Source organism: Trachurus trachurus (assembly GCF_905171665.1).
Source record: "Trachurus trachurus genome assembly, chromosome: 10".
Taxonomy (NCBI): domain Eukaryota; kingdom Metazoa; phylum Chordata; class Actinopteri; order Carangiformes; family Carangidae; genus Trachurus; species Trachurus trachurus.
Window position 1 is genome coordinate 10,922,231 of NC_139894.1, and position 70,613 is coordinate 10,992,843.

Sequence of the window (70,613 nt, forward strand, 5' to 3'; positions counted from 1 at the left end):
ATTTTTTGTTTTTCTTTCCATCAGACCAGTTGACAGCTTTAGGGTTTGGTTCAAGAATGTCACCTTCTGATAATTGATGTGAATCCTCTGCTCCTCGCTGAGCAGGTGTGAAGGTTTCCTGCAAAATGACTGCCTCCTTCCTGGGAGAGCTAAGAAATGATAGATGTCTTCGTGGTGGTAATATGTTCTAATTATAATGGAAGCGGTAATTTCACTGGCACCTCACATAAATTTAGAACTTTCTTTTGTTTTTCCCCAGAAAGGATGAAGTGATTACATTACAGCCTTTTGTGACGCTGTCATTCTTCCAGTGCGGCGGTGTCTCCCTCGTTGGTGAGCAGCCTCTGCTGCTTTGTCATGCCAGAGGATGGCAAAATTATATTGACGTCCTTCCTCTGCTCTTATGTTAATGTATTCAGAATGACTGCGGGATTTCATGGTATTGTGTGAGAGTACCAACCCACCCCATGCTGTCCCATCCTCTCTGCTTCCCCTCATTGTTTCCCCATTATATTTCTCCATCTGCAAAAGCAAATAAAAAACCAAGCGATGTTTGCTGTGTTCTTGGAGCCAAATTCATTTCCATGTGGACGGGGCTCACAGTAGGATTATGTCATGATTGCTCGAAACAATCAAACCCAGGCCCTGGGACTGCAGACTGAAGTGGGGCTGCACTGAGCATCATCATCATCATAACCTTGAAAGACCTTCACTGGCAGAGGGAAAGGAGTCAAGAGAGCCTCAGAGCCACAGCTGGGCAGAGAGCGCCCCCTGTTGATGGTGTTGGGGAAAACAAGGAAGAGCACCAAAAGTAAAAGATAAAAGACATTACATTATAGATCCTCTAGTCCTCAGGGAAACAAACCTAAGGAGGGAGGAAAAGAAAAGCAGTCCAATGGAAACTATTGACAAAATAATTCTGATATATTCCCTTGGTAACGTTAATAACCCTGCTGATGTCCAATAAAGACTCATCCTGATGATCCCTAGACTCTAATTGAAGTATGAGGGACTATGAAATAACCATCACAAAGTCTCATCAATAGCTAATGCAAAATGAGAAAAATGGGTGGGCTGAATTTATTTTAAAACAAAACATTAAAAATGTGTAAAATAGATAGATAGATAGATAGATAGATAGATAGATAGATAGATAGATAGATAGATAGATAGATAGATAGATAGATAGATAGATAGAGCACCACAAGCTTAAAACACACACAGGATAGAAAAATCAGTAGGCTACCTAATATAGACTACAATAAAAAAAAAAAACCCAAAAAAACAAATCAAAAACATGATAATAGGTCAGTTATATTGGTTTTTATGTTGCTAATGTTTCCTTAGGCTAGAGGAGTATCTGATACAACTCCTTACGGGGTATAGCTACTGCTAATGATGACATTCACATCCAAGCGACACATACATTTATACATTTCGGTTCCGTAGAATATGTATATTGAATTTTAAATAATATATTACAGAATCGTGCTCATTTACTATCTGAACCTCGCCAAAATAATATTCAGTGTATACAGTGATTGTCAACTGACGACTTTTATTTTGAAGGTCCCCCGGGTCCTCCCTACTACTTCCGTGTGTGCGTCCTGTCCTGTGTGCTGCTGCAGACTCCACAGTGTCTTCTGGCTCCTGTTTAAGATAAATAATCATGTCTCTGGAGGTGGAATCCGCAGAGTAAGTGTTCCGGTTACTCAATCGTAAAGCAGTGTGTTATTTTTATAATCACCGGTCTTTATTATAGCTCTTTTTTGGAAGCATTTTGTGTCAATGAGGCCTCTGCTAGCGTTAGCACCCCAAGCTAGGCTAAGCTAAGCTAACTTTACAGTTAACCCCGTGTCTCTGTTGGTGTCGATCCCCCTTTTACAAGGCAGAAAGGGGGGATTAATTCCAGTTTTAAGTGTCGCTGTGTCACCTAGAGCTGAAACTATTCGTCCTTTGTTATTTCAGTCCTGCACCAACCGCCGAAAGACAGGGAAGTTAGTTTAATTTAGCATTAGCTAAAGCTGCACTGGCAGTTGCTACGGATACTGTAAGTAAATAAATGAGGCGGAAACACCAAGCTGATTATCGGAGCCATTTATCATTATCGTCATAAATAAATGTGGGTTTCAGGTGTAATATCCCCGTTTTATTCCAGTTTTGTTAATTGACTGTTATGTGCAAATGAGCAAGACACATGACCCACACACGTAGGATTAGTTGATGTCAGATGTTTGAGGTTGACTTCAATGTGCGAGCTACAGTGTTTTATAAATATGCATCCTGTGACTGTTTTATAAGAATCCCTTAATGCACATTTAGTGTAGAAAAGTAGAGTTTGTGTACTTTAAGTATTGTCTCTGTACATTACAAAAGGTTCCTGCAGCTTTTATACATTTGGTTTATGCAGTTTCAGCAAAGGTTTAGCCTAAAACGTTGAAAGTGAAAATATTATCTTCAAAATCAACATTTGGCGCAACTACATCTGCTTTTAGTATAGCACCCGTTAACATTTGTAGACTTAGGCTGATTTGTCTCAGCTGTGTCTTGCTGTATTTTCTCATCCAAATGACTTGACATCGCTTGTGTTTCCCCTGCAGCGTGATCCGTCTGATCATGCAGTACTTGAAGGAAAACAATCTGCACCGGACTCTGGTCACTCTGCAGGAGGAGACCACAGTGTCTCTGAACACCGTGGACAGTATTGAGAGCTTCGTGGCAGACATCAACAGTGGTCACTGGGACACCGTCCTGCAAGCCATCCAGTCCCTCAAGCTGCCAGATAAGACCCTGGTAGACCTTTACGAGCAGGTGAGGTTTCTACCTTGTTCTTCATAATCTTCTTCTTAAAATTCACTTTTATCGTTTGGCCTTCCCCTCCCTATTGTTATTGTTTGCTTGTTTTTATTTTCAATAATCCCCAGTTTTATATATAAAGCCCTTTGTAATTTTAGGGCATATTCACACCAGGAAAGTCCGATAGTTCACTTGCTTTAGTGCGGACAACATTTTTTTTTACTTGGTGCGGTTTGTATTCACATTGCATTTTTTCACAAGCGGATCAGCTTTGTAAACAAAAGCATGTGTGTCCCACAGTCGCTCAATCATTGGATAAAAATTATCAGCGGGATCTTCCACGAAAAGTAGCCTACACAATGGAGGTCATGGATGCGTTTCTTGCTGCCCTTTCAATTTGGCAGTATTTCCAGTTGCACCTGTCCTGTGCTTATTCATCACTTGGAGGCTATGTGGCCGTTATGCAGCCGTCTCCGTGAAGGATGGTCAGACAACAAACACACACGTCTGCATGTGCGTCTGAAGGATGGTGCGCTAAAAAAAAAGAAAAAGAAAAAAAGGACGGCACAGCAAAAAACAAACAAACAAAAAACATAATCATTCTCTCTGGATGCCGCGTTGCCGATCGGCATTTAAACCTAGTCACATTCTGTTAACGGTTATTAATCGGATAACGACTTTCTGTTATCAGTTTTAAAAAAATATTAAAGCAGTACTTAAGAACTTGGCGGCGCCAGTGGCCCAAAGCGGTAGTGTTTTGCCTGAAGGAAGACTCCATTTCCCATGAGCACCAGCGCATAGCGCCGTAAACATCCTGATCTCCCGGTGCATGGAAATTAACAGAAGACGTCCAAACTAAGTTTCTGTTACCAGCGGATCATTTCTCAGTAAACACACATACACAATCCGATGGAAAGGTGCCGCATTGCTGCTCCCTCCTCGTCGTGACTCGCAAAAGTGAAAGTGAAACTTAAGTGAGAGCCGGGTTCCTGCCATGCTCCTCAAAGCTGCTCAGTGCCAGTGAAGGCGATACAGACCCCCTCAGGCCATGACAGAGGTGTCATTCAACCTGTTGTAAGTCGATGTATCATCACAAAAGTTATGAAAATATTATGTGAAGGTTGAAAAGTTCCTTAGTGTTGGTTTAAGAATGTGCATCCTTAATGGCGACGGGTGCGTCCTCTCCAGCATCTGATAAATGTTTTCCACTGACCAAATATCAAGGAGGCAGCGTGTCTGTCTGTGCTCCGTTGACCCACGGCTCATTATTGATCATTTCCACATTTTCTGACAACAACGGAAGCCTGTTGAATCCAAAAAGGCGCTTGGATTTTGCATTTGGTTCGGGAAAGGTTCGGTTTGCATTCACACCGTAAGTGAACCGCACCAGGGTTCGTTTCGGACTCTGGTGCGGACCAAACAAGTGAACCGAGTCCCAGCTGCAGAGGTGGTCTCGGTTAACTTGTTTGATCCGCACCAGAGTCCGGTAGTTTGTATTCACACCTCCCCAAAAAGTCCGCACCAGAGGAAAAGTCCGTTTCAAGCGGACCAAACGAGCCTGGTGTGAATACGCCCTTAATTACAATAAGTGTTATAGAAATAAAGTTATTATAAATTCAATTAATCAGATATTTGATTAAGTACTTTGTGATAACTGAACTCTCTAGTTTTGTCATCCACCTGTTTATTTCTGCTGATGTCTTTTCTAATCTTTCTTTAGTTTATTAATCTCACCAGTCGTGCCTTACTATAAATAGTTGAGATCATCTTCTCTGTGTCGTTTCCTCACCAGGTTGTGTTGGAGTTGATCGAGTTGAGAGAGCTGGGAGCTGCTCGTTCACTTCTCAGACAGACGGACCCGATGATCATGCTTAAACAAACCCAACCAGAGAGATACATCCACCTGGAGAACCTGCTGGCCCGCTCCTACTTTGACCCCAGAGAGGTGAGTCCTCACTTCATCCCTGTTGGATCATTTTAGATCTTTAGGTGTAACCTGTCCTGTTGGTTTTTTGTCTGGAGGTTGAATTAGTGATGATGATGTGTCTTGTCATCCAGGCGTACCCAGACGGCAGCAGTAAGGAGAAGCGCAGAGCAGCCATCGCCCAGGCGCTGGCGGGGGAAGTCAGCGTGGTGCCGCCCTCTCGTCTCATGGCTCTGCTGGGGCAGGTAAGAGCTCCAGAAACCAGGGTGGTTATTATACAGTAGTTTCTGGTTCTGGTTCTGGTACTGGTTCTGGTCACGCTATGAGATAATAACAGAACGTTACCAGACAGAGTTGTTTTAGAGGTAAATACAAAGACTGCTAGCTGAAAAACTGCCCCCAACGGGATCGCGCATCAGCAGTTTTTCATCAGTTTACCTCTAAAACAACTCTGTCTGGTAACGTTCTGTTATTATCTCATAGCGTGGTGAATGTGCAGGTCACAACTTGTCCACTAGAGCACTTTGGAGTTGTTGGATTGTGTATTTGATGAGTTTGATGAGGGAAACAAAGACACCTCAAAATTGCATCTCAACTCTGACGTTTGTCTCCTTCAGTCGCTGAAGTGGCAGCAGCATCAGGGACTCCTGCCTCCTGGTATGACCATCGACTTGTTCAGAGGTAAAGCTGCAGTCAAGGACGTGGAGGAGGAGCGCTTCCCCACGCAGCTCAGCAGACACATCAAGGTACCAGCACTGGCTTAAAGCACGGACTGTTTCCAACTCTGCGTTCAGCCGAGCTGCCGTCACTGATGATGTTTTTTTTTTTTTGTATGTTTTTTTCCTCCCTTCTACAGTTTGGACAGAAGTCTCACGTTGAGTGTGCGAGATTCTCCCCTGACGGTCAGTACCTGGTCACCGGCTCCGTGGACGGATTCATCGAGGTCTGGAACTTCACCACCGGTAAAATCAGAAAGGTAACTGATGCACAGGAGAGACACACAAGCTGGATTCACCATCTGGTTAAACACCATCCTACATGCACACGTCTCTGCGTTATTGATACAACTTTCTGCACTGTGGCCGACAGGATCTGAAGTACCAGGCTCAGGACAACTTCATGATGATGGACGACGCCGTCTTGTGTATGTGCTTCAGTCGGGACACAGAGATGTTGGCCACTGGGGCACAAGATGGAAAGATCAAGGTAGAGGACTTTTCCCCTCTCATTTCTTTTAGGCGCTTCGCTTTATCCGCAAACTGAGATTATTATCCATCAACAATTAAACCATGAAATCCCTTTTTAGCAACTTGACCTCCACTGAATTGAATTTCATGTGCGTGTGTTCAGGTGTGGAAGATCCAGAGCGGTCAGTGTCTGAGGAGGTTTGAACGAGCCCACAGTAAAGGAGTAACATGCGTGAGCTTCTGTAAAGACAGCAGTCAGCTGCTCAGCGCCTCCTTCGACCAGACCATCAGGTGAGCCACCTCCGGCCTCCTTCTCCTAACTGAGCACCTCCTATGGATTATATGTTTGTTTGTGACATTTAATCCTGTTTGTTTTCCAAAAGAATCCACGGCCTGAAGTCGGGGAAAACTCTGAAGGAGTTCCGCGGCCACTCCTCATTCGTCAACGAGGCCACGTTCACTCCAGACGGTCACCACATCATCAGCGCTTCCTCCGACGGTACAGTGAAGGTAAGAGGAGCAGCAGCTGAGAAATAACCAAGCTTAAAGGGATAGTTCAACATTTTGGCATATTGGCCCATTACCATAATCCCTATAGTCATAGCAGTAGGTTCGTTACCTTTAATTGTCGGCGCAAGCTATTTTTAGAACGGCGGAGCAGAGCCGCCAGCTGCTCAGAGCTACGCTACGGAGGCTAATGGGATTTCTTGGTTTCCCTCATCAAACTCATCAAATACACAATCCAACAACTCCAAAACACTCTGGTGGACAAGTTGTGACCTGCACATTCACCATGCTATGAGATAACAACAGAACGTTACCAGACAGAGTTGTTTTAGAGGTAAAGGCAGCGACTGCTTGTGTGCATGAATTTACCTCTAAAACAACTCTGTCTGGTAACGTTCTGTTGTTATCTCATAGCGTGGTGAGTGTGCAGGTCACAACTTGTCCACCAGAGCATTTTGGAGTTGTTGGATTGTGTATTAGATGATTTTGATGAAGGAAACCAAGAAATCCCCTGAGCCTCCGTAACGTAGCTCTGAGCAGCTCACGGTTCTGCTCCGCCGTTCTAAAAATAGCTTGCACCAACAATTAAAGGTAACAAACATATATATATATATATATATATATATATATAGGGATTATGGCAATGGACCAAGTTGCCAAAATGTTGAAATATCCCTTTAAGAGTATCATGTATACTTCATAATGACTCATAACGTCTTTTCTGCTCATGTGTAACCCGCTCCAGGTGTGGAACATGAAAACCACCGAGTGCTCAAACACCTTCAAACCTCTGGGCACGTCGGCCGGCACAGACATCACCGTCAACAACGTGGCTCTGCTGCCCAAGAACCCCGAGCACTTTGTCGTGTGTAACCGCTCCAACACGGTGGTCATCATGAACATGCAGGGACAGGTCCGTTCATAATTATACTCTTTGAACTCAGATTGTTACTGTATGTGAAGATGAAGTTCTTGTCCGTCTTTTCTCGATGTAGTTTCCTCGATAGTTTAACGCAGGTTTGATCGTCATCACAGGCAACAACACATGCAGTCTCAGCAAGCAAATAAAACAAAGCAGATAATAGAGAAAATCAAACAAACCAGCAGGGTCTTAAATGGAAACACATTTTTTAGTTTGGTATTATACACTTGAAAGCTATAGCATATAGAAATTAATATGTTTTGATCTCATTAGTTAAGATTTCCCCCTGAAGCGCTGCACAGTAAACACTAAACGGCTGTAAACTGTAATGAACCACCTTCCCTCACATTTCTGCTCTGTGTGTGTTTGAACGTCTCTCTCTCTCTCTGCAGATCGTGAGGAGTTTCAGCTCCGGTAAGAGGGAAGGCGGTGACTTTGTGTGCTGCACGCTGTCGCCCCGCGGCGAGTGGATCTACTGTGTGGGCGAAGACTTTGTGCTCTACTGCTTCAGCACAGTCACGGGCAAACTGGAGAGAACGCTGACGGTACGTTACCGAGCCGAGGAGCTGAGATCAAACACATCACAGCTCACACACACACTCCTCTGCTGCTGCTGCAGGAAAACACTGTGAAGTTTAGATCCAAGTGTTGAATGTGGAGCTGCTTTGTCTTCTCCTGACTTGGTAAACAAAGACGGAGGCTGAGAGCTGGGTGACACGTCCCTGTAGTTCACCTGCCGAGGGCTCAGGCCTTGACCCAGTGTGCTGGTCGCAGCCCGACCTCTGACCCCTCTGCTGTGTGTCATTCTCTCTTCAGTCTCTTTCACTTTGACAGCAACAACAAAGAAAGACACTCTGTCTCTTCTAATTTTCTCTCTCTGAGTGTTTATAAGTAAATGCAGCTGAAATCACAGCTCAGACTTTGTGTTTCAGGTTATCTTTTTGGTTTTGTTGCAGTTATAAAATCAGGATTTCACTGTAAATGTTACAGATATAAACCAGGTTTAAATCATGTCTTGTTTGCAGGACTCCTCTAACTAGTGAGGATATAAAAACTTGTTTACGTGAACAGTTAGAATAGCTAGATGTGCTATGTTTTCAATAAAGTTAGTTAATACAGCAAGAATGTTATACTTATACATACATACCACACTTTGTTTTAGTTTTATTGGACAGATTTGGTTCATTCCTGAATTTAAAGTTAAATAAATCTTGTGTTTTACTGGTGACACTTTGTGCCAGAACAAATCATAGTTGGTAACCTCACTGTTAAATACACTTAAGAGGTTTTTACTAACTTTAACAGATATATAATGAGCATTTTAAATGTTTCTCCAGCACATGATCCTTCATTGTGTTTATTGTAGAGCTGCAGCAATTAATCGATTAAACAAACGATAATCAAATCGATCAACTATTTTGATAATTGAATAATCGGTTTGAGTAGGTTTTTTTTTTAAGAAATAAAAACAATTAATTCTCTTATTTCAGCTTCTTAAAAGTGAATATTTCTGGTTTCTTTGTTCCTTTATGACAACAAACTGAGTATCTCTTTGGTTTGTGGACAAAACAAGAGATTTGAGGACATCATCTTGTGGTTTGGGAAACACAGATTGATGATTTTTCAACATTTTTAACATCTTATAAAGCATCTACATAATCGACAGATCAATCGATAATGAAAATAGTCGTTAGTTGCAGCCCTAGTTCTTTGTGTCTCACTTCTCCCCCTCTCCTCTCCAGATTCATGAGAAGGACGTGATCGGCATCGCCCACCACCCCCACCAGAACCTGATCGGCACCTACAGCGAGGACGGGCTGCTGAAGCTCTGGAAGCCCTGAGCCGCCGACCCTAAACAGAGACCGGACGTTGTCGCTGCTCTCCTCCCTCTGGACACTTCTCTGCCCTTTTTTGTTTTGTTTTTGTTTGTGTCGTTTTACAGCTCTGTGTGGACTCAAAACGTTTGGACGTAAAAGTTTGTGATCTCAGGTTCACCGTCAGCTTTTTCACATTTAGCTGCATGTTTCACTTTGAAATGGGTTGTGAGTGTGTGTATAGAATAACAATACAGAGTGCACGGGTGTTTTTTTAAGGTGCTTTTCGTGTTATTGAAAACATGCAGCTGAAAGTTGACAGTTGGACACTGGGGAGTTTTCACAGCAGAACCTTATTTACAGTAGACTTCAAAAGTAAAAGTTATTTTTTTAGATTTATGTTCACTTCTTGTCTCAATGTATTTGAAATGCATCATGCAATTTCTAAAATATTAAATTTTTACTCCATAATCTGCCCTTTTCAGTTTAACAAATGTTTATTTTTCAAAGCAGCATTTGCTTCACTTGACTTAAATATTTATGAATTTGTAAGATTGAGTGTCATGTTATTCAAGAGCTAGATGTGGTTTTTAAGAAGAAACTTCAAACTGTGAAAAAGACAAACTTCATTATTATTAATATTGTCATAACATATTTCTCCAGATAGTCGACTGCAGTCCTACATCACACACTTTCAGCTGCTGGTGACATAAATACGGTTCTGCTGTTGGGCATCACAGACATTTTCATAAGGTGTCACGTTTTTTGGGGTCAGGAGTGTAGAAACGATACTTATTTCTATTTTTTTTGTTTTTGATAATTCCATTTTGTGTAAATATATTTTTAATATTTCTTTTTCCAAGAAGACCTGGTTAAATAGTTTGTAGTTGTTTGTTTCTTTGTTTAAGCAAATTTTCCCACTGCAAAGAAATATTATAATGATTCCTGGAATTATTCTGTTCATCAAACATGAATGATCTAAATGTCATAACCACCTGTTATTTTGTCAGCAAAGATCTCAATGTGAATTCAGGAATATAGAATAACACATTTCAGTTTTATAAGTCATCATATTGTGAGGTGTTTTTCTCAATACATGTCATTTGAAATTAGACTTTCTTTTTACTTTGATTACTTTTTTCAGAATATCTTTTTTATCTTCTTATTCCTTGAGCTGAAAGGTCTTGGGTCATTTTGGAAATGTCTCTCGCATCCTGAAGTGCAGGAATGACCAGAAATTCTCACAAATCAAAGGTTCATAACTGATTGGATGTCTAGACACCCCATGTGTAACACCTCATGTCTGTGCCATTAAAGCTATTTAACCAGATACACATCTAGAAGTTGTGTTGCCCTGTGTTGGTTTGGAAGCACAATATAGACTCATTTTAATCTGAGCTAATATTATAAGATTATCTAAGAAATTCCGTACTTGGTTTAAGAGGATCAAAGAAATAAGGACAGCAGATGTCACTGTTCATCACCATCACTGAGTATCTTTGTTTCTGGAGTTTTAAGAAAGCGTGGATCAGTCCAGATCGTCCAGCGTTGTCACTGTGCAGCAGAGAGAAGTTTGCAAACTGCTGCTCCATGAAGAGAAGGGTCGACAGGAGTCTGAGCAGAGTTTACTCAGGGATCAAACTCTGTTAGTACAACTCTGCAGAGAAGAGAGTCAAGTCAGCAGCAAAACAAAGGCCGGGGATTTTATTACTCCTTCAAAATAAAAGCATACACTTATCGACAGTATCAGTTACTGAGGTTAAATCTCTTTTTCTGTTATGACCAATATTTTCAAACTTGCTCTTTAAAAGTTGATCAGTATGAAACATCTAATTTGATCATTGACAAGACGTCATGCCCTACATATGACTTTTGTTTTGGTTTTCACGGATGAAAGCAATTGAACTTTTAACAATTGCTGCAACCAACTTTTATTTTCACAACTGATTTTAGGTCCTGATTATTTTCTTTTGTCAAAGAAAGATCAAAAAGCCAACTTTAGTCTCCATTCTAATCAAATATTAAAAATATTTTAAAATGACTTGCTTTATTCAACTATCAAGAACCTTCTTTGGTTTCAAAAGTAACAAAGAAAAACAACAAAATTTTAATTTCAGAACCTGGCACCAGTTAGTTTTGATGACTGAAGTGGTAAATGTTGATTCTACTGTCTGTCTTTTTTTTTTTCACCTCTGCCTCGCACGGAAAATCATGTCCTCCCAGCTTTTATTTTGTAGATCTGTAACCAGAAGTCGTCTTTGCACGCCGGGCGCCTTGACGCTGCAGGTTCAGGAGGGTAGAATGAGAGTGTTTTAGTGTTAGTGGTGTTTCTGCAGGGAAGAGTTACTATGGCAGGAGCTGTGCACCTCACTCTGCTTCTGTTTCTGTGTTACGGATCATCTGACCTGGTCACAGCTCGCCCTCCTGACGACCACACCGACGCTGCTGCCGCTTTTACTAAGACTCTCAGCCTTTTTTCTGCAGGGACGACTGCAAACACCACTGATGCTCCCAGTGCAGGGTCCACAACCAGTTATAGTGAGACAACGACCAAACCTCTGACAAGCAGCACAACTACTGAACATGTGACTGAGCAAAGTGGGAAAACAGCAGAGAGAGCAGGCAACAGAAAAGACACCAAAGAAGAGGAGGAAGATCCTCTGGAGTTTAGTGAGTGCATATCAAATATATTGTTTTATTTTTCACTATTTTTGTTCTATATTTTGGAAATTTAAATATTTTCGATTCATAATAGAAATAATAAATAATATTTCTTTAATGCTTTTGATAGTTTTTAATGTGGAATTTGATGTTATAGGAATATCTAATATAAAATATTATATGATCTGCACAATTGCTCTTTTTTTTAGTAATATTTGTCCCATGTGTCTCTTAACTTTCCCTGTAAAGGAAAAACCTAAAACATTAATTTAAAGGGAATGTGTACCGTTTAATGCAAGTTAAATGCAACAAAGTGTCTGCAAACTTGGGTTCTCTCCCACCTGATGATGCTATAGATCCCTTTGAAACATCACCATGTTGCTAATGAAACGTCCCGGACTAACCACCCCTCAGGGTTCCTCAAAGCCCCGTAGGTTCTCAGAGTGTAAAACAGTCTCTGTTGGTATTTGCATATCTGCGGTCAGAGAGTCAGTGTCCGAGGGTTGGGGGGAGGATGTCCCACATTCTGGCCATGTGTTTTCTATTGATGAAAACCAGATGATAACATTCAGACCTAAAAAAAAAAAAAAAAAAAGACCCTTCAGGCTGTAATGTTGTTCCTGAAGGCACAGATTCAACTGTACACTCACTGTGGCTGCAGCCAAATTGCATAAATGTAAATAGATGCAAGCATATACAGCCAGAAAACTCCAGCACAGTATTTACATGAATGGAGCCTCAGATTTCTGAATCCTCTGTTGGTTTTACATGCAGTTACAACTTTCCTACTAATCACTTCCTCCAAAAAACACACTTATTTGAAGTCAAGTCAAGTTCTACATGCATGTTTCCTGTAGTGCATAAAATGGTTTGCCTTTTTATAGCTAGGAGGTCCATCAGGAGCGTTAACGTACAGAAGAAGAAACCTAAACCGGTCCTGAAGAAAGCCAAAGTCATCGTCACCAAGAAGCCAAAGGTTGTTAAGAAAACCAAAGCACAGGTCAAAAAAAGCGACAGCCAATCAGAGACAGTCCCACGTATGTATTGGGATTAGCCCTCAGGTATACAGTATGTCAATCAGACAAGGGTCAGATATTAGAAGTGGCAAATAGTTTACCTCAACGGGACAATTCAGGTGGTCTGAAGCTCAGCTGGACACTGAATCACCAGTTGAGGCAGAGAGAAACAATTTGCCCTTTTTAACACTAAATTCAGAGCCAGATCTGATTCAGACTGATGCAGCACATACTGTATATCTATAGTTTAGACACTAATCCAGTGTGAAGAGCTTCAACCTGTCTCTCTCGTTCTGAAGCTTGTTCTCTTTTTTTTCTTGTATATAAATGTGCACCACCAAACTTTTTTCAGTTTGGTTCTTCTGCTCAGTTTCAGCTTTCACAACTGCAACTGTTCTCAGTCTATGTGTTGTGTATCTATGTGTTGTAACCCCCAACGCATATATGGGTGTGCTGCACAGGAAGCTAAGCCCACTGTGAAACTGTGTGTGTGTGTAACTGTGTATATAGAGAGTCTGTATATACAGTGCAGGATAATGTGTGTATGTGGAGGGAAAGGTTGAAGCTTTGCTTTGTAAGCAACTTGTCATGTCATGTGAAATCAGAGCTGATCCTCATTAAAATCCATTCAGGCCTGTCAGACGGAGCTGGAGTCAGATTAGCTGAGAGTGATGAGGCCAGACAAGCTGGAAGAGCAAGGACAAGTGTGAAAGAACAGACTAATAATATCACATCCTCCTACTCGGCTTTGTCAGGAGAAACGAAAAGTAGAAAAAGTGCTTTCCTCCCAAGTGTTGCAAGGTTTTCAAACAATGATGAGCTTTAATGAGTTGAAACCTCTTCAGGTTAATAGGCCTACTTGATATTATAAGAACCAATCCAATTTAAGAGATTAATGTCATCTCTGCTATACCTCACTCCCATGGTCTGCTTTGTAAGATATTTGGAGATGTTTAGTCTAATTTGCGCACACTTACTTAAGTTTATAAAGAATTTTATTAAGTGTATCATTGTAGCTCCAATTTCTTATATAAAAAACAATCATTGTTACTAATTCCCACAATGTTAGTGGTTTTATATATATTAAAAAAAACTTCTTTACTTCACAGATGCATTTTATGAGCCGTTGAAGGCTAAAACACATTCTTCTAATACAGAAGGTCTTCCATTTTATCAGAAGAAAACAGTTTTCTCACTTTGGTTCTTTGTTAACTGAGCTCGTTGGTGCCACACAGCAGTTACACAATCACCATTAGTGGCGGTAAATGTCGCATTAGTGGGCAAATTTAGGAAAATATGGAGAAACCATATAGAGAAACTGTCTGTCCACCTTGGGCAGCACTATGGTGTACATGTTAGGACATCCTCAGGTGTCAGGCTTCAGCGTCAAGACCTTAGATGAAAAGGCGTAAGGTCTCAGGAAAACCTCTGTCAGACGTCACACTAAACGGCCTCAGAAAAAAAGTCATTGGACCAAACGGCCTCAGAAAAAAAGGTGTCAGACCAAACGGCCTCCTTACCTAGCAATTAGCAAAAGCCATTCGAGCCGGAAGCGGTCTAAGTGGGCGGGGCTTCAGGTGAACATGGCCGTTTGTTTGCTCCTCTACGTTGAGCTCCAATGGATAGATTGAGGGGACAAGTGAATGGGTGAGTGACTCTGGACACAGACATGGACCCATTCTTAGATTTAACACAGTTAATGCTTCAGTACAAAAGCGTAACATTTCCAGAATATTATTGTGTCACCAACAAAAACCTTATGAAATGTGATCAGCAGCAGATGAAGCTGTGAGGATGTTGAGGAACATGAGGTTCCTGATGATGAAACATCCCATGGCTCCATCTTCCTCCTGCAGATTCATTTAATATGAGAGAAAAGGGAAAAGGAAATGGTAAAAAATGTTTCTAGGGAGCAGATAATAAAACTGAGTTACATCACAGGCTGGAGTTTATGAGCTCCTTGTTGTTCCTTTAGACTTTAAACTATTTCAAATAGCAATAGTGGGATAAGATGATACTTCTCTCTCCACAAAACAACATTTGTGTTTGTATTTCAACACCATCAGGCACTCAGAGGGTTTTGCCCCCAAACCAACAAACAATCTGGATTCAGTTTTTCACTGAGTGTAAACTTTATTTACCCACATAATCAGCTGGGCTGTGGGCTGCTAATGTTTTTATCTTGTGGGCATCATCATTATCACTTTCCCCCTCAGCATCTCTGGCTCAGACAGAAAGTTGTGGTTTGGCAGGAAGCCTGAGATCGACAGCAACAAAGAGTTTAAAATCTGAGGAACCAGTTGGACTTCAAGGCAGCAGAGGGGATTGGGTCTTTACAGGACATGCCACCTACGTTAAATCTGCTTCTATACCTTGGCCCCGACATTTCTCCAGCAGCAGTGAAGCTTCCTGGCAGGAAGAGGCCGCGTGAACCGAGCTGAACCCTCCAGACAATGAGAGTCTGTCTGAGGCTTTAATACGGCAGCAGAGGATGACGGGCAGGTTTAAAGAAATGTTACAAGAAAGTTTCCTGTCCTGCCCTTCACTTCTCTGAACTGATCTATAACAGAAAAGTATCTAATCCCTCAATATAGACAAATACAATATATATATTTTAAAAGTCTGCTGATTTGAGATCAGCTTACATAATGTTACCTTTCTTCACTCACTCTGGTTCTTTACTTCAGCCTGTCAACTTTGATATATCACATTGATAAAATGTGATATGTTCTTGTTAATGTTATATAGCCTAATTAATGTGCATTATATAATGTTATTTAAACCTTTTCCCTCCTCTCTCATGAGCTTTTGAGAACTGACCCTGTGATGTTTTAACTCTCAGCTACTCAAACATCAAATCAAGTGTGTGTAATGTGTATATCCTGTATGTCCAATAAGCACATCAGTGTACGCATTTGTACAGTTACTGCACTGTGCAAATGCATGTACTACAGTATACTGTATATATATAAAGCAAAGTGTGTGGAAGTGAAACCAGTTCCATCTTCTTTTTGCTTATGCTTTTGCAGATTTGTTTTTCTCGTCACTTTTGAATGTGTCAAGGCGTTAAACACTGTTGTTGCAGTCAGAGGCGCAACATCAGCTGTAATCACCACAAAACACAAAACAAAAGTTGTGTAATACATCAATAATTAAAGACAAAACATGAAGCACTCATCGGGGTTTTAAGAGCTTAAATTATAGATTAACAGCAGCAGCATTTAAAAGCCACGGTGTCTCATGTTGTGATTTGTTTTACAAAGTCATTGCTCGTTTTATAGAGAGAAGTTAAAGCTCAGCTGCTATCTCATACTGTAGCTCCCACTTAGGCTACTTTGCTCCTCTACTGTCACTGAGCGATGATGATGAAATGGTCACTAACTTTCTTTCTGTCTGTCCATGGTGTCAGAATGTCCTCCGCTGGGTCTGGAGTCACTGAGGGTCAAAGACACTCAGCTCAGAGCGTCGTCCTACCAACGCAGAGGCCTGGGTCCTCACCGCGGTCGCCTCAACATCCAGGTAACCACACGGTCCAACAGCAGAAGGACAACAGCTCAGTTTAAAGGGATACGCCAACATTTTTTTTTGTTTTCGTGTCTTGCCTCACTCCCGCATGACAAGCAGATAGACACCATCCTGACGCTGGAAGTGTATAGGAAGGGTTGGCCTGCCTCCACTTAAAGTCATCAGAGAAACTCTTCATCAACTCTAAACGGAAACCGGCGGGCTGATCTTTGTCTCAGAGCTGACAAAACTCTCCGGTACGTTAAGCCATCTTGAGTGGTCAAATGCCGGTAACGGGACGAGATCGGTCAAAACGGAGGGTTCAAGCAAAGACGGTTTATTTTGGTTCAAGCTAGCTACATCGAGGGTAGGTTAGCTTCCTATTTCCAAGTAAAAGCACAAATTCTATCGTCATGGTTTTAAAGGGCAATGGGTGTTTTATTTTGTGAAAGTAACCGGAAGTGCGTTGGTCACAACGGCTAGCTTGAGTAGCGCCAAATTCGTCGGAACAATATTGTAAACAGCTGGTATTTAGACAAATTAACAACACACTGCTGATCTAAACTAACTTTCTCGCCTAAAATGTTTGAGATGCCGATAAACATCTGCAGAGTTTAGAGCTAAAATGAAATCAGCTTCTGACTGCTGCTTTCGGCTGGGGTAGGATGCTAACACTACCTATGCACTTCCAGCATTTGGGCTAAGCTAATTAGCTGTGCGCCGTATCTCCCTTGTTACTGCACGCACGGTCGAAAAGATGGTGTCTATCTGCTTGTCATGGACTCGGGAGTGAGGCAAGACACGAAAAAAAAATGTTGCCGTATCCCTTTAATCAGAGCAGTGCTGAGTGTCTGTGTGTGTGTGTGTGTGTGTGTGTTTCAGTCTGGGATAGAGGACGGAGACATCTACGACGGAGCCTGGTGCGCTCAGTACAGAGACAACAAACAGTGGTTGGAGGTCGACGCTCGGCGACTCACTCGCTTCACCGGCGTCATCCTGCAGGGTCGCAGCTCCATCTGGAGGTCAGTGCCGAGGGTCAAAGGTCAGACACAATGATGTGAAGTCCAGTCCTGTAGACAATATGCTTTACCCCAGTTCAATTAAAGGCTTCGGCTTCAATACTGGTGATTAATTCCTGTAAATATGCAAATGGTTAACAAATTAGGACATTTCTCTCTTTTATTTTGAAATTTAGCTCCTCCACACGTTTCCTCTGTAATCACATATTGACTGTAGACTTGTGTCTCTGTCACACACAGTTGGGATGTGGTTCACACCTACAAGGTGCAGTTCAGTAACGACTCGTTGGTCTGGAAGCCATCTATGAACGGGACAGAGGAGGCTGTGAGTAGCTAAATGTTTCGTTCTTTTCCTGAACTCTTATCTCTCTCCTACTTTTTCTATCCTCACATTTTCAGCCAACGACCTTGACAAAGGTTTGGAGGGTTACAACGTGAAGCATTTTCTCCCTAACTTAGGTTTTTAGTTTTCTTCTAATGTGCTGGTGCAAACCACAGGCAGATGTTGCCAGTTGTTTTCAATCTGAATGAACAGCTGGCATCTGAAAAATCTGCTGCCCTGCCACCAGCTTCTCAAATAGGAAAATGTCCAAGTTTTTTGTGAGAGTAAACTCAGTTTTTGGCTCTAAACTGTTGGTCTGACAATAGAAAAAAGACAATAAACATTGTCACATTAAAGGAAACAATCATCAGAGAAGTTAATAATTAAAGTAACTGCTTGTTGTTGCCTCACTATAAACTCAAACAACAGGGTCTTAAAACCAAATTTTGAGACAGGGATCCTCTATAAGACCAGGATGGACTCTGGGAACACATGATTTCTCCTGGGACAGGGCAAAACTTGTCTCTTGTCTCACTTGTAATGAACTCGAGCTAAATGTCCTGCAAACTGTCTTAGTGTTGCTGTCTGAGTTGGTACTTAGAGTATGAGCCGACATTTAACATTATGACACAACTGTTCAAAGCCGTACAGCAGATGTTGAATTTCAGTTTATGGAAGAAAATAAGAAATAATGAAAAATCATCACAGTCTAATTCTCCCACAGGCCGTTCAGCATCGTTCCAACAAAGGCCTGTAAAGGAAAGTTTGGTTAATGGGGGATAAACTGCTGTGTGTGTGTGTGTGTGTGTGTTGCTGCTGCTTTGTTAGGAAGAAATAACTGTTTCATTATCCTCCACAGTGTCAGAGTTGTGTGATGCATGTGGTTATTCAGGCGATAAAACAGGTTGCACTGTTTGGTTTTGCTGAGGTTTGTTTATTGCACTGGTTTTCTACCATGTGCACCACAGCTGACCACAAACTGTCCATCAGGCTTTTTTCCTTTCTTTTTTTTTCAATTAAATGTTTTCGTCCTGTTTTCCCCTCTGTCCCATCACCAAATCTATTCATAGAAGCAAATTAAAAAAATTTGTCGACCATAATTTGACCAGAAAATTCTCCATCTCACACAGGAAAATAAAAGTAAGAGGAAATGCTGAAATTCATAATTTGCATTAATGCACCATTTTTTCCTGTTTTTATTTTAAATCACTTGTGCAGAGAAGTCGTAAGATTCACTCGTATGTCATCACTTCTCTTTGTGTTAAAGGTGTTCAAAGGGAACCAGGATGCGGAGACGCCCGTCCTGGCCCTGTTCAACACCTCCACTGTGGCCCGGTACATCCGGATCAACCCGCAGTCCTGGTACGAGAACGGGACGCAGGGGTCCATCTGCCTCAGAGCTGAGGTGCTGGGCTGCAAGGTGCCAGGTACAGGCTGGAAATACAGGCTGACAACAGCTGCAAACAGCTGGAAACAGCTTTTACATGCAGTTTTTCCAGCGCAGTGACTCCCACCTTTCCCTCTCCTAACAGATCCCAATAACATCTACCCCTGGCAGACGGAGCCGCCACCGTCCAGAGACAAACTGGACTTCAGACACCACAACTACAAGGAGATGAGAAAGGTGGGACAGTCTGATCTGCAGGGGATTTGATGCTTCACGTCTTAAAGGAATAGTTCACCAAAAAATGAAATTCAGTCATTATTGACTCATCCTCATGCTGATGAATACTCCGGAGTAGTTTTTTCAAAGTGCATCCGGAGACCCGGGAGGCCGGTTCATAGTCCAACGAAATCCTTGTATGGGAGTAATAGGGCCCGACACAAAAATGCCACATAAAACTACACAAAACCATTTAATATTCCTCCACACTGCTCGTCCGCTGCAATCCAAGTGTCCTGAAGGGATATAGTCCAGAGTTTACTGGAAACGACGTCATTTAGGACATTTTTACAAAGAGTCCTGTATTGAATTTGCCTGGGGCGCCCTCTCGTGTTCACGTGATGCACGTGGACGTGACCGGACTTGTCTAAATGATGTCATTTCGAGTAAACTCTGGACTATATCCCTTCAGGACACTTGGATTACAGTGGACAAGCAGTGTGGAGGAATATTACGTAAATGGTTTTTGTGTAGTTTTATGGATGTTTTTGTGTCGGGCCCTATTACTCTCATATAAAGTTTTCATTGGACTAGGAACCGGCCTCCCGGGTCTCCAGATGCACTTTGAGGAATACAAAACTACTCCGGAGTATTCATCAGCATGAGGGTGAATTTCATTTTTTGGTGAACTATTCCTTTAAGGAAGCTGTGTTGTCAGTTATAAATAAAACTGCAGCCCCATGTTGACATAAACACCAGTTTGTGCTTCTCACAGTCACTCTAGAAAGCTCCCACTGTGTGTGTGTGTGGGGGGGGGGTCTGGTCTTCGTCTGACCAGAGAGCAAATATTATGGGAGGTTTCACTCCATCGTGGCAGCGTCCTCACTGGGCCGCCACTACCTGTGGTCTGTGTGAAGACGGTCAGAAAACAGCCCACAGAAACAAACACACTGAGTCCACAGTCACTGAGAGTAATTTACACATCACACTCAATAAACATATAAATCAATCAACTGATCTCCATCAAGGGTGGTGAGACTGTGGTTCACACATCTGTTTGGATGAGACACCTTGGTGAATTATTACAATATCACAAAGGAAAGAATGTGAATTTAAAATCAAAAATAGTTTGATTTTGATTTAGAGCAGTTTTCTTCAGCATTTTCTGTTTAAAGGTCCCATAATTTACACAGTTGTAAGTGTTTTATTGGAGGGTTTGATATCCGCAAGATGTACTTGTCGCTTTAAGCCCCCAAATACATCTTTATGTCTCCTCTCTCTGAAGCTCCACTAAGAAGAACACAAGGATTTGTATTGATCTTGCAGCCTCTGTAAAACTTCACCATTAAATACAAATGGTGATGGTCAATAAATGTTTAAATGAGCTAAACAGACGGTCAAATTCAGACTAAAATACTCCAGCATCCCAGAAAAAAGAAATTGTTCCACTGGTCTCTATTGTATCTCCAATAACATATTTGATGGCAGGAAGACGTCCAATGATTTTTCAGTGTGCTCCTTCACCATGACTGTTTGGTGTTATGTTGTTGCTAAAACTAAAATGATAACAAGCACAAAAAGGGCTGTGTTTACTATGTTGGGGTCATGGCTGTGGGCAGTGATGGCAGGGTTTCATTGTGACACAAAGTAACAAAAGCCCTTGATTTTTTTTTCAAGCGACAGTTTCTAAATACGTGCAAACATTTTGATACAGAGTATTAATACAGACCATAGTTCCGTTTGATAATCATACATATCATGTAATCAACAGAAATCTCAAAAAGGGACCTTTAAATTTTAGAGTTTTGTGTTTTGCCTGATCACTTGTATTTATTTATTTATCTATCATATTTTCATGTAGTTGAATCCATAAAATCAAAAGATCATTCATAAATTTGACTTTTTTTTCCTTCCAGCTGATGAAGTCGGTGAACGAGGCGTGTCCCGACATCACCCGCATCTACAGCATCGGGAAGAGCTACACCGGCCTGAAGCTCTACGTCATGGAGATCTCTGACAACCCCGGGGAACACGAGCTGGGTGAGACGCGATGAGGAGACTCAGCATCTGTTGTCAGTTCATTGATCACTTATACAATTTACAGAGAAGCTGGTGAGATTGTTTCTGTCTGTGGAGCAGCTTCATGCTCTGAACTGATCCGGGTTTGCGATCCCAGAGTGATCAGAGTCAGAGGGGTCAAAGGGTCGTGGTCTATACTGGCTGCCACTGTATCCTAAAACTAAAGCACAGACAGTCCAGTAGTGTGTGAAACATAAACCTGCTCTTCATTTACTCTGAGGTGGACAAATGTTTTCTTTGGCCTCCTCAGCTCAGAGCACATGGCAGAGGAGGAGAGAGAGGTTCCCGCCAAAACACACGGGCAGTGAAGGCAGCACAGAAGGAGATAGATAGATAGATAGATAGATAGATAGATAGATAGATAGATAGATAGATAGATAGATAGATAGATAGATAGATAGATAGATAGATAGATAGACCCTTTGGATATGAAATGGCACAATGTTATTCTTTCAGAGGTTTGTGATATAATTAGTGCATGGATTCTTGAGTTTGTTTTTTTGGTCGCAGTGACCTTTGACCTTTGATCACCAACTTCTAGTTCTTCCTTGAGTCCATGTGGATGTCACAAGATCCAACTTTAATTGGACTTCCTGTCTTGTATTGACAAATAACCAACAGCCTAAGATCAGTTTTTAATTTCAGTCTCAGACCTGATTCTTCTTCTTCTTCTTCCACCTCGGAGTCTTCTTTTCTTCCACAGACCAGTGTTGGTTAGTTTGGTTCAGTCTCTTCCACTGACCGTTCCTTCAGTTCTTTAGCTCAGTGGTCACAGTAGGAACATGTAGACTGGCTTCACCGTCGGCCTCGTCACTTTTCCACTCATTATGTAACTCATGAGTGTCTGTAGCTCGTTGCACACACACACAGTTTGTTGTTATGAAGCTTCCTCAGCTCAGAGTTAAATGTTTATTTGGTTTTCTAGTGATGAGATAAAGAAAATTCCACTTTCTGCTTCATGAGACAATGACGCTAATGCCTTTCAATAACAAACAGCATCGGTTTACACACAACTCTCGTAATTATAAATGATCTGCGATGAAGATTTTCGATCCTTCATATGATGTCGCCGCAAAACAACTAAATACCCTCAGAGGCTCAGACCAAAGCCCACAAGTATCAGAGGGTGAAGTCTCAGAGACGGAGCAAAACTGAAGCTCATTTCACATCAAGTTTTGTTTGATGAAATGATAAATTATGATAAAATGATCTGAGAAGTTTGTCTGAGAATTTTCAGCTTCAGTTTTTAAAGCAAAACACATCTGTATGTGTCAGATCTTAATATACACTACCAGTCAAAAGTTTAGACACATGTCATTCAATGGTCTTTCTTTATTTTTATTACTTTCCACATTGTAGATTCATTCTTAAAACATCAAAACTATGAAGGAACACGTGGTGTGTCCAAACTTTTGACTGGTAGTGTATATACATAAAGAAATGTGGCTGGGGTTATTTCATACATATTATATATTATATATTATATGATAGCAGATCTCTGCATGTAATAATAATGAATTATAAATAATAATAAATACATCTTATATCTAAATTACAATGATAATCTTATGTATTGAATAAATAATATCAGTTCACAGATTGTACACTCAAGAGTTCTGGTGCACTGATCAGAGCCTCAGTGTAGGAAACTCATCCCTGCGCTCAGTCGGAGCTGAAACTAAACAGTTTTGTGGAGGACGTGTGAGATTTCAGAGCTGCCTGTGACTGTAACGTATGTGGAGAAAACAGGAAACAGGTCCAGGTCTTTCATGTTGCACAAGTGGAGGAGATCTGTGCAGACTGAGACACTGCAGCTGGATAAAGTTTTGGGGCTTTGAGGCTCCTGGTTGTTTTGGATTCATGAGATCATGATGAGCAACAACAGCAGAAGAAGAGCTACACTACATGTTGTAGTTGTTCTCCATTGGTTTGGCTCATTTCTTGAAACGGAAATGACATTCTCAAAATGGACAAACCTGCAAACCACTTCACAAAATAACTATTTATCATTCATTTAATCACATTGCAAATGCCTCAGTACATCTTTGCAAATGATTAAGTTCAGGTAGCCTACATTCAGCACAGTTTCCAAATAGAAAGATCTTGTTGATCTAAACTGATGGATTGATTCTCAGTATAATGGTTGTTCTCGTTCTCTCCAAAACATCTCAGCATCAACTCATTGTATAAGCCATCACATGCACAATAGTCTCAAAATTTGTCAAGAACAATATACCATGAATACCATATTATTTACATCACTGTATGCTACATAAAAATGTCCTTGTTTTGTTGTTAATGTGTGTTTATATTACAGTTGGCAGTATGAGTGCAATGTGTGATGTCAAACCTTGGAGGCTGCTCTTACCATAAAATCTTCTTCTTCTTTTTTTCAGTCTTATACACAATTGTATTCTGTTAGCTGGACAAAAAAAACAAAAACAAGAAACTAGTCACCATTGTCAAAGAAGCCCTGGGTTAGGACTGAGAGGTGGACATGAGGGATATTCCAATGCTCCTCTGCCATAGTGACTAAACATCTCAACATTTTTACTTGCAGTGACACAACGCCAAAGGGACGATGTATTTTGGGGGCAGTGACTATTTATATGAGAAGGAAATTAGTTTTGACACATGAGTGAACTGTTTTGGAAGAGATATGAGGTTTTGCAAGTGAGCTATGGTGTTATGCTGAACTGTAAGACTGTTTTACCAAATGATAGAGTTTTGAGAATGAAATTTCTTTTTCAAGAAATAAGAAATGAGCCAAACCAGTTGGTCAGTTGTGTTAGAGCCTGTGTGTCTTTGTTGTGGCGCCCCCTGCAGGAGAGCCAGAGTTCAGATACGTCGCGGGGATGCACGGCAACGAGGTGGTGGGCCGGGAGCTGCTGCTCAACCTGATGGAGTACATGTGTCACCAGTACAGAGAGGGAAACCAGCGCGTGGTCCGTCTGGTCAAAGAGACCCGCATCCACCTGCTGCCCTCCATGAACCCCGACGGCTACGAGATCGCCTTCAAAAAGGTGCTTGGCCTGCAGCAGCTGTCAGTCAGAGACACACTGTCCTGTAGATCAGCGCGAGGGGTTAGAACCAAAAGGGCGTAAGTGACATTTTGGGCGAAAATGAGTTCTATATATCAAAAGAAAGGTCTTGATGAGCTCTATCCAATGATGCCAAAATGACCCATCTGAGATCAAACTGTATTGAATAAAGCAACAAAACAATAAAGACCTAACTCAAAAATGTGAGTAATGTTTGGAGCCAGAAGGGCGTAAGTGCACTTACGCCCTTCTGGCCCTGAAAAATACATCTAAATACATGTCGGACCCACATGTTGGTTCAGAGCCAGAAGGGCCTAAGTGTAGTTGTTGCCCTTAAACAGCATTGAAAATGGCTGAGAAAACTGCAGACATGGAACTGTGTGAGGCAGAAAAGATTTTGATGAATATTATGAAACAAACTGATGAATCCTATATTAAAGAAGTTAAAGATGAGTCAGAGTTGTTTTTGAATGTGTGCCCTCACAAGAGTGATTACAATAAGACAGAATCATGCCTTGAGAGCCTTACTGGGGTCATCCCTATATTCCCCGGCTCCTATGTACCTGTTATGTGTGTGACTGGGCAACATAGAACCCTTTCATAGAAAAAGGGTCCTATGTTCCCCGCTTTTCCCCCAAAAGACCAGGGCAACATGCCATGTTTTGTTGTTGTGACTTTGCAGATTTTTGCCTATTTTTGAGTGAGAAGTTGAGTTGTGACTTTGAGTGAGAAGTGAAATTGTCCCATTGGTTGGGTTTAGGCAATAAAGACAGGAGTTGGTTAAAGGAGCATTATCGCAAATCCAAATTCTTAATTCGGCCACTAGATGGAGCCAGGTGGAGCTTATCAGATATAAACAAGTGGGCAGCTGTCGGAGAGAGAGAGCAGCCTCGTTTAGTCCCCCCTCCCCCTCCTCCCCCTCCTCCCTCCTCCTCCCTCACCAGGCTGAATGAACGTGCAATCGCGGGAAAAAGAAAACTCGCTAGTGGAAGCGGCAGCTCTACTCGCGCACAACCACAACAACCACAACAGCAACTGAAACGTCCTCCTCCTTAATAACGCTGAGAGGACAGCTGAAGAAAGACACAGGGACGTGGAGACAAAGTGTTCTACCAGCGATTCAGTGACTGTGAGCAGCCTAACACACTGCTACATTACTATTTACTGTTGCATTTTTCCAGTTCGGGGGTCGGATTTGCGAGTTCCGAGTGCATTTTAACGCAGCAAGCGCCGGGCCGGCTTGGATCATAACAAAGACAAATGCTGCATTTGCCCCACGGACACTATACTGTTGGCGTTTTTTTTTGTAAATTTAGTTATGGCTCCCCCCGACCCATCTTTTGCATATTTCATCTTATTTTATGCTATTACTGCTGTATTTGCGATAATGCTCCTTTAAGTTTAGTACAGTAAAAAGACCAGGTAGAGGCTAGACAGGCCAGATAGATAGAGACAGTCCAGATAAGTAGAGAGAGTCCATCGACCAGCAACAGCGGGGAACATAGGACCCTTTTAAAATAATTAATGAATGAGTTACATGACAATTAATTACTTATTCAAGTGTTAATTATTCAATCAGTTCAATGCATTGTTCAGCAGATACGCCCAATATGTCCTAGAAGACTTGGAAATGTTTGGTGCCAAAAAGGCGTATGTGACGTTTTTGACATATTTTTTTTATTTTAAAATGTTTAAGAACATGTTAATTGTGATAATATGTCATAAGTTTATTACATAAATACTCATTCATATAAGCATGTCTGTGGTTGCAATGTTGTGGTTTAAGGTTAATGAATACAGTTGATTGAAGTCTGGTCAAAATTTTGTTTTGCCTCTCCTGTAAAGTTTGTCAAATGTCACTTACGCCCTTTTGGTTCTAAGCCCTCGAGCGGCTCTCAACGTGGGGTCCAGGGACCCCCAGGGGGACCGCAACTTTTTCTTGAAATTTTACCACTTTTTGTTAGAATTTATAAAGTTTTTGGAGAAATTTTTACCACTCTTTTTTTTTTTTTTTTTTTTTTACCTTTAAAAAAGAAGAAAATTTAAAGAAAATTTTACCACTTTTTCTAGAATTGTTTTCGAAAATTTTGTACTACTTCTCTTTAAAATTAAATTTTAAACTTTTTTTTTAATATCACTTTTTTTTCTAGATTTTTTTTTTTTTTTTTAATATTTTTTTTATCAGAATTGTTCCTACTTGTTCTAGAAATGTTTAAATGTTTTTAGAGAAATACACTTTTTTTCCAGAAATTTCTCTATAATATTTCCAAAAATGCATGCTATTGGCCCTAATTTGAACGTCATACATTGACTAAAAATGTAACATTCTTCAGTCTCAGAACAAATATTTGTGTATTTCTGGCATTTGCTTCAGAATTTTGTCCAATGGGGGTCCATGGTCTAATTTGTGTCAATTTAGGGGTCCTTGATGTAAAAACCTTTGAGAACACCTGCTGTATGATGATACAGATGATGATTATAAAAACCCTCAGACTCTCGTTTCCTTCTCTGACCCTCAGGGCTCGGAGCTGGCCGGCTGGGCGCTGGGACGTTACAGCTACGAAGGCATCGACATGAACCACAACTTCGCTGACATCAACTCAGTGATGTGGAACGCCATCGAGCTGGAGACGGACCGCTCCAAACTCATCAACCACTACTTCCCCATCCCCGAGTACTACACGTCTGAGGACGCCTTTGTAAGTTTTATAGACAGATAAGTAGCTATAATTACAGTAACATAATAATAAATGTGCATTATTCTCCTGTTTGTGCAGTGATTTTAGGGAAAACCATGTTGTTCCTATTTAAGTGTGTGGTTACATCTATTTGCATCATGTAGCAACAGAGTTTTGTTATTGAATAGGCTATTAATTTTAGTACCACTTCTGTAGAAACTAATGTGTCTGTCATTATAATCTCATTTGAAACCCCAGTTATTAGCCTGAACTCTGTCTCATGTTTCTATAGACAAAACAAACAAATAAAATCACTTTTAAATCACTCTTAAATCACATGAACATATATGCACAGTGGTTTAATATAAACAAGATTTGTTCAGTCAAAATTAACATGTGATAAATGATAGAAAAAACTCAATAAAATGGAAAATGTAACATTAATTTCATGTATAGTTTATTAAAGAGAATTAATTCTCACCTCACTAATAAGGAGCAAACATTTGTCTGAGAGGCTCAAAAGATGTGTTGACACTGAATGTTCATTTGCTAAATTATTTAAAGCAGAAGTGAGTGATATATTTGTGTTAATATAAGTCTTAAATAGTTATATCTTCCGACAGCAATCACTTACATAGAGTGTTTGGACCGAATCACGGGTCTCTCAGTCCCTCTGCTCTGCTCTGAGCCGAAGAGAAAACATTTATCGTATCCTACAGTTTTTATCCAATGAGGAGAGAGAACGGCATGCAGGGCTGTGTGTGCAGCCAAGGGACGCCGTGAATGTGGTGACGTAGGGACGAGGACTGTTATGGTGCGTTCAAGGAAACTCGTAACTCGTGTTTTTCCGGCCTGTGAAGTCATACCAGTTCAATCTGGTACGAGTTCACGGGTCGGAAGTTACGAGTGGCCGTTATAGTGACTTTCACAGGTAAAACAGTTCGGAAAAACACGAGTGGGTTGCCTGGAACGCTACAAAGTCGTAAGTTGTGACTTGAAGCTGTAATTTACGGTTTCAAAAGCCTACCTGGAACGCAGCATTAGCCAAAACGACCGGACCACTTACTTCTGCTTTAACTGTTAAGGTTTTCAATAGATGCTCATTTATCCAACAACATGGGTATAAAATAAAATAAAAACATGTTTTAGGTTTTCAGAAATAGAAATAAGAGCTCTATGGTAAAATGTTCCATGGCTAATGGCAAACAGAAATAAAACATATAAAAGAGTTTATCGTCAGTGACTCATCCTCCATCCTCAGGTGGCCTCGGAGACTCGCGCCGTCATCAGCTGGATGCAGAACATCCCGTTCGTCCTCAGCGCCAACCTCCACGGAGGAGAGCTGGTGGTCACCTACCCGTACGACATGACGCGCGACTGGGCGCCCCGGGAGGACACGCCCACCGCCGACGAGAGCTTCTTCCGCTGGCTGGCCACGGCCTACGCCAGCACCAACCGGGTTCCTCCTCCTCCTCCTCCTCCACGTCTTCATCTTCCTCTTAGTTTTTAAGATCTCACCTTTAACCTCTTGTTGTCTCTCATGTGACCAGGTGATGTCCAACCCCGACCGACGGCCGTGTCACAACAAGGACTTCCTCAGGTACAACAACATCATCAACGGAGCCGACTGGCACAATGTACCAGGAAGTAAGATGTGTGTGTGTGTTAGTTCATTCTGGTGTGGTTCAGCTCAACTCTATTAAACCTCTATATCATGTTTATTTATTTTTTTATGTGTGACAGAGCTGTCTAACTTTATTAACTCCACTTTTTTCCAGAAATTTCTCTATAATATTTCCACAAATTCATGCTATTGGCCCTAATTTGAATGTCGTACATTGACTAAAAATGTAACATTCTTCAGTCTCAGAACAAATATTTGTGTATTTCTGGCATTTGCTTCAAAATTTTGTCCAATGGGGGTCCAAGGTCTAATTTGTGTCAATTTAGGGGTCTTTGATGTAAAAACCTTTGAGAACCACTGCTGTAGATGATAATAAAAACCCTCAGACTCTTGTTTCCTTCTCTATTACCTCCATCAGTCTCAGTGTTTCAGTGAAAACATTCTTGTTCCTGTCACACTTGACCCTAACTCTCTTGTGTCTTCCCTGCAGGTATGAACGACTTCAGCTACCTGCACACCAACTGCTTCGAGGTGACGGTGGAGTTGTCCTGTGATAAGTTTCCTCACGCCAGTGAACTTCCCATCGAGTGGGAGAACAATAGAGAGTCTCTGCTGGTTTACATGGAGCAGGTCCGACTCATTTTCATTCTTTAATTCTGGTGTTTTGATGGGAATAAAACAATAAAAAGTTAAAATCTCATCTTATTTGTTGCTGTTTTGTGTCCACAGCTTCAATAAAACACTGATTGTAGTCTCATTGTTCTGTGTCCAGGTGCATCGTGGGATCAAAGGTGTGGTGCGGGACAAAGACACAGAGGCTGGAATAGCAGACGCCATCATCAAAGTCGAGGACATTGATCATCACATCAGATCAGGTATTGGTTTACATCCCACACCACATATTAAATTAAAGAACCATTTCTAATAATAATACAATAATAATAATACTGTATAAGAAAAGTGTTAAATAATGACACTTAATTTTCATTGAATCACTCCGTTTTTGAGTCTTTTTTACTGTTAAAGTGCAATTTGGAGCTTTTACAACAGAAAAGCTTCTGGATTTTGTGGATATGAGCCCAGAAAAAAATATACTATATATACTACATTCACATGCTCAAACATTCAACACGGAGGAAATGTTATCTTACACTCAACAATTTGTACTTTGCAGTGCATAAAAACCAAGATAAAATAGGTGAATGGAGTAGAATGAAATAAAATAAAGATAAATAGATTGAATAAAATGTATAAATGTATGTGCATAAATACATTAATAATTTAAAGGAATAAAAATTGAAATAAAACTTAGTTTAGATCTAATAAAAAAATAAGATACAATAAATGGTGCTATAAATCTTAAAATAATAATAATAAAACATGCTACAACACTCTACATCCACACTCACATCCTCCATCTTCCTCCACAGTTGCCGACGGCGACTACTGGCGCCTGCTGAACCCCGGCGAGTACCGAGTGACGGTCAGCGCGGAGGGATACTTCCCCTCCTCCCGCCCCTGCCAGGTCATGTACGACCACTACCCGACCATCTGCGACTTCCGCCTCACCAAGATGCCCCGACAGAGGCTGAAGGACATTCTGGCGAAGGGCGGGAAACTCCCCAAAGACCTGCAGCTCCGACTGCGCCAGCTGCGTCTGCGCAAACTCCGCGTCTCCACCAAGGCCATCAACCAGAGACGGGCCGCCGCCGCCGCCAGACGGGCGAAGAGGGTGTGATGAAGAAGAAGAAGAGGAGGTGGAAGAGGAGGAGAACAAAGCAGGACTTGTTCAGATCACCATGGCAACTGGACTTCGCTCGAGTCTTTAAAGTTTGTTATTTATCCACGACAAATGTTCAAACACACACCTGATATACAGAGAGTTTTATCTTCTGCTGTGGAGCAGCGGAGTAGTTCACGACCCGAGGATGCGTTCATGGTCTGTCAGAAATCACAGCATCCTCCAGAGCTGCTGTGTTAAAGCAGAAGTGAGTGATATATTTGTGTTAATATAAGTCTTAAATAGTTATATCTTCCGACAGCAATCACTTACATAGAGTGTTTGGACTGAAACACGGGTCTCCCAGTCCCTCTGCTCTGCGCCGAGGAGAAAACATTTATCGTATCCTACAGTTTTTATCCAATGAGGAGAGAGAACGGCATGCAGGGCTGTGTGTGCAGCCAAGGGACGCCGTGAATGTGGCGACGTAGGGACGAGGACTGTTATGGTGCGTTCAAGGAAACCCGTATTTTTCCGACCATGAAGTCGTACCAGTTCGATCCTGCTCGATCCTGGAAGTTACGAGTGGCCGTTATAGTGACTTTCACCGGTAAAACAGGTCGGAAAAACACAAGTGGGTTGCCTGGAACGCTACAAAGTCGTAAGTTGTGACTTGAAGCTGTAATTTACGATTTCAAAAGCCTGCCTGGAACGCAGCATTAGCGAAAACGACCGGACCACTTACTTCTGCTTTAAGTGTTAATGTTGTGAAAGACGAGGCTGCGTCAGGAGGAGTCGATGTGTTTTTCTAGATAAGCTGCCAGTAAACATGAGGAGAGGCTCAACTGTGCTTCAACAGTCGGCCGTTCACAAACACAAATAACTCCTGAACTAAACTGAACTTCAGACTCTCTCTCCGTCTCTGGAGCAGGACGCACAGATTCACTTTCAGATGATCATGAACGAAGGAGACGAGTGGACGTGAGCTCCACTGAAACGTTTTGTCTTTTTAATTATTTTTCTTTTTTACTTTTTAGCCTCTGCAAGTGTTTGTTCAAGATAAAACCAAGTCACTCTTTCAAAATAAAAGCTTCATGTTCACAAATCTAAGATAACATGATTAAACAAAGATGCACTTATGTTAATTAATTGAAGTGTGATGTTTGTGCTATGAGAAAAAAAAACTTCATCTCCACAGAATCTGGTCAGAGGAGACATGAACTGAATCTTTATTTATTACATAATTAACATTTGACTTTACAGGTAAAAACATTAGAAACTCATCTACTTCAGAAGACTGAGCTTCCACTTGACACCGTTTCTCATCTTTGGTGGCGCCGGGACCTCGACGTCTGTGGAGGAAAAAACAAAACAGGAAAATCACTAAAAGGAGAAGAATCAGATGTGTATTAAGAGAATAAAATGAAGTTGTTAAAAAACAGTGAGCTGTGACTGTCTGTGCCGGCGAACGCTCACTTCTCTGCTGCTGACCTGGTTGTGGAGCTGCAGGTTTCTGCTGCTGCTGCTGCTGGAAAGACGCCATGATGCTGTTGGCTGTGGAGTTTGGCCCCGTGAGCTGAAGAGGAGGAGGAGGAGAGAGGGAGGAATACATAAAAACAAACTCAACAGTTCATAAAAACAAGTCAGAAGTGTGAAGAAAACGCATCACTGATGTAGGGATGTCACAATTACTTGTTTTCACAATTTATTGCGGTATCAAACGCCCCACAATTAATTAATCGTAAAGATTCCTAAATACCGCCACTTTCCAAAAAAGATTATAATGGAACCATAATTGGCAGATGTGCGCCAAAGTAAAAGTAAATGCACAGATACTACTGGTCCATTTAGGTAACATTGAATTTAAATGCTAGAGTGTCATTTGTAATTGAAAAAAAAAAAGTTAACTTAAACATTTTGTATAGATGACAATTAATGACTTGAATATTTCAAACACCTCCCCTGGGGGATTAATAATTGGTCACATTTTAATAAATACTTAAAATATTTTGTGTAAATATTTAGTAATGTAATTGTATTTAGACTATATTTGATTTTACACATTAATAGTGTTAATTAATCATGATCATCGTAATACCATGATTATTTCTCTGACAATAATCGTACCAAGAAAATCTATAATCGTGACGTCCCTACACTGATGTTATAATGATGAAGTCTGGTGTCAAGTTACCGGAGCCTGGTTGCTCTGGAGACCGTCCGGCCACACCTCGGGCACCGACGTCTCCATCAGGTGCAGAGCCTCCTCGTAGGCCAGCTGCAGCTTCTCCGCCTGCTTGTCGAACTGGAACAGCACCAGGGCTTTGAGCAGGCCGTGCACTTCCTCTGTAGGAGGGGAAGGGGGGGGGGGCAAGAACGACCAGCAGGAATTAATTACAGGTGCATCTTCAAAAAAACATTTTTAATACTGCAGAAAACTGAATTCGGTACCTCTCATCTTGTCCACGGTGGTGATGATCTCGGCGAGCGCGTACATCAGCGCTCTGTCCTCCATCGGGCTTCCCTCCTTCAGACTGAGCTTCTTCCGCTCGGCTTTCCGTCGGTTCTTTGACGATCTCCTGCAGCCGGAGCATCAACAGGAAAAAAACAAACCAATATATTACATCATTTATCACACAGGTTAATATATTAATAGTAATTTCACAGAGAGAGAACAACTGGTTTTGTCTTACGAGGAGATGCGCGAGTTGCTTTGGGAGTATTTGGAGCCGGTCATCACACTGCTGGCCTCAGAGTAGAGCTCAGCGTCAGGACAGTCTGGACCGTCCTCATCTGACACACACAACACAGGATCAACAAAAAAAATAGGATTCAGATGAAAAACTGAAGTGTCTTTTGACTATTTGAGTTCTTTCGTCTATCCCCCAACGTCCTCTTGGACCTGCTGGACGTTAACGTTTGAGCTCTGACTCACCCAGCATGTCCAGTCTGGCCTTCTCCTTCTGCTCTCGGACCACAGCCAGTCTCGTCCTGTGCCGCGTGAACGTCGCCACCTGAGCCTCCAGGAAAACAGTCTGAGTGCCGACGGCTAAAACAAGACGACATCAAAACAAATACATGACAACTTCTGTTAATGTTCTTCAATGCTTTCTAGTAACATCTTTCTCATAATGCACCAAAGAAGTGTGATTTAAATGTTAGATTTTGCGGAAACTCTTCAGTTGATATTCTTGCAAGATCATGTGCAATACAGTCAGAGCTAGACGCTAATAAACAGCTTGTGCTTCATTTTAGGTATTTATTATATATTCATCTACTATTTTCTCATATATTTAGCGATATTCTTAGGAACCCAAACCTTTAACTGCAAATATAAAAACAAGTCATCCACATCAGTAAGTTTGTTTTCACAAGAGATTTGTTTGCTGCAGCTGAGATTCTGTTTCTGTTCTCACTAAATTGTAATATAAAGCAGTAAGTGTTATGTTATGTTATGTTATGTTATGTTATGTTATGTTATGTTATGTTATGTTATGTTATGTTATGTTATGTTATGTTATGTACCTTTTAAAATGGCGAATATAAGAAATTATCTTAAAACAGAGACAATGCCCTGAACTTTTCTTACCCTCCAGCAGAGCAGGCTTCAGGTTGGTTTCAGTGATGTCTTGTCTGTTGTGCATGAAAATCTGGAGCAAACAATCAAGACACAAACCATCACACAGGAAAACAACAGACAAACAAACAGGAAATGTAAAGCAACAAGTTTTAAATGATTGTATTTTAAATCAGACATTTCTCTCACTGACCAGTCGCAGCGCCTCCTCCCAGACCGCACCAGTGATCAGAGCCAAGATGGCTTCCTCACAGTCCTGTAGGGAGTAACAACACAGACCCGGACAGAAGTTGTGTTTGATTAAGAAGCAGATGTTCACGTGTCACTGTGTCCAGATGTGGAGAGGATCTTACTTTAGCGTACTGGTCCAACAGCAGAGCGGCTTCAGAGAACCGTCTCTGTTCAGTCAGTTTCTCTGAGGGGGAGGAGACGGAAACCCGTTAGGAACCAGTTACCTGTCTGATTTACTCATCGACGGCCCGTTGCCATGGTTACCTGCCAGGTCCCGGGCCAGCAGCGCCAACTGGTCCGGCGGCAGCGGGATCTGCTGCGCCACACAGATGGCGTTCCTCCAGCTGGAGCTGCCGGCGAACGCCTGCAGGGCGCCGACCGACTCGCCGCATCGCCACAGCAACAGGCCGGCCTGCTCCGCCTGCTGCTGCTCCACCAGGTGCTCGGCGTAGGCGCAGCTCAGAGCCTGGAGGAGGTCAGAGGTCAAAGGTGAGAGTCGGGTTTCACATGGTGTGTTTGGGTTTTACGTGGAGACCTGAATGCATCGTTGTGTCTGCACCTTGTAGTGAACAACGTTTCCTGTGAACAGTCTCAGAGCTTCACTGTAAAGTTTCTGCTCCTTCACCAGCTGCAGAGCTTCAGGGAAATGTTCCTCTCCTGGACACAAAACATAAAACAACAACACCATCATCATCATGTTGTCGTCATCAGCTGGGATTAAAAAAAACAACTAAATTTGCAAATCTGCCTTTTATTTTGAAATATGCAAATTAACTGAGATTACTAGATTTTTGTGCTTCCTCTAAAGGGCATTTCAGCATTGTGTGACAAATTAACTAAATAAAACTTTTATAGCACTTTTCAAACAGAGCGCAGGTTAAGGTGCTTTGACAAATATAAAAAGTTAAAACAGGGAAACTGTGACACATTTAATAGGACAAATTATATAAATAAAACCCTGAGAGCTAATTAAATCTAAGTCCGACAGTCTATATCTTTGATATTTCCTGGTGCAGTGAACGCCCCATCCCCAAAACATACATACATGACCCCGAGAAGTTTGCTTTTGGTTATAAAAGAGTCTCATATTAATGTGGATGACACATGATAATGTGCGCTCGGAGGCTCATGGGAAATGTAGTGCGAAAACACTTTGCTTTCCGAAACTCCTCGTAGTCCCTTTAACTGTTGTTGTGATGATTTCAGCTCGGACTTTTCCAACAACTGCAAATATGTTGTTTTCCTTTCACAGTAACTTTGATTTATGTGCATTAATCTTCATATGTTCTCTTCTGTAAAGTGTCCTTGAGTGGCTTGAAAGGCGCTTTTTAAATAAAATGTATTATTATTATTATTATTATTATTATTATTATTATTATTATTATTATTATTATTATTATTATTATTATTATTATTATTATTATTATTATTATTATTATTATTATTATTATTATCATTATCATTATCATCATCATCATCATGTGCATCTTTAAATATCTGGAGTAACTTAGAAACATTTAAACCTAACTGAAGGAAAGTTTTCAGATATAAAGCTTGAATCACTTGTGGCTAAAATGATAAAACACTGTGACTGACCACACTTGCTGAGGTGCAGCAGCGCCTTCCTGTAGCGCTTCAGGTGTCTGTCGATGGTGAAGCGTTGGTAGTTCGGCTCCAGACTCTTCAGCATGTTCAAGAAGGGGAGGTACTCTTTAGGATCCTGCAGAGATACAGACGAACCAACATCAGCAGGCGACACCACGTCCAGTTCATCACCAGTTAGAGCTCAGTCACAGAGGAAAGTGGTGAAATCAATTCAGTTACAAAAACACAAACTGGAAATAAAGTGGAAATTATTTTTCTGCTTCACACAAAACTGGTGCATTACAAAAACGTTAATTACCTCTTATTAGAGCTGATTATCTAATTAGATCTTTGTGCACCCTGCAGTGTGACTTCACATATTTAGGATCTTAAATGTCTCATTTCTCTCTCTGGTGCATAAATCTACATATTAATGAGGGAAAAATGTAAAACTTCTCCCCGTGATGAGAAGGTAAAAGAGAAACTGGAGTATGATGATGAGTCAATCAGCTGCTGATTAATAACGACCTCAGTGACACACACTCCTCATGTCTGAGTCGGGTGTTTTCCTCGGTGTCTCGTACCTTCTGGGATTTCTCGGCCACCATGAGCACCAGGTCGAAGTCGTACGTTCCCAGCGAGTGTTCGTACAGGTCGTTGACGTTGACGAGGAAGAGGAGGTACTTCAGCGCCTCCTCAGCGTTCACGGCGCCCGTAGCTGCAGGAGGGTTTTCTGTACAAACACACACACACAAACTGATTGATGAGCTACAACGGTATATGTGTGTATGTGTAGTGGCGTTCAGTGTGTTCATCGTGTTCTCACCTCGGAGCTCGTGAACTTTCTGCAGAGCGATCTCCAGCTCTGGCACCGTCTTCTTCACGTGAGTCGTCAGGATCGACAGACAGAATCTGGACAAAGATCATCATCGTCATTTAAAGGGATAGTTTAACATTTTTGCAAATTGGCCCATTGCCATAATCCCTATAGTTTTAGAAGTAGGTTCGTTACCTTTATTTGTCGGTGCAAGCTATTTTTAGAACGGCGGAGCAGAGCCGTGAGCTGCTCAGAGCTACGCTACGGAGGCTAATGGGATTTCTTGGTTTCCCTCATCAAACTCATCAAATTTACCTCGAAAACAACTCCGTCTCGTAACGTTCTGTTATTATCTCATAGCGTGGTGAATGTGCAGGTCACAACTTGTCCACCAGAGCCTTTTGGAGTTGTTGGATTGTGTATTTGATGAGTTTGATGAGGGAAATCATATTTGAATATTGTCTGCCATGTTTTTATGGCACATCCTTGGTTTATTCTATACATTTGTGCTTTGTACTTGCATATTCGAAATAAACACAAAATAAATGAGTCCTGACATCATGTTGTGTTAAAGCAGAAGTAAGTGATATATTTGTGTTAATATAAGTCTTAAATAGTTCTATCTTCCGACAGCAATCACTTACATAGAGTGTTTGGTCTGAAACACGGGTCTCTCAGTCCCTCTGCTCTGCTCTGAGCCGAAGAGAAAACATTTATCGTATCCTACAGTTTTTATCCAATGAGGAGAGAGAACGGCATGCAGGGCTGTGTGTGCAGCCAAGGGACGCCGTGAATGTGGCGACGTAGGGACGAGGACTGTTATGGTGCGTTCAAGGAAACTCGTATTTTTCCGACCGTGAAGTGGTACCAGTTCGATCTGGTACGAGTTCACCGGTCGGAAGTTACGAGTGGCCGTTATAGTGACTTTCACCGGTAAAACAGGTCGGAAAAACACGAGTGGGTTGCCTGAAACGCTACAACGTCGTAAGTTGTGACTTGAAGCTGTAATTTACGATTTCAAAAGCCTGCCTGGAACGCAGCATTAGCGAAAACGACCGGACCACTTACTTCTGCTTTAATATATATACAGTATATATAACATCACTGACTTGTTTGGATCCATTGTTTCCATGGCGATACGTAGAGCATCACACACCACATCCACCTTCTTCTGGCCGGAGGGGGGCCGGGGCTGGACCGGGCTGCTGTCAGGGCGGGGGTACATGGTGCTGGTGGTGTCCTCCTCCCTGGAGGCAAAACACATGGAATAAAATATAAGATTTATTCATTTTAATGTGGAAATCAATTATTCCACTTCTGACTTTAAAGGTCTGACCTGAGCTCAGTGAGGAAGAGGTTGATGTGGTTGATGGAGCCGAGTTGTGTGATGAAGGTCTGAATGTTCTCCAGGAAAACCTGCAGCAGGAGAAGAACAAATGTAGTTTTTATTAATGTACATACTTATAATATAAATATAAATATATATTTTATAAATCATAAAATCCAGTCTGAGAGATCACAGCATTATTATTCTGTCAAAGCTTTTTAAATTGTTTAAATTAGCTGCTGTCAGTTTTGTGAGTTTTTCCAAATGGCTTCTGTAAATTGTATTTGTCATTGAATTATTCATCCTGTTTGTTCCTGTGTTTTCTTTATTTTTAATTTTACAGGTCAAATCTAATTTATCTTTTTTTGGTGTTTAAATATTTACAGGATGTTTTATTAATGTGAGAAAGCAGTGTGTTCCTTTCTGATAATGAACCTGTGAATATTTTATTCGCTTCCTACTGCAAAAAATATAAGATTTGTTGTTACAAACGTTAGAAGAATAAAAAGTACAAACCTTCGGGTTGTGGTCGTAAATGAGGTTCAGGTTGATCCTCAGCTTCCTCATTGACTCAAAGGATTCCTTGAACTTTAAACTGGAGGAACAGAAAACAACTTTTTGTACTGTAGTTGACCAGAGTTGACCTTCAAGGACTGTTTGTTACTGTAATTCAACATATTATTTAGAAACCACATTTGTGATATGATGGATTCAATTCAAATTCACCTGTCCAGCCACTTCCTGAGCTGAGCCAACACCAGAGCTCTGTGATGAACCGTCTCCAGGTTCCCACGAGGCATCTGGACACAAACACATGAAACATTCATGGTAGTTTGTCATTTTTTTAAATCTGAAAATGTTTATTTATCTTAGATTTGCATGAAAACGCACCAACATCTACTGATTTCACAGAGGAAACAGTGACAGTACCAACGCGTGTGAGTGTCACAGACCTGTAGGATGACTCTGGTGTCCTGCGGCACCACGGTGACGATCCTGGATCCTCTCTCCACCCGACGCAGCGTCTCGTCGTTCTGACCTCCGTCTGAGGCCAAGGCCGCCTGCAGCCCTGAGGGGTCAAAGGTCATTTTAACTCATCTGGACTATAAATACACACCAGCAACGACGACGAGCAGCAGCAGCAGCAGAAGAAGAAGAAGCGCTCGTTTCCACTTTACCTTTGACGGTGAGCGCGCTCAGCTGGAGGCAGCGACAGGTGTGGGAGTGTGTGGTGATGAGGAGGAAGTCGTTGCAGATGGCGAAGGAGGAGACGTTGGAGGCCAGCTGGAGGAGGAGAAGAAGAAGAAAGAGACGTGTTTTCTTCCTGGTTTATGGATAAACACACAGAGAGAAACTGGAGTGGACAGTTTTACCTCTGTGTCTCCAGCATACAGGTGAGATCTGTCCGTCAGGCCGAGGAGATGTTCCTGAAGACAAAACAGCAAATCAAACTGAAATATATCCACTTTGTCCTCTATCAATGATTAATGATGTTATTATAAATGGGTATTTGTCTCCCCACCTCCCCACTGATGCTGCAGAGCGCCGTCTGAACACAGGGAACAGGGAAGTTGATTTTACATCCACCGGAGTCGCTCCACTCCTCCACTGATGCTTCAGGACAATCTGGAGAGAATCGACCTCAGTGATGAAGACGAGAATCAAACAGAGCTGCTAAATAATGCTGCTTCTGTGGGTGGATGTTTAATTTAGATTCAAAGTGACACAGGGAGGGAAATGACACCGACTGAGGGTGGGTTGACAGAATTAATGAAATCTTTAGGTTTGAAAGAACTAGTTTATATTCTTTCAATCAATGAAAACTGAATAAGGTACAGGTTTGACCCAACTTTTCATTCTTGGATTTAATTATTTGGATTGGCTTACTTTTTCTATTTGACGTTGTATATATTAAAGCAGAAGTAAGCGGAATGTTTGTGTTAATATAAGTCTTAAATAGTTATATCTTCCGACGGCAATCACTTATAAGTCACTCTGCTCAGCTGTAAGCCGAGGAGAAAACTTTCCTTGTATCCTACAACCTTTATCCAATGAGGAGAGAGAACGGCATAAAGGGGCGGTCCTCTCTGTGTGTGCAGCCAAGGGATGCGTGTGACGTAGGGACGAGGGCGGGGACTGCTAACTCCATCGGCTGACAGGAAGTTAGCCGACCGGATCACTTACTTCTGCTTTAAGTGTTAATTTGTCTTTTTAATTTATTTACTTTTTCTCTTTTATTTGAATCTTATTATTTAATTTCTGTCACTTTTTGACCCATCAGATTTATTATTACTGTTTGCAACCAAGTCTACGAAGGAGTATTAGGGCCAGCTAAAAAAAAAATAATAATTCTGGCAAAAGAAAAAAAAAAAAGGGCCAGCTATAAAAATAAATAAATTGAGAAAATATCAAAGTACTATACTCGGTAGCCATGGCTGCCTCTACAGATGCCTTGATTAAGCTGTAAATACTTTTACTTTTCTTCCTTTTTTTTTGTCTGGCCCTAATATTCCTTAATACAAGTCTCATTAAGGTAGAAAGTTAAAAAAGAAATGAAAAAAAGAAAAGAAGTGGAACAAAATGTCTGACTTGTGTCTTTTATCTACAGTGGATAAACATCCCTTTGTTTTTAACTCTACTAGGTGACAGATCTTTGTTATGTGCGAGGAGAATGAAGGGTTTATATAATTGTTTTTTATAATTCTTAAATCAAACAATCTCTTATGATTCAAAAATCACAGTTTCAGTGTAGGTGACTGACCCCAGAGTAATTTCCTGATCTGTCCGTCCTCCAGCTGCAGAGCCACAGTCCCAGTCTGAGAGCAGTGAACCACACTGACCACGACCCCGTCCACTTCTAACTCAGACCTGACGAGGAAACAATAGAATTTAAGAAATCTGAGGAATAATTAGTTTCATTATAATTAGTTTCATTCGCTTAATTTCTAAGATTCTGCAGGACGAAGACGTGAAACCACAGGAAGCTGCTGACCTGACACTGAGTGTGTCGTTGGAGTCCTGAGCCGGACGCAGCAGCTTCAGGGTGGAGGAGGTCGGCAGCAGACCGGAGGCCACGCCCACAAACAGCTCATCGTCGAGCCACAGCAGCTGCCGCAGGGACAGAGGGTCGTTGTGCAGCGACGGGACGCTGCAGCATGAAGAAGAAGAAGAAGAAGGGAGAGGTGTGGGTGAAAGGAGTAAAAAAACAAATCGACTGGCCGTGATCTGTGGTGAACAAAACAGAAAACATGTTGTCTCACCTAAAGGTTTTCTGGAGAACCAAGGGACGAGACATGATCCTGAACCCGTTGGCTGATTTGTCAGACTGATCTCCTGAATCTGGATCAACAAGAAAATATGAAGGTTAAAGGGATAGTTCAACATTTTGGCAAATTGGCCAATTGCCATAATCCCTATAGTCATAGCAGTAGGTTCGTTACCTTTAAATGTCGGTGCAAGCTATTTTTAGAATGGCAGAGCAGAGCCGTGAGCTGCTCAGAGCTACGCTACAGAGGCTCATGGGATTTCTTGGTTTCCCTCATCAAACTCATCAAATACACAATCCAATAACTCCAAAACGCTCTGGTGGACAAGTTGTGACCTGCACATTCACCACGCTATGAGATAATAACAGAACGTTAAGAGACAGAGTCGTTTTCAAGATCAATACAGAGACTGCTTGATGAAAAACTGCTCCCGACGGGAACGCGCATCAGCGGTTTTGCATGAATTTACCTCCAAAACAACTCTGTCTGGAAACATTCTGTTATTATCTCATAGCGTGGTGAATGTGCAGCTTGCAGCTCTGCTCCGCCATTTTAAAAAAAAGCTTGCACCGACAATTAAAGTTAACGAACCTACTACTAAGACTACAGGGCACTAGGGGCAAGCACTTTGTGTTGCATGTCCATGCATGAAAAGTGCTCTATAAATAAAGTTGATTTGATTTGATTTAGGGACTATGGCAATGGGCCAATTTGCCAAAATGTTGAACTATCCCTTTAAATAAAAAAAACTGCCTTCAGTATTCTTCTGTTCAAACATCATGTCTGACTTCATCCTAAATATAAATATCAACGTTAATTTTTATTTATTATTTTTTTATTTTGGGTAGACAGTGTAGAATGGCCCACCTTGGCTGAAGACTGAGATCTGTCCGTCAGCGGTGAACGCTGCCAGCTGATTGGTCCTCTCAGGTCGGCAGAGGAAGGTCACCTGGTTGACCGGAGATTTCAGCTGCAGCTCGAACGAACACATGGGAGGAGGCACGACACACTGCCTGAAGGTCGTCACCAGGATTTTATCTGAAGGGTTTAAAGATAAATATTAAAACCTGCAGCTCCACTTCTTCCTCCTCTCTCCTCCTCCTCCTCCTCCTCTCATTGGTCCTCACCTCCATCAATCACAGCCACGTTGGCGTGGTCGGCGGCGTCCAGCCCGGGGCTGCGCTCCGTCGTCCAGCCCCAGTCGTAGGTGATGGTGGCCCAGCTGCGTGTCAGCAGGTGGAGCTTCAGGGGGCGTTCAGGGTCCCAGCAGACACCGACCGGAGCTTTCTGAGGGTCTCTGCCGAAGTCCAGGCTCTGCTTCAGATACCAGTGGTAGTTTCCGACGCTCCACAGCTGGACTGAAGAGGAGGATCAACGTGAGATCAGCACAGACTGATGAAGAAATCTGACAGTTCCTCATTCAGACGACGACTCATTTGTGAATTTATTAAGAAATTAGAGAAAATGTCCCTTTAAATTTACATTTTTGTTTGCTACATTTAACAGAAAATCAAATATACAGTGTGTTTAAGTTTACCGGTTACGAGCAATATCCTGTTTATGATCATATTCGGATGCTGCGTTCACATGCACAGAGAAACCTGGGTATTAATTTCCCTGTTTGCATGATGAACATCAGCGTCCTGGTTTCTGATCAAAGCTCAGGCGCCTGTGATGTTTATGTAACACAAAACTTGGTCATTTTGACATCTGCTCTTGCAGGTTTGGCACTGTTAAACACTCATCACGTTGCAAATACGGCTCACTCATCTTATATTTAGCATATTTAAAGGGGAGAGCGACGACGAATGTCCGCCTGTCACTGCCACCGTGTTGGACGTGGGAGAGGCGGATGAAAATAAGCAGCCATGAACGAACGGTGATACAGGATCGTGTTAGTGGATTTAAAGGTCCAGTGTGTAATATTTGTCAAGGTTTATTGGCAAAATCTGAATATGCTACCCATGAATATATTAGTATAAGTGTCTAATCGCTATAAAATAAAATTTGTTTGGTTTTCGTGGCCTTATAATTATTATTTTACACACACTGGACCTTTAATGGATTATGAATGGAGGGAAAACTTTCAGGGCATCTTTATCGACTGTGTGACATACAGTATGTGACATATGACGTGTGTGTTTTTTTATTGCCCAAGCCTGTGCAGATCGTCGCAGAAACGGGGATAAGGCGTTCACATGCCACAGCATCCTGTTTTCTTTCGGAGTTCTCCAGGTAGCAAAACCAGGTTTCTGGCATATCCGGGTTTCCAAAATTGTGATATGATTTTTACATGCACAAACACAGAAATAGGATACTCAAGTCCATGTTAACACACTGATAGTCAGACATTAAGCTTAGTCCAGTCTGAATTACAGTGTATGAGGGTTTTAAATTTCATCTGAACACGTCCATGTGTGGTAAGATGTTGGACTGTACTGACCCCTGGTGGTGGAAAACAGTAAATGCAGCATCAACTTCAGGCTGTGAACTTACTGTAGGTGTTGATCTGTCCGTCGTCTCCTGCCGCCATGTCCTCCAACCACACGGCTAAAACGGTGGAGTCACTGTTCCACAGCAGCTCCTTCACCTGCAACACACACACACACACACACACACACACACATCAGTCTGATAATCTGCTGCTGCTGCTGATGTCTGATGTTTTATGTAAATATTTCTCTGGTCAGACCTTGGCCTGGTCTTTGCTGAAGGGCAGCGTGAAGTCTCCGTGCAGGAGTCCGTTCTTCTCCATGAACACCACGCTGTGCTTGTTGGGGTGACGCTGGGTGCTGGCGATCAGGCTGCCGGACGGTCTGAAACCCCCGGAGGAGAAGATTCATGAAAGACTCTGGAAGTTTTTTTTTATAGAAGATAGTTTAACGATTTAACAGAAGCGGTTCTTACTTCCAGCAGAGCGCCTGCTCCAGCCCGTTGACCGTCTCGCTCGTGGCCTGCAGGACGCCCTCTCTGTTCCACACCCGCACCTTCCTGGCTCCGGTTTGAGGACAGACGGCGCTGACGGCGAACAGCTGACCGTCACCTCGCCACGTCACCCGCGGCCGCCGGTCGTCCCACGCCGCAGCCGGCTGCACCTCCTGTTTCAGGTTTACATCATCGTCATAAATATCGTTATTATTAAACAAATCAGTAACTTTTATTCAGACTCTGATGTTTCTGTGTTCGGATCGTGACCTGGATTTTCCTCTGCGCCGCCTGTTTCCCCTCGGAGCCGTGGAACTGAGTCTCCTTCTTCCCCCAGCCCACCGTGATGAACTTTCCTACGAAAACACACAATATTTAAGATTTAATACAGAATCGTTACCGGCATCCAGTGTGAACACAAATATTTCCGCTTTCCTTAAATCATCTTGTGACCTGTGGTGGAAACGTCTGATCTAATCTGAGACTGTACCTTCTCCAAAGTCGTCCTGGTGGATTCCCACCTCCGTGATCGGCTCGAAGTCTTTGGTCATCATGATAATCGTTTCCTGACCTGTGACAACAAATTAATTGAATTGAATTGAATTGAATTGAAAGCCTTTATTGTCACTGCACATTTAAAATACAATGACTTTGGGAGCGCTGCTCTACTGTGGTGCATAAAATAAATAATAGATATGACATAAAATACAACAGAGAACAATAAAAAGACAGTGTCATAATATATGATATTATTTATTCACTAATTGCACAGCTTCTTAATAGATTAGATCTTGGAGTTAATACTTGATTAACTAATAACTGGTCTATTATTAAAGTTACGCTCTGTCTAAGAAAGAAGGTTTTCCTCTGTAGGAACCTGAGACGTTTGAGTAATGGTGCCATAATAACATTTCTGTTTCTCTTCATGACTTATAAAAATATAACAAGGACAAAATAACTCTCATAATAAGTTTAAGAATTTGATAAATAAACTATTTTTCAAAGACTGACCGGTGGTGAGAATGACAAGCTCTTCATCAGGACTCCAGCTCATCGACGTCAGACCGCTGTCCACGCTGCCGACACACTCCAGCTGTGAGACACAATAAAAGACATTGAAATATTTATTCATTTCATTTCACCTTTATTTATTCAGGGAAGGTCAACTGAGAGCGAGCTCTCTTTTTCAATGAAGGCCTGATTACAAAACCAACACAAATATACAAATACAATCAAAATCATGATCCACAATTACATACAGACTGCAGAACATTTGATAGTTAGTTCTTAAAGCTATCGAGAGAAATAGGTTGATCATGCTCCAGACAGTTTTGTAAGTTATTCCACTTTTGAGAGGCATAGAACTGAAAGGCAGTCTTCCCTCATTCTGTCCTGACACTAGGAGTGTGTAAAACCAAGGTATCCTGCTAACAAGTGTGCAAGTTACAAACTCTAACTGAGATAAAACTGGTAAGATAAACACATACATTTTCAAGTAAGGCTTTGCAAATAAAAAACATGCAGTGTTGCTCCCTTCTTACACTTAAAGATGGCCATCCAACCTTGTTATAAAAAATACAGTGACGGGTACAGAACACATCTCCAGTAATACATCGAAGAGCAGGATGATAAAAGTGCATCAAGGGGCTTCAATTTAGAGAGAGCAGCAATAATGAACATTCCTCAACTCTTTATCCAAACGTCAACTCAAAACAAACTCTGAACTTGGAGCTAAAACTGATTCTTCACCACCAAACACCTCCGTGAAGAAGTGAGCTTTCGTGCTGCTGACCTGACACGTGTTGAGGTTGAAGAGGACGACGTCACCACCGGCTGTGGCCAAACACGCCGACTCCAGCTCAGCCAGGTCCTGCAGTCCGACCACCAGGCCGCTGCCGTCCTCCGGGAGGAACTCATCCGATGTCAACGAGGCTTCGCTGACAACCTGCAGAGGAGAAAGGAGGAGAAATGTCAAGAAACGTCCCACCTCCCATCGTCAACCAGACAGAGAGGCAGGTACGGTATCTCATCAGCAGCAGCTCACCTGGCCGGTCCGGGGGTCGTACTCTGTGATGGAGAACTGGGAGGCGACCAGCATCGAGCCGGTGTCGGCCCGGACGGAGAAACACTGCGGGGAGCCCGGAGCCTGCAGCTCTGAGCTGCACAGGCTCTTCAGCAGCTTCAGGTTCCTCATGTTACCTCGGGACAGACGGAGGAGTCACTGAACCTGAGTCTGGACCCGCGAGCTGCAAAACACCTGAAATATCAACAATTAAACACATCAAGTACTACAGACAGAGCTCAGCAACACAGCAGTGTAACATTAGGAGGGTGATGAAGGACCAGGAATCATCAGGGATATCGTTTTGCATGAAGTAATGAGCTGGTTTTCCTGTCATTTTTTATTATTTTATTTTATTTTACTGTATTTTCTTGATTTTACACAAATAGGGAATGCTAATACCTGCTTGACACTGCAGCCACACAATGCATGGAGAACATAAAACATCAATAGTAAACATGAAAACAAACATTTCAGCTGTCATTCAAAGGCTACGGGTATTCAATAAATAGATAAATAAGTAGTTTTCAGACGACTAATTATGCTCTTGAAAGATTTTAACACAACTGCTACATCACATAAATCCATTATCGGACAGCCCTCTCCGCCAAACCGGCTTTTTAAAATTAAAGTCGGGATGACAGTGTCCCTATGTAAACAATGAAAGACTTATAATATATTTTAGTACATGTTTTAAATTACATAATTATCTTTTTGTTCTTTAAAACGACACATTACGGTATTAACACCTTCCTCTAACCCTGTGGCAATGCTTTATTCACCACATCAGTACAAAAGCATCACCCCCACACAACAGTTACACAGGTTACACAAACCGAAATTGGTGTCATATTAGTTTAAGCATCATTTCACGGTGTAAAACACATGGTATTTTGTGATTTACTGTGTAAACTAATCGGATTTTACATAAAAAGTGCGCAGGCTGTCCGATAATGGAGCTGGAGCTACTAGCTTTAATATTAAACTACAAGGAACGCGCGTTTTTAGCGACGATATCAGAACAAAAGGACAGAAAATTAAAGTTACGACACTTATAAATGTCACAATAAGACAATAAAACTCACCGAGAACACACAGCTAGCAGAAAACAAGCCCTTTTAAATACCCAGCATCAACAACACAACAACACACGTGTGGCGCTGTCAGACTCTCAACCTTTCACCGCTCTGACGCAGTTCCGTGAACTCACCACGGCGTCGCCCCCTGGCGCCTCGGAGGGAAACAGACAACAACAATGGGAGCACATGAAGTTTTTCAATGAAAAAACATTGGCCAAAGTTAACAATGACAACAAATTTTATATTTGATTTTGATGGTCCTTTAAATTTTTTGCAACTTTTACATAGATACTGACAAAATGATTGCACTGGGATGTATAACCATTTTCTTATTCTTATTATTCATACTCTATTACAAATAGGCTACTGCTTTCTTTTTAATGCTATGGCCATTAGCTATTTATTGTCTGTGCTATACATTTCTTTGCTGTCGTCTGCTGCTGCAACCTCACTAAATTTCCCCACTGTGGGACGAAGAAAGGATTATCTTATCTTGAACAAAGTAATATTTTTTTTATCACCACGATGGGTTCAGAGGTCAAATAAACAACTGTTTACTGAAATGGATATTTATGTCGCTCTATATACACACAGTACACACATATATTGACAGCATGTGTTAGAAAGGGGTGGGGTTTTCTTGTGCATACTTATTCCTACTCCTTTTTCGAACATGTGTATTTTATGATTTGATGATACTATTTTTTTCTATTTTAGACGCTTTCGAAATAAACTCATTCATTAATACATTAATTAATTCATAGACAAATAAACACATTTTAAATGTGTTCAAATAAGTGTATTTATTTAAAATAATTAATCGTTATATATGAATAAATACATTAATTTGTTTATTAATTTATTTGCGTCATGGTGATCTAATTTCCGACGCTCCGGTCCCTTTGGTTCTAACGAGGTCTTGCGGTACATGAAGGCAGCATTGGTTCGTCCAATCATGAGCGAGCACAGAGTGACGTAGGCGATGTAAACAAACAGAGGCAGCGCGGCCATTACGCTCATAGAGAAGAGTTGTTGGACTGGGAGAGAGAGTTGCCGTTGGATTCTTCTTGTGTCGTCGAAGAAATCAGCCTGTCAGGTATTTACAGTCATCAAAACACACTGTTTACTCACCGGGGGGTTGCTGTGGCGCCGTTGTGTGTTTGTTTTCGTTGTTTTTTATGTCGAAGTAATTGTGTGTTTTCTGGGCGGAGAGGGGGGAAAAGAGAGACTGTGAAAATGGCAGAGTCAGTGAGCGGCGGCCGTTGTTAGCTGCTGCCTGCTATTGTCTGTCTGACAGCGGCCATCACACCGCGGGACGGACCGGACGGTGTCTCAACGGACGAACCGCACAGTGTTTAACCGTTAAACAGACTTATTTGTTTCTTATTTACGTATTTATTTATTCCCTCTTTGTTGTTGTAGGTTCTTCCACCGGACCGCAGCAGCGACCGAGAGATGAAAGACCCGAGTCTCACCAACAACAACAACAACAACGTCTCAGTCCCAAACATGACGATCAGCAACGAGGTGATCCTGAGCGGCCAGTTCAGCTCCGACGACAACCCGTTCGCCGAGTACATGTGGATGGAGAACGAGGAGGAGTTCAACAGGCAGGTAAGGCCACGAGGAGCCCACGGCACACACACACACACACACACACCTGACGAGACGCACAGCCAGGTAGAAACACTGGACAAAAAGTCGGTGTCAACAGACAAACAAACGCTAAAACCACATTATTTTAGGTAAAATGAGCAACAATTAACTAAAAAAAAACTAATCAGTGACGCCTGAGGCTGAAATCCAGGCCACGACCTCCTGACCTGATGGCATCACCAGCTGACAGGTTCAGGAGTTAGTCAACAACAACAACAAGAGAGAGGGCGGTGGTGTTGTTGTGGTTTCAAGGTGTGTGTTTATCTCCCATTCAATTAATTACATTTATAATATAGAACAAATACCACCTGTTGTTAGTGTTAAAGTCAAGACCTGACCACCTAACCTAGACAAGACCAAGACATGACAAAACCAATGCAAGACCATTTTCAAGACCATTACTCTATTCAGTACCAGTACTCATAATAATAATCATGTGGCTTGATATTTACATTATTCCTCAGCTAAAAAGAAAAGATGATATAGAAATCGAAAGCGTATTTGGATTTAACAGAACAACACAGCAGCACACAACCTGCTGAAGTCTCCTCCCACCCCAACTTTTTCACATGGTTGCACACACACACAAGCCTATACTCTTGTAGGACGGTTTTAATCATTTTAAAGTTATTGAATTACATCATATAAACCAAAGTGAGCGAGTGACAGAGAGACATTTGCAGTTAAAAAAAAAAAGAGATGCAGCTTTGGTCTTGAGAAAAAATCGTGGTCTCGCCCTCCTCAAAGTCTTGGTCTTGACTCGGTCACTGCCTGACGCACAGCACAGGTTAGAAACAAAAAGACACATCACCAGAGCCGTGTTGTTTTTGTGGCACAAGGGTGAAGTCGGTGTCAACAAACAAACACTAAACCACATTATTTTAGGTGAAAATGTCAAAGGGGAAAAAATAATTAACTAAAAACAAATCAGTGACGTCTGAGGCCAAGACCTCCTGACCTGATGACATCACCAGCTGACAGGGTCAGGATAGTCAACAACAAGAGAGTGGGCGGTGGTGGTGTTGTTGTTGTTTCAGGGTGTGTTTATTTTATTTTTATTTTATTTTCCCATTCAACTAATTACATTTATAATATAGAGTAAAAACCACCTGTCCCCTCTGACCTTCACATCCAGGTGTTGTCATGACGCATTATAGATCATAACCTTCATAAATAATGTATCATAAATCCAACAGGAGTCAGGTGGCAGCTCATCTCCGAGCAGAGCAGCTGCCAGTAACACGACACTGTAACTTATGGATGATCATAGAGGTGAGGCGACATCTTCTATTTTTGACCACATTCTCCTGCGTTATACATTACAGCACACACACACACACATCTCAGGCCTGGTTTCTCCTCCAGTGAAGGTCAGTGTATGTGTGTGTGTGTGTGTGTGTATTTTCTATAAACAGACGCAGAGCGGCGACGGCGACTCTCCTGACGTCGTCCGCTGCTGCTAAGACACAATCAGCTGAAACTGATCCATTCGTTGTTATTTATACTTGGTGGTTCAGAGTGTCACAGCAACACCGAGACACACACACACACACACACACACTGAACCACAAAGGCACTGACAGTGTTCAGGTTGTTACAGAGCAGGAGCAAACACTACACAGCTGATAACTATTAGGGTCAGTGACAAATAAGATAAATGTTTTGAATAAATTGAAATTGAAACATTGTTTTCAAAGCATGCATCAGATTTGTTAAAATGTGCATTTTGTTTTTATGTTTGTTTCATGTCGTTTAAAATGACATTTGAAACATTTTTAGCAAAAGTCAGACTGAAAGCCCTGAAAATGTTGAATGGTGTAACCACAAAATAATGACAGATATTAAATATTTTATCCACCTACAGTAGATTTAAATGTACTTCAGAAAAAATACTTTCTTCTGAAAACATTAAATTGAAATTGATTTTTTCTTGCTGTGTTTCTATATGTAATTTGATTGCATTTTAGCAGCACTGGGCAGGACACTTCCTAAAAACACCACTTTTTTTTCTAAATAATGTGACAAATTATGTAAAAATTTGTCAAGAATCATAGTGTTGCATTGCAGAAGTGAATGACATTTATTCCACGTTTGAGTCCAGATTTATTTTCCTGTATTTGGTCAAATTTTTGTGAAAAAAATACCAGTTACACCACTTGACTTGCTAGTCTCAGTCTAGATCAAACTCAATCACACAAAGGACCAAAGTTTAAAACACTAAGTATGTCGAGGGCCAAACAGTGTTGATCTGAATTGAAAAGACTAAAACTGGCGTTGTTTTAATCAGAAATATGAATATTAACAGCCAGCATAGCATACTGTCAATCTTCTCAATGAAAATAAAATAAAATCAGAATATAATGAATGACACAAAATGAAAATACATCACATGTGATGAAACAACAGAACAAAACACATAAATTTACCCTGGTTTTCTCTCCAGTGCCAGATACTCGGCATCTGTATCATTTATGTTTGGTGTTCGAACCACCGAGCTGAGTGGAGAGTGAGATTTGGCCGATTTTGGTGCTTTTCAATCTATTGCTTGGTCACAACAGAATGGTAGCTATTGCAGTGTATTATGGGTTTTGTAGTGTGAGTGGCCTTGAGTTTGACATGTGTGGACTAGATCCTGTGGTGTAGTTTGACTCCAGTGTGCAGGTCTTTGTTTGTCATCACTGATGTTTTCATGTGAAACTCTCTGACCTTACATGGCAGAGCAGAGGACACACCTGTCCTCTCATTCATAATGTATGATTCATACATGATGACAGCTATGTGAGTAAGTCAATCTGGATGTAACTCAACGTTTTTCCACAACAATCACTGACTGACTCACCTCCTCTAAAGGCCACCGAGGTCAGGTGGTGTAAGTAAAAAAAACATACAAATATTCAATAGCATTATGTTATAAATGGTATTGAACTGCTCACGAGCTGCTTGGACCCTGATAAAAGCCACTAATGTCTCTCTCTATATGTACGTATATATACACGTATCATCACATATTGATCAGATGGTCCCCTGTGACTCTGAGCTGCATTGATGTGTTTTCATTTCAAGACTCATATTGATATTGCGTGTAAAAGTTTATCCTTTGACCTTGAAAACGGCAGTATGAGGTCATCTCATCTCACTCAGCTCTCTGCAGCTTTAACTAGAGCAGAAACAGATAATTGATTAATTGGTTAAAGAAGATTACCAGCAACAGTTTCCTTTAACAATCTCCACATACTGACGATCTTTGGCTTTTTGAATAGTTAAATGGTTAAAACACGTTGGTCGGATGTTGTTGTTGCAGCAGTTTCTCAGCCTGTTCTGTTTGGGTCGAGTGTGTTTTCCGCACGACACACTGAACTCCCACTGCCTCCTCTTCACCTCATTATAGAGTTTCCTTTAATATAAACACACCGGCGGAGGTTTGTGTTTCCTCTAATCGTCTCCTGCAGCGTCCGTCTGGGACTTCACCCTCAGTCCTGTAGCTCGTGTCTCTGTGGGGATCTGGACTCCAGAGTTCCTGCTGTGGCCTGACCCACTTTCCTCTCCTGCAGACAGTAGTTGTGTTTCCATTAACCCCTATGCAAAATGCGCAAAACCTAAATATCGCAATAAAAAACAGGTAATGGAAACACCTACATTTCGAACACCTCTCTAAAACATTTTTCAGACGTGTCGATATCAAAGTGTAATGGAAACACTTTTTTTTCGCATTTCCACGTCACTCCAGGTCTGATCCCATTTCCCTTCGCTCTCCCTCTCCACCGTCTGTGTTGAGTCGTCACATCACAGTTGTTAAATCACTAAATGCAAAATGTTTTGAATGTCATGGGATGTCGCTGCTAAGTCTGTTCTTCATTCACAGGAAGAGTCGGCTACACACTTTGGGTTATTTTAGTCAAACTTTGACACTTGTGGGTTATTTTTCCCACTTTTTTTGTTTGTTTTATTTGTGTTCAGTGTCTGTTGTGTTTTGAGGGTATATGTTTGGATGTTATTTTGGTTCTCTGATTGCTGTGAAAGGCTCATTTTATATGTTGTTAAGCTTGTTTTATTGTGTGTTTTATTTGATTTATTCTGATTTATCCTCTGTGAGGGATCATGACATGTGGGGGGTTGAGTTCTATGTATGTATACTTCGTAACCTGTTGATCAAAGATGAAAAAATAAACAAATAACTAAATAAAACTGAGGCATGTGAGTTACAATCATTCAAGTCAATACACACAATAACATGTTACAGTCGCGCTGCCATATAACAGGCGAAACATTGAAAATAGTTGATTCTTGGGCACATCAAAGTGAAATTACTGTATTAACTTTACCAATTATCCATCTGATTATCTGTCATGCTGCGAGCGCACAACTTTTTTCAGTGTCCTATATAAACGTAAAATATATATATGAGCTCCTGACGCTGGGCTCAACAGCTGAGCAGCATATTCCCTCAGCTGAACATGTGTAGGCGGAGATGCTCAGAGAGAAAGTCAACAGCAGCGGATCAAATGCTCTATTCTGATCCAGCTCTACTGGACTTTCAAAGTAAAGGTGACGCTAGCTGTAAATGAGTTAAATAGTGAAACAGTGGCGCTTTTATAGCCGATTTTAGGATGAAACTCTGAACATAACCTGGTCGGGACCAGGCTTTGCTTTTTTTCCTCCTTGTGACTTTGTTTTGAAAAGCTGAAAGTCAGAGTGACTTGACTGTAACCCAGTCAAACCTGCAGGACTGCTGTCTGTGGAGCCGCTCCAGCGTTACATAACATCATCATCATCACTACTACTTCAGTGTGTCTGAGTGTTACAGATCCAGTGATCGTGGAAACAGTTCAAGTGTTTTCCTGCTTTGTCCGTGGACAGTCGTCTCCTTGTTCTGCAGCTTCATGAAGTCATGAATCACAGAAATGTCTCCGGTCTAGTTTTTCATGTGACCCAACTGTGTGTGTGTGTGTGCGCAGGTGGAGGAGGAGCTGTGGGAGGAGGAGTTCATCGAGCGTTGTTTCCAGGAGATGCTGGAGGAGGAGGAACAGTGGGAGTGGTTCATCCCGTCCAGAGACCTCCCCTCTCAGACCATCACCCAGCTGCAGGAGCAGATCGGCCTCATGGTGCTGGACGCTGACGAGGACGACGACGGAGACCTGGACGTCGTGGTGAGTTCACTGTCCCTGTCGGAGAGTCGGGCAAAACTGGACGTTCACATGAAACCACGTCCCACTTGGCTGTGGTGGTTTGTATCGAGGCGTTAAAGGGATAGTTCAACATTTTAGCAAATTGGCCCATTACCATAATCCCTATAGTCTCAGGAGTAGGTTCGTTACCTTTAATTGTCAGTGTAAGCTATTTTTAGAATGGCGGAGCAGAGCCGCAAGCTGCTCAGAGCTACGCTACGGAGGCTCATGGGATTTCTTGGTTTCCCTCATCAAACTCATCAAATACACAATCCAACAACTCCAAAACGCTCTGGTGGACAAGTTGTGACCTGCACATTCACCACGCTATGAGATCATAACAGAGTGTTACCAGACAGAGTTGTTTTAGTAGTAAATACAGAGACTGCTTCCCGAAAAACTGCCCCGAAGGCAACGCGCATCAGCGGTTTTGCATGAATTTACCTCTATGTGCAGGTCACAACTTGTCCACTAGAGCGTTTTGGAGTTGTTGGATTGTGTATTTGATGAGTTTGATGAGGCAAACCAAGAAATCCCATCAGCCTCCGTTCGGGGCTTGCAGCTCTGCTCCACACGGACGAGGGCGGAGCTTCATCTAAACTGGGTTAGTGAGTTTATTTCGGTCTTGTAAAATCAAATATACAGATCAATAAACAACATTATATACACATATGTTTTAAACATTAATAAACAACAAACAATAATTCATTTCTTTTTTTCCTTTTAAGTATAAATACAAAACAAAACAACCTTGACCAAAAAGGTGTAAGCTGAAGTTTCATCTTATTTTGCCTACTATTCTTAAATGAACAGTGTCAGTAACATACATGTAAACTGGGACTGGACAGAAAACCCAGGATGGATCCAGGGATCGGACTTTAACCCTTCAGGTCACTGTCGTTCTCCACTGTTTCAACATGTCACGTTCAAGTGCAGCTCGGAAAAGTCTGTGGCGGCTCAGCTCAACAACAACCGGATGATTTCCTGACCTTGAAGTTGTGTTTGTTTATCAGCATGATGTGTTGTTGTCCAGCACCGAGCTGGTGGGAGGACAGAGAGAGAGGAGCTTAAGAAGAAAATGTGTTGCAGACCCGGTTCTGGTTTTGGAGCCACATCAAAGACAAATAACACACAGAACAGACAAAATAACATTTCATTCCTTCACTCACTGCTATTTTGCACTGTCACCATGACAACACATCATTACCTGCCGACACTGGGCTGTCGTCACATGACTGGTCCAGCAACTCATCGGGTTGTGATAAAACACACACACAAACACACACAGAAATGAATATTAAAAAACACCCCAGTCGACTGACGGAGCAGCTGCACCGTTCAGACACCAGGGGGCAGCAGCAGCTACAGCCCCTCGATGACTCCCCTCAGGCCCTGAACCCTCACTGACTGAATAAAATGTTGTTGACTCTGTCTGGTCTGGGTCTGATAATAACAAGGTGTGTGAGGGACAGACTCAAAACAACTGTCGCTGGATCAGATCCGACCAAATCATCAGATACAGTAATCGCATACTACACAAAGTTGTGACGAGCAGCGTTAATAGAGACAGTAAATTTATTTTTCCTGCTCTGTCCATTAGCAATAAAGAAACCTGGAGCTCTCTCTGTTTACATTTATTTATTTACAGTTTATTTATTTATTTATTTTTAACACTCGCGTTACATCCCCTGAATTTGACTTCACAACACTATGAACTGTGGGTTAATTTCCATACGCTAAGTTACGTTAAGGGGTGACGATGGCGATGGAACAGCCCTCTCACGCTCCCGGACTTCCTGTAAACGTGCCTCTAAGGCCTCGTCCCCACACGAAAACTGAGCTTCACCCAAAACCATCGTTTTCTTGTTTGTTGTGGGAAAAATCTCCGTAAACGGGGCATCATTTCAAGAGGCCTGTGTGGAGCGTGTGTGGCGCTGTAACACTGCCACACATAGAGAAGACAGAAAGCTTCCTCTGCCGTATTCAAACTCCAAACATTATAAGTCGATAAAATGTTGACTGGGAGTCGTGAATGTGACGATCGACGTGATTCAGCCGCAGTGTCCGAGGGACCGACAGTAGTCAGTTGATGTTGTTACGTCCATGGACTGTAACATGTAGCGGTGTGGCTCAGTGGTCGGGGGTATGACATCGTTTCACTAAAGATCAGTTTTGGGTGTCGACACTCATCCTCATCCTCCTCTCCTTGTCTTCCAGATGAACAGCAGTCTCAACCCCAACGCCAAGGAGTTCACCCCGGGCATCCAGAAACACGTCATGTGACCCCGCCCTCGCCCCCTCCCATGCCCCCCCCCCCTGCTCCAGTCAGCACTGTGACATCGTCAACAAGATGTCTGCCGTATTTTTCAGTCGCCACTCGACCTTCAGCCTGACGTGTTGCCAAAGTTCTGCGCTCGCCTCGCATGTTTTCAAGTTCAGAGTCCAGTTACCGTTAGTTACTGCAACCCTCCACCTCTACGTCTGTCCGTGTGTGTGAGAGCGTGTGTACGACCGTGTGTGTGTGTGTGTGTGTGTGTGTGTGTGTGTGTGTGTGTGTGTGTGTGGTAAGTGAATGTATTTCAGCTGAGAGGAGTGTTGTGTTACTGCTGTTGTTGTTGTTGTTGTTGTGTTTGTGTTGGTTCAGATCAAACTGGGTTGTGTTAGATTCGGCTGATGTCTCACTCTCACATTCTTTTATTTTGCACTTTGATGAAACACAAACTCTTTTTATTTCTCAGCTCTTCTGGTTTTTACTGTTTTCCTCTAGATCGGATCCAGATTAAAGTCGGATCCAGCTTCCTTCTCATTCTCTTTGTTTTCCTCTTGTTTTCTTTTCTTTCTTTCTTTCTTTTTTAAGTTTCTCTTGCTCTTCTTGATATCTTCCCAGCATCCTCTCTGTTTTTTTCTTCTGTCCCCCTGCTGCTCGGAGCAGCAGGCTCTCTGCTGCCTCATTAACTGATGTTTGTGTTGAGTTTTTTCTAAATGCACAGAAAGTACTGTATAAAAAGTCATATAAAGAAAAACGTTGTAAAAAAAAATCTATTTTTTCTTAAACTACTTGAGAATAAATGTTTATGGAGAAAAACCCTCAGTGTTTGAGCGTGTCATGTCCTGCTAACACACACACACACACACACACACACACTTATGGAAATGAGTTTATTTAAATATTTACATTTAATATTCAAAAAGTACATGTTTAAGTTGTGTTGTTCCACATTTACACAACCTGATTCCTTTGAAGCAACTTCCTGCTGCACTGTTGAACCTGTAGAATAAAAAGACTTTATACAAAAACACAATCACACCTGTTGATGCAGCATAAACCGCTGAGAAACTTAGTGCTCGTATTTTGTGATGCATCCAATAATCCAAGAGTATATAATCAGTTTAAAGTGTTCATTCTAACAAAACATCAAAAGAGAGCCAACAAGCAGTTGTTGCAAAACAGGAACGAGGTGTGTTTCAGTGATAATAAATAAAATAAGGATGATGATGATGATGACAGGGAGGTCAACAAAATATATTTGAGCAACTAAATTTGCTCACGCCACCACAGAATAAAGAAAAGAAAAGAAAATAACCACACCCCTCAACACAGCCATGCAATCATGTCATCACAACGCCATGATGTAATAAACCCACACAAAAGAAACAGGAGCTAAATGTATTTCTATTTCAGCTCCTATACATAATCATAATGAACGTTCGACCTGTTGAGACACTGAGAAAGAGGAGCGGTCAGTCCTGTTGTCGTCCAGCAGGCGGCGCTGTTCACTGTTGTTTCTCCTCCAGTTTGTGTTTCAAATCTAACACTTCACACCAGAGAGAGAGAGAAAAAGACTGACAGGAAGTGTCACATCTGCACAACAACATGACAACACATGTATCACTGTATCTGTGAGGTATTACCAGGTAAGGTACCTTGTACTTTACCTGAGTTACTTTTATCAAGAAACTGTATTTGCCATTTGTACACACACATGCAGTTCAGGCACATAGGAATCCTCTGTGCAAAGCTCCCAGGTCAAAATGTAAAGTGCAAAAGTACCAACAAGTAAGAAAAAGATAGCAATAAATATTCATTAAACACATTAAGTTAAAAATAAATAAAATAAAAAAAGTTTAAAAGAGAAAAGTTAAAAGGAGACTAATTATTCACTTGCTGGTATTTTGAACTTTTCCTCCATCATGTCAGAGTGAGAAACTTTAATCATTGTGGTTACAAATGATGCTTTGCTATAGAAATAACCCAAAAATACAAATACAGCTGATCAATTGATTAAATTATCAATTAAATCACATAAAATTCATGAGAAACTATTACTATTATTATATAGAAACTGTTTACTAATTCTTTCATTACCACATTTGTGAGAAGCTGATGTTTTTCTTTTGAATTCTTGCAGTAATTTTGATTTAATTTGAATCATTTGAAATAAAACATCATAATAAATGTTTTATTTTAGGCTTTTGATGGCATTTCTCAGTTTTTTAAAAAGTTTTTAAACCAAATATGTTAGATTTTTTATTCATCAAGAAAATAATCAGTAAATAAAGTATGTGAAATAGTTGCAGTCAGGTTCAAATGAGCTGCAACAGCTGAAACAGTCACTACAGTGGACTCGTCCTCTTCCTCTGAGTAGCTGCAGGATCCAGATGTGGAGGAGGAAGAAGACAGTTGATGATGTCACATGACTCCACATCTGTACACTGTTAATAACACAGCTGTTCTCCTGCAGTAGATGAGCTCAGTGCTTCATGCTGCTGTCACTGTACAGGTGCATCTCAATAAATTAGAATATTATGGAAAAGTTTATTCATGTCTTTAATTTAATTAAAAAAGTGAATAGATCCATTACACACAACATGCCTTTATTTATTTAATTTTTTATTTCAATTGTAATGATTATGGCTGACATTCAGTCAGTTTTCTTTTGCGTACAGAGGTTCTTCACTTTGGACTTCTCATCTTCATGTAGCAACGATATCTTCATCCTTGATTAATAATGAAATCCTATCTGATATATCAAGACTCCTGATAGTTTCTTTTCCTAGTATAGTTATCACTGGATCATCATCATTTGTTTCATGTCATTTTACACTTAAACTGTACATACTCTTAGTTTTATTCCCATTCTTTTTGTTATGAATAGGCACTTGTATTGCTTTCTTTTTTGTTGTTGTTGAATTGTTTTTGAATCTTTGCACATTTGGGTTTTTAACCTTTCCTGCACTTACTATTCTTGTTTCATTTCTGTTTTTGTAATGGTGCAAAATATATAACACAAAAAAATAATGAAGACCTAAAATTCAGTATCTCAAAACATTTGAATATTACAAAAGCAGTGATTTACAAAAAGCATTTTTAATATGGAAATGTTGGCTTTCTGAAAAGTATGTCCATTTATATGCACACCATAACTTCGTTGGCTCTATTTGACTCTACTGAAATGTACTTTTCCATGATATTCTAGATGCACCTGTGTGTGTTTGTATTTCTGGGCTGCAGCAGCAGAGGGCAGCAGAGTCTGAGCAGCAGGACAGACACGGACAGGACGAGGACGACGTGTCCACAAGTCTCTGAGCTGTGACTGTGAAGTGTTTGGGACTAATTTATCTGAGAGGAAGTTCCTCCTGCTCGTCCTCACGTCTCTTCTTTAGTGTCTCTGTGTCGCCGGCACAAAGGGCGGCGGCCATAGATCAGCTGCTGTCCTCCATTGTTGCCCGGCAGGTCAGATACAGACCAGGACCACAGCCATGCATGTAGATGAGTGTGTGTGTGTGTGTTTGTGTGTTGGCGAGGGGAGGGGTGGGGGGGTTGGGGGCGTGGTCTTCGGGTGTGGGGGGGGGGGTTGCAGGTCATACATTCTTGCAGAGAGCTGATTGGACGGAGGACGATGTCAGGGAATGTGCAGCAGCTACAGATGTCTGCTCAGAGCCGCGGGGTCACGACCTCTGTGTCGGTGTCAGCTCCGCCCCCCCATCCCATCTGCATGTCATCATCATCAACACTACCACCACCTTCATCACCATCATCATCCTCATCATCCTCATCGCCATCGTGGTGTGAACGCCTCCACACACACACACACACACACACACACACACACACACACAGGCTGCTCTTTGTTTGTCTGTGAGCAGGAGGAGGATTTAAAGCTCCGGCCTCATTACAGAAACCTCACGTGTCGTCTCGTCGGGTCTGAAGATCCAGACCAGACTGTGAGATGTGTCCCGGTCTGGAGTCGAGTCTTCCTCCTCTTCCTCCTCCTCCTCCTCCTCCTCCTCCTCCTCCTCCTCCTCCTCGCTCCTCTCTCTGCGACACACACACCTGTAGATAACCACAGTGGGTTCATGTCAACGTCCTGTCCTTCAGGCTGCAGCTACAGATGTTACATAAGAGCTGCAGAGCTGCAAAACCAAGAGTTAAATCGGCTCAACAGCTCCTTGAGCACAGAGACGTTAAAGGGATAGTTCAACATTTAGTCAGATTCTCCTATCACCATAATCCCTATAGTCGTAGCAGTAGGTTCGTTATCTTTAATTATCGGTGCATCTTGTTTTGAGATCGGCGGGGCAGAGACGTGAGCTGCTCAGTGAACATAATGGAGGTGAACGGTAGGTCCACTGTCCCTCATCAAACTCATCAAATACACAATCCAACAACTCCAAAACGCTCTGGTGGAGGGTTAGTTGTGATCTGCACATTCACCACGCTATGAGATAATCATGTAACATTACACGACATAGTTGTTTTAGAAGAAAATGCAGCCGGAACTACATTCCAGACACGGCTGCTCTGCGGAGTGATTTCAAAAGCGCAAGTATTTGCTTCATGTGTCGTTATGTTACATAATATTTCATAGCGAATGTGCAGGTCACAACTTGTCCACCAGAGCGTTTTGGAGTTGTTGGATTGTGTATTTGATGAGTTTGATGAGGGACAGGGGACCTGTACTGTTCACCTCCATTGTGTTACTGAGCAGCTCACGTCTCTGCCCCGCCGATCTTAAAACAACATGCACCGATAACTAAAGGTGATGAACCTCCTGCTGTGAATATAGGGATTATGGTGATAATTTGCCAAAATATTGAACTATCCCTTTAAGACAACAGCCCAGGCAGTCATATCGTTTTGTAGTCACTTTATACAGTTTCCACAGTTTGTAACTGGTTTATCGTCTCTCACTGACCTCTGAACGTCTGAAGGCTCCTGGACGTTCTGGGTCAAAGCTCCACTGGTGCAAAGAGTATTAAAACAATCCAGCATGACAAACAGTTCATAACAACATCCTCTGCCCTTAAACCCTCACATCCACTCAGGAAAAACACCTAAAAAAAAAAAAAAAAACGTGAGAAACCTCAGGGTGAGCAACAGAGAAAAGTCTTTTTGTTTCTTTTGCTCCATCCTACAGTGAGGTACAACACTAATTTTTAAGGTGGAACAACTTCAAAAGTCAACATTACTTAAAATAACTCTATTAAATCAATGGCCTGAGATCAACCATCTCCAGTGCCTTGTGTCTTCAGTGTGTAGAAATCACTGAGGTGGTTGTGTGTTTGTAAAAATGTCATGATCGTACATTTATTCACCAGTCAGAGTTGTTCGACCCCCCACCACCACCACCACCACCACCACCACCCTGAGGCTGTGGCTCCTCTGGTGGAAACGTGAAGGTTCCTGTTCCTCAGGGAAAGTTCCTGTGGTGGAAATGAAGCCTTTGTTGTCGTCTTTTTTCTTTTCTTTCCTTTCCTTTTCTTTTCCTCCCTCTCTCCTTCTCTCTATCTCCTCTTTTCTATTCGTATTAAATCAATTTCTCTTCCCCTTTTTCAACTCTGCTAAAAACATCTCACAGACTAGAGCTGATTAGACTCTTTAACTCTGGAAATGTGTCTATGTCTAAGATTAATGTTAAAGATCAGATATGTGACCTTTTCACGTATTTGACTGTTTTCATTTCATTTTTTATTTCATCTCATTCTCTCTCTTCAGATTTCTGCAGAAACTGTTAATAAAGCAGAAACTCTGCGTCTCAGCTCTTTCAGAAAGAAACAAAAACAAGAAGCACAAATACCCTCAGACCTGATGATGCAGGGAGGCAGTTTGACCCCCCCCTCCCTCCTCCCTCCTCCCCCTCCTCCTCTCTGCCCCTCCCTCCAGCCTTCGGCCCTGCAGCTTTCAGATGCAAACGAAGCAGACATATGGAGAGGAGGTCTCTCTGCTGCGACCCTCCTAAAGATTCAGATTGTATGACAAATCACGTCCAGGGCTGCTCGGCCTCCTCTATCCTCTGCCCCCCCCCCCCCCCTCACCTCCCACCTCCCACCACCTCCTCCTCCTCCATCCTCCTCCTCCTCCTCCACCTCCACCTCCACCGCCCCAGACAACAGCTTCATCAGGCTGAAAGAAGAGAGTTTTCGCAGCTTTGTCGAGTCAAGACTCACAGCTCCTTCTCCCCTTCTCAATTACTCCTTTGTTGCAGCGAATTCAAGTTATTGCACTCCAAACCATATGGCCTCTCTCTCTCTCTCTCTCTCTCTCTCTCTCTCTCTCTCTCTCTGAGCTCTACCAGTGCAACCAAACCTCGCACGTCCCCCTCAGACATGTCTGACTTTAAGGAGAAACACTGACTTTGTGATGTTTTCTGCTCAGGTGCATCTGTTTGTTTGTTTGTAGTTGGGTGAATAATTCAAGTGGAGTTAAGTTTTATTGTTTTTGTTTAAAACTTGTTGTGCAGTGACATTTATGATCTTTACTGTTTTATGTTTGTGTTATATATTTGTTTTGCTTTACTTTTTCTTAACTTAGAAGAAAACTGCAGTAAAAGCCATTGCATTGTTCACTTATTGATTTTTTTTTTTTTGTCATTTAAGTTTTAATAGAATTTTTGGACGTATATCATCAACGAACTTTAGTTTAAACAATTCAACCATGTTAACACAATACATACAATAACACACAGAATGAAAACAAGCACACAAACATAACGCAGCACATCATTTACTAAATACTGCACTTATTGATTATTGAAATGAGTTGATGCAAATTGATCACATGCAAATACATGAGGAAAAACAGCAACAATAGAAAGAGCAACCCTAACCTTAAGCCAATTACAAACCAAAAGGAGGAAAGAGGTTTTGAAAATGTTTCTGTTTTGCTTTTAAAGCCAGATTCACTTAAAAATACCAGAGATTAGCAGCAGGTTGTAAAAAGGTTGTAAAAGCCAAACAGAGATCAATAATCAATCATCAGCAGAACAAAAGCAAAGAGTTGAATTTTTGATATTTTGCCCATGAACATTTTTGTTTCTGTCTCCGACACATCAGGTTGTTTCTTGAGATAATTATATTTTTCTGTTGGCTCATCAGTTTTTGTTGTGTTGCAGAGGTGGTTGGATGTTGTAGCTGAGTGTGAAACATCAGAGAAGGGATTGTCTGAAGCTAAGTGACACCCTGAGGTGCAGTTTGGACGGAGATTATAATCGACAGTATCCGGCACAGGAGCCGAGTGGTGAGCCATCTGTAAAAACAAGTTGTAGCACCTTTAAGACAAAGAGAGGGGCCACATTGTTGGAGGACATGTAAATGAAACTTAAAGAGGCTGCCAGGGTAAATAAACTTTTATTTATCATGCATATGTGGAGGTGAAAGTTATAACCGTCCATCATGCTCAGTGCATTAGAAGCTTTGGGTTCACAGTGACAGTGTTGCATCATGGGAAACTCACTAACTCTGGTGAAAATGAGGCAAAACAAAACGTCACTGAATTTTGAAAAAAGAAGCCTTTAAAGCGCTCTCTTCCTGAGCAGAAGCAACGCTCTTTGTGTGTGTGTGTGTGTGAACCCGCGGCAGAAGGTTTGTGTCCGTCTGTCAGTTCGGTCGTAGGCGACGACGCAGGTTGAAGAGCGATGCTCGGTAAACAGCTCGTCCTCCTTCATCACGTCCCTGCACACAAACACGAGGCGTGATCAAATACAGTGCATTGTCCCGTCTGTCTGCTCTTATGAATATCTTCCCCTCCGCTCACAGCCGCCTTGTTGTTCAGGAAGGTTTTAATGTAATGGAACGCCGCTGTGAATCAGCCTGCTGAATGCTGCCGCCGCTGCCGTCACCGCGCGGCCTCAACCCTCCGGCCTCCACCTCCATCAATCTGCTGTTGCATTCTGGGAGCAGCGGCTTCCTATTCACTTGTCTTGTGGGCTGTTTGCTCAGGGTTATAATTTACCTCCGGTTTACCCTGCATTAGCCGCCACAAAAGGGGAACAGTTTGGACCGAGGGGTTTATCTGCGGCCGGGCCGGCGTCATGGCAACGCCACGGCCAGAAAACATGGCACCTGAAAAGACTCATGGATCGCCAGACACCAGAGTGCAGAGTTCAACTTTAATCACTGTGCAAGAGATTGATCACTTTAAGGTGGAATGATGAAAAATGTGGAAATATGAAACAAACTGTTAAACTACAGCGTCAGTCTGTCCGTCTCTAAACTCGTCCTCCTCATCGCCGCTCTGGTTCCTCATTGGTTCTGAAGACTATAGGCTCTTCATACTGAGCGGAGAAGAGCTGGTTTACGTTCACTATGCATTTTGTCTGGATTTTGCTTTGTTTTGTTCTGGATCCGGGATTCACCAAATTCACCAAAATAAAACTTTAAATTCTGGCACATCGAAATCCATTATTTTTTTTTATTCATTTAAACTTGGACGTACAAAAGTCCATTTTAGAAGAGGTTCTTCAAGAAACTTGTCGGGTACATAAAATAACTGCTTTAAAGCCGCTACAGAAGCTTTGTCTTATCAAACTTAAAGGGATACTTCACCCAAAATCAGTAATGCACCAATTTTCTACTCACCGTCATGCCAAGGAGGGTTTGGAGAACTTTCTGAGTCATCAAAACGCTTTTGGAGTTCCAGGGGGGGTCCGGATGGCAACGGATTTTCATATAATGGCGGTGGATAGAGCTCACTTTTGAATTGTCCAAAACACACAGTATGAAACATCCAGATACCTCCATACTGCTCGTCCGTACTGATCCAAGTGTCCTGAAGCCACGACATGAAAAAGTTGTTCTGAAAAAATTAATTTGATCTGTTTTTATCCTTGTTGTAGCAGTAGCTCCCAGTGGCTCTGTTGATGTTTGTGCGCATGCGTGAGATTTGCTGCGAGATGTTCGTTTGTCGTTGTAAACCATGATGTAAACACGGAAGAACATCTTGCAGCACATCTCGCGCATCTCATGTCACCTCAGGCACGAGTGGGATTTGAACCCACTGCCTCTCATTTATCAGTCAGCAACTTTACGTCCTGACCTGTCCATGACGCAGCCACATCTGTCCTCAGCTCCACCACACTGTTAACTTATCACAGGTGTCCGTCGACTCCACGTGAAACCAAGATGCAGATTTGCAGGAATGTTCACCACTGTTAGTGGCCACGGGGCCCTAAGCAGGTGCTCAGTTCACTTATGCCTTGGGCTGGCTCTGGTCTGGTTTATGGAGGACCAGTGCTGCAACTTTCCCTTGCAAACTTGACGACATATAACTTTTTTCCCACAAACACCTTAAAGGGATAGTTCAACATTTTGGCAAACTGGCCCATTGCCATAATCCCTACAGTCATAGCAGTAGGTCCGTTACCTTTAATTGTCGGTGCAAGCTATTTTTAGAACAGCGGAGCAGAGCGGCGAGCTGCTCAGAGCTACGCTACGGACACTCATGGGATTTCTTGGTTTCCCTCATCAAACTTATCAAATACACAATCCAACAACTCCACAACGCGCTGGTGGACAAGTTGTGACCTGCACATTCACCACGCTATGAGATAATAACAGAACGTTACGAGACGGAGTTGTTTTAGAGGTAAATTCATGCAAAACCGCTGATGCGCATTCCCCTTCTGTAACAAACCCACTGCTATGACTATAGGGATTATGGCAATAAGCCAATTTGCCAAAATGTTGAACTATCCCTTTAAGGCTTATAGTTTCACCGTTGTACTATTCAATAATTAGTTGTTAAACTGAAGCTTGAAACTTAGATTTAAACGTAACCTATTTAAAAGTGCCTCTCTGTCTGCACTGCTTTGCACTATGAATCTTGGGATAGGATCACAAAGGATCCACCCAATTATCTGTCCTGCTGCAATACAAGTAGGTTATTTATTTAATTTATGGCAGCGAACAGATTCATCCTCTACTTTTGGTTTAGTTTTGGTTTTTTTTAAATATGAGAGTTTGTGTTGCTGATTGTCCAAACAAACAAACCGACTGAGATCGTGAGGAACGCTGAACAGCGGAGGAGAAAGACCGGACTGGTGGAGAAAGAAAAGAGAAGAAAAGAAAAGAAGAGAAAGAGGAGGAAAAAAAGCAGAGTGAGAGGTCTGTCTGGGGTGAAGCTCTGACAGGATTAAGTCCCAGCGACACGAGATGTGATTGAATTTCAATGAAGTGAAACACGTGAGAAAATGACACAGAATGAAATGAAGCAAAGACCCCACCACCTCCATCCTGCACCCCCACCCTCCTCCTCCTCCTCCTCCTCCCTTAGACTGAAGAGAAAGAAGCTGGAGGACTCTTCAGGAAAAAGAGGAAACAAAAACAAGTGATTGAACTGAAGGAGAGAAAAAAGTCTAATCTGCTCAGACTCTGATTAACAACTGTTTTAATCTTGTAACACAACAACTACACAACCTGAACATCACTTTACATGATGTACGAGAGGAGAAACCTGCTCCTCACACACTGGAAGAGATCGGCACCACAACACAGACACAGTGTCCTAACACTGAACAACTGGAAAGTTTAACACACATATTTTGATCTGGTGTTGTTTCACGTCTCAATTCAGGCCTTTACAAACTAACCTGAGTGAGGTTTGGTGGAAGTGTAACTATTGTATATGTCATAAGTGGTTGTGTATCAGGTGACTGTGACATCATGACCGTTTTAATACCATAACAAGTGTCCAATGCTGCAGTAACTCACTGTAAACTGGTTTAAAACACTGGTTTCACTGTCTAAAATAAAGCTTTTAATCTGAAAAAAAAATCATATAATTTAATCTGATGTGTTTTCTCTGATCAGCTGCTTTAACAACAACATTAACAGAATAATATACATTAAACTGCTGTATGAAATCTGTGTTTTCATTGATCTGAGAGGCAAAAAGAGACTTTTAATGAATTGTATGAGGCAATTTCTTCTTCTAATATATACATTTTTTAGTGTAATGTTTGGGTTTTGAAGTTCAAATAATGGCCTAATTGTTATGGATAAGTTTTGTGGAATTTGACTATAGGCTATTTGTTAATCTTTTCTGTCTAGAACAGGATATTTTATTGAGTTTTTGGAGGAACTTGGGTAAAGCAGCCTCACACATGGGCTGTTGATCAGTGGCTGGAGACACAGTTTTCATACTGTGTCCTGTCCTGTATAGTTTTTCATTAAGAAAAGGCCAATTCTGTCGATATTTTGTGACGCTTGTGAAACAAAGTTTTTTGTTTTTTTCTCTTCCAACTTTCCATGGATGTGGAGTGGATTATTACATCGGCTAGACATGTGTATGCCAAGACTACCAGCTAGTTCACATTTTGCAGTGACCCTATATAAATACAGACTTCACATAGACATCTAAAATCACCTGTTACATGAAGAAAAATTTTTTTTTTTACTCTTAAACTATATAAAGATAAATAAAGAATAAATTAAGATTATATTTTTTGGTATAAAAAGACGACAGACTTAGACATTTATAAAACAGTCAACAAACCAAAGATCATTTTTCTGCTGTTGGATGTTACTGCATTGGTTGTTTCTATTGCAGCATCAGTCTAAGCTAGTCTGGAGATCAAGTGGTTTAGGTTTCAGGTTAGAATGAGTCAGTCTAACACTGGTCTAGTGATCTACGAGTGACTGAAACAAATCTGAAATATCTCAGTGAGACTGGATCCAGACTAAAGAGCTCTGTCAGTGACCGGCAACAAAAGCTGTTCTCAGCACAAAACATGATTGTATATGTGTTTTTTCTTATTCTTATTATTCATTTATCATACTCTATTATAAATACTGCTTTCTTTTTGCTGCTGTTATTTGCTATTTATTATCTGTGCTATACATTTCTTTGCTGTTGTCTGCTGCTGCAACCTTGTAAATTTCCCCACTGTGGGACGAATAAAGGATCTTATCTTATCTTATCTTAAGACTGATCCCAGAGCAGCAGCAGGAAATGATATTAGATCTGTTGAATGACTGATGTGTTGTGCAGAAGCAGAAGCAGAACCACCTAAAGTCTCTATACATCCTACAACAGTGATTAAACACTTCATGGTCAGACCCAGATCCTCCTAGAACCAGGATCACACACACACACACACACACACACACACACACACACACACACACACACACACACACACACACACACACACACACACACACACACACACACACACACACACACACACAAACACACACTTCAGTCCATGTAATGTAGATCTAAATTGTGCCACCCACGTGCCCGTCATGATCTCAGCCAATAAAATCACAGCTGTAAACCGTTTCCCTTCACTTTAACTGCAGCCTGACAAGCTGTTTGATCACTTTGAAGTGATGGAGGCTGTAAAAGAGAAACCTGCCTCCACCTTCTTCTTCTGCTTCTTCGTCTTCTGTTTCTGCTGCTGCTGCTCTTAGGGTTTAAACTGCTTCTCCTCCCACACACTCACACCGGGACAGGGACTCTGTGTGTGGTTCATGTGATTGTGACAAAGCAGCTTCATAAAAACTCATTTAACCTGAAGAAGACCATGAGATATGGTTTAGAGTTACAGAAAAAGTTCTTACAGCCTCTCACATCTGGATGTTTCATATTGATGTGTGGAAATATACACATCTGCAGAAACATCTCTTACTGAAAAAAAACACACACAAATTCAACGTGTGCATGTAATTTCTTTGCACATGTGAAGTTTAACATGTTAAAATCACATTATAATAGTGCTGCATACATGTGTTGATACATGGAAACATCTGGTTTTGGAGCATTTTTGTGGTGAAGCTGTTGAAACCACATGAATTTCAAATGTGCAGCACATGTCAGACAACAACACCTGTTGAAAATGTAAAGATGAAACATGTTGAACCATGTGACGCGCCATCAAATGTAGGAAACACATGTGGGCCAATCATGGGATTACAGGAGAGACGTCATGTGATCGTTCTGCAACACATTATCTTTCGTATGAACTCATGAAACAAGCTTGTTGTGGGTTCTATGAAGCAACAGATGCAACACAACAATAACAACAACAGTTTCACACAGAAGCAGGTGACTGAGGCGTTCAAGGGTCTTTACTGGTTTCTTCCCAAATCCAGACTCAATGAACTCATCAGACTCTGCAGGCTCTGCTTCAGACCATGTAGTCTGAAGCCTGGACCCTGGCTGGTGTCCTGTAGCGCCTCCTGCAGGACGATGGTGGATCCTGAATGTTTGTCAACTATTCTGAAGTTGATGACAAAGATTTTTTTGATTTAATGTAATTGATTAAGTTTTATTTTCATATACTTTTAGAGATTAATTTAACCTGGATCCTTTAAGTCTTCTTTCCTTTCTTTCTTATTCTCCTGATTGGAAAACAAATCATTCCTCTGAGGCTTTTCCTTCATTCTTATCTATATTTATCCCCCCCCGCCCCCCTTTTTAATAACTTATATTTAATTTAAGTAATAAAATGCTGCTAATGTGTGAAATCAAACATTGTGGAACAGTTTCATGTCTCCTGATGCTGCAGCATCGACCCTGCAGACGTGTGTTTCGCTCTAACCTCGGTATAAATGTAGAAAAACAGGACTTGTATTTGTATCTGGGTGTGTTTTTTCTTCTTCTTTTTCTTTTTCTTTAAAGTGAGCTTTATCCTCTTTGGGCTGAAATAGGATTTAGGATTTGCAGACTTGTTGTTGGGGGCCTCACAGAGGCTTGTGCCGGCCCTGCAGCCGGGGCAGAGATGATTTGTGTGCAGCCTGGGTTTGGTTTTGTTCCTGCTGAGGCCCATTTGAATAAGAATGATGCCAATAGAGTGGCTGAGGCAGAAAGAAAGCTGCACAAAAGGCCAGAGGAGCTGAATTTGGACGAGGGACAAATCAGGAGAGGAGTGAAAAGAAGTGCAGGGCGGACGGCCACAATGGAACAATTCACCTTATAATCGCTTTGATATATTATACATGCCTGAAGACTCTAAACATTGTGTAATTATTTATAAATGACTGTCCCCCCCCTCTCCTGCAGCAGAAAGACTCTGCAGGTCTCTGCTTCTTCTCCGCTGAGCTGCAAACTGAATAAATGGAATAATTAATGGAAAATTGTATGCCTGTCTCATAAAGATGTCTTTAAAAAACACTTAAAGAAAATTGGCCTGTGTGCGCTCACGCTGGACGGGTTTACTGCTGCCCGAGGAGATGAAAAGACAAACAAAAAGCCAGACTTCATAAAGTGAAACTGTTGAAGCTGAAA

General features: G+C 41.7%; 4 protein-coding genes across 6 annotated transcripts; 3 read left to right on the top strand and 1 right to left on the bottom strand.

Annotated features, from left to right (window-relative positions):
* Positions 1-1,583: 1,583 nt before the first annotated feature.
* smu1a (SMU1 DNA replication regulator and spliceosomal factor a) lies at positions 1,584-10,474 on the top strand. The gene is made up of 12 exons (XM_083980194.1): positions 1,584-1,695; positions 2,601-2,811; positions 4,589-4,741; positions 4,855-4,965; positions 5,338-5,466; positions 5,577-5,696; positions 5,810-5,926; positions 6,071-6,198; positions 6,291-6,417; positions 7,160-7,327; positions 7,729-7,881; positions 9,079-10,474. The coding sequence occupies exons 1-12, from the start codon at positions 1,670-1,672 to the stop codon at positions 9,175-9,177; spliced, it is 1,542 nt and encodes a 513-aa protein (XP_083836320.1). The 5' UTR covers positions 1,584-1,669; the 3' UTR covers positions 9,178-10,474.
* Positions 10,475-17,294: 6,820 nt separating this feature from the next.
* On the top strand, positions 17,295-30,443 carry LOC310992100 (putative carboxypeptidase X1). The gene is made up of 12 exons (XM_083980089.1): positions 17,295-17,353; positions 17,591-17,675; positions 18,940-19,099; positions 19,205-19,296; positions 21,192-21,315; positions 24,181-24,377; positions 26,915-27,094; positions 28,335-28,532; positions 28,624-28,720; positions 29,188-29,327; positions 29,470-29,572; positions 30,128-30,443. Exons 2-12 carry the CDS (start codon positions 17,655-17,657, stop codon positions 30,433-30,435), a joined length of 1,620 nt encoding a protein of 539 aa, XP_083836215.1. The 5' UTR covers positions 17,295-17,353; positions 17,591-17,654; the 3' UTR covers positions 30,436-30,443.
* Positions 30,444-31,657: 1,214 nt separating this feature from the next.
* Positions 31,658-47,390, bottom strand: elp1 (elongator acetyltransferase complex subunit 1). Of its 2 annotated transcripts, XM_083980616.1 has the most exons (36): positions 47,292-47,390; positions 46,189-46,401; positions 45,937-46,089; positions 45,156-45,237; positions 44,635-44,715; positions 44,415-44,500; positions 44,127-44,317; positions 43,912-44,035; positions 43,716-43,809; positions 42,347-42,577; positions 42,087-42,257; positions 41,214-41,292; positions 40,946-41,101; positions 40,715-40,821; positions 39,476-39,579; positions 39,327-39,380; positions 39,132-39,237; positions 38,907-39,022; positions 38,680-38,753; positions 38,470-38,548; positions 37,963-38,042; positions 37,736-37,873; positions 36,636-36,721; positions 36,394-36,542; positions 35,822-35,945; positions 34,785-34,882; positions 34,490-34,691; positions 34,348-34,409; positions 34,188-34,250; positions 34,007-34,067; positions 33,353-33,466; positions 33,111-33,210; positions 32,869-32,996; positions 32,612-32,763; positions 31,909-31,993; positions 31,658-31,769 (listed from the first exon to the last, which is right to left on the bottom strand). In XM_083980616.1, exons 2-36 carry the CDS (start codon positions 46,336-46,338, stop codon positions 31,702-31,704), a joined length of 3,948 nt encoding a protein of 1,315 aa, XP_083836742.1. In that variant the 5' UTR covers positions 46,339-46,401; positions 47,292-47,390; the 3' UTR covers positions 31,658-31,701. The 2 variants fall into 2 exon arrangements, with proteins under 2 accessions (XP_083836742.1, XP_083836741.1); XM_083980615.1 differs by having other exon boundaries at positions 36,394-36,721.
* An 865-nt stretch (positions 47,391-48,255) lies between these two features.
* LOC310993048 (polyadenylate-binding protein-interacting protein 2-like) lies at positions 48,256-57,180 on the top strand. 2 transcript variants are annotated; one of them, XR_014595723.1, is made up of 5 exons: positions 48,256-48,381; positions 48,708-48,899; positions 53,897-54,088; positions 56,324-56,645; positions 56,676-57,180. XR_014595723.1 is itself a non-coding variant. In XM_083981311.1 (4 exons), the coding sequence occupies exons 2-4, from the start codon at positions 48,741-48,743 to the stop codon at positions 56,387-56,389; spliced, it is 417 nt and encodes a 138-aa protein (XP_083837437.1). In that variant the 5' UTR covers positions 48,256-48,381; positions 48,708-48,740; the 3' UTR covers positions 56,390-57,180. The 2 variants fall into 2 exon arrangements, 1 of the variants encoding a protein (XP_083837437.1); XM_083981311.1 differs by having other exon boundaries at positions 56,324-57,180.
* Positions 57,181-70,613: the final 13,433 nt, after the last annotated feature.

Excerpts from the sequence above, each read along its gene's own strand:
- smu1a (XM_083980194.1), top strand. The coding sequence starts at position 1,670 with ATGTCTCTGGAGGTGGAATCCGCAGA. Across the intron at positions 5,697-5,809 it reads CCACCGGTAAAATCAGAAAG|GATCTGAAGTACCAGGCTCA; the intron begins GTAACTGATGCA and ends TGTGGCCGACAG. Across the intron at positions 6,199-6,290 it reads TCCTTCGACCAGACCATCAG|AATCCACGGCCTGAAGTCGG; the intron begins GTGAGCCACCTC and ends GTTTTCCAAAAG.
- LOC310992100 (XM_083980089.1), top strand. The coding sequence starts at position 17,655 with ATGAACGGGACAGAGGAGGCT. Across the intron at positions 21,316-24,180 it reads CCCCGGGGAACACGAGCTGG|GAGAGCCAGAGTTCAGATAC; the intron begins GTGAGACGCGAT and ends CGCCCCCTGCAG. Across the intron at positions 29,573-30,127 it reads TGATCATCACATCAGATCAG|TTGCCGACGGCGACTACTGG; the intron begins GTATTGGTTTAC and ends CTTCCTCCACAG.
- elp1 (XM_083980615.1), bottom strand. The coding sequence starts at position 46,338 with ATGAGGAACCTGAAGCTGCTGAAGAGCCTGTGCAGCTCAGAGCTGCAG. Across the intron at positions 43,810-43,911 it reads TCAGCAAAGACCAGGCCAAG|GTGAAGGAGCTGCTGTGGAA; the intron begins GTCTGACCAGAG and ends TGTGTGTTGCAG. Across the intron at positions 34,068-34,187 it reads GGGAGGAGGCGCTGCGACTG|ATTTTCATGCACAACAGACA; the intron begins GTCAGTGAGAGA and ends TGTTTGCTCCAG.
- LOC310993048 (XM_083981311.1), top strand. The coding sequence starts at position 48,741 with ATGAAAGACCCGAGTCTCACCAACAACAACAACAACAACGTCTCAGTC. Across the intron at positions 48,900-53,896 it reads AGGAGGAGTTCAACAGGCAG|GTGGAGGAGGAGCTGTGGGA; the intron begins GTAAGGCCACGA and ends GTGTGTGCGCAG. Across the intron at positions 54,089-56,323 it reads ACGGAGACCTGGACGTCGTG|ATGAACAGCAGTCTCAACCC; the intron begins GTGAGTTCACTG and ends CTTGTCTTCCAG.